Raw genomic sequence first — 60,948 nt, 5'->3', positions numbered from 1 at the left:
AACATAGGAAAGAAATTATTATACCAGTTTTTTAGTTGGAAGGTCTTGACTGAGATTCCCCAGCAGGCCAGTGGTGAGATGTGGGAGCAGAATCCAGGTGTCTCAGTCCAGGGTTGGCTTGGTGAGGACTTTGTGAAACAATCACAGCTTGATGTCAGTTGGGATTTTCCAGCACTCTGTTGGCTGACAGCTTTTCTATGATAACAGAAACTAAAAATTGAGGTGAGCCTAAGACCTACAGTGGAGTATACTTTCTATTACACCCCAGTTCAAGATCATTCTTTTCTTCAAAGCATTCTCTTACTTCACTGGTAATGAAAAAATCTTATTCTAAGTTATAAATCAGTGCTAAAATGTTTTATCTTTCAGTGCTGGTCATATGAAATCAAACCATAAATCACAGGTGAGTTAAGGTAGGAGGAATGTGCGCATGCTCCACCAGAATGAAATCCTCCTTTCACCCTTATTGCAACTATTAATTGTCAGCCACACACTCAAGAGCCCAATCTTAAACGCCAGCAAAGCTCTTCTCTCACCTACAGCTTCTGGCTTAGTCTCTCTCCATGCTCCTTTCCACGGCAGTTTTCAGCCTCTTGCTTTGCTTCCTTCTTTCCCTCTCCCTCATTTTGTCTTTTCTTTTGGGTCAGTCTCTATTTTTAAAACAACTTCTCATTTTCAAGGCAACAATATCCTGAAAATAAATTTCTGTTTTGTAGTGTCTTACATTGGCTTCCTATACTATCAATAATTATCAATATTCCAATATATTTGCTGTGGAGATTTTAGAGAATAATTGTGAAACTAGTCTGTTGTGAGTACTGTGTTCATTTGATGAGCTCACTGAGATTATTTACAGAACAAAGTGTTATGATTTGGGTGAGAGATTTAGTCCTGAATTAAGCAGTGTGTATGAGGACCCATAAATTTCACTGTTGAATAATGGAAGTGAAGAGGCCTAAGAGACTAGGTCAGCCTCTGAATAAAAACAGCAAAAATATCCAAAGCAACAGAATAACTTAAAGACAGTTATGAAATGTTTTTTACTTCCCTCAGCTATTTAGGGACAGATTCAAAAAGGATATTTTCAGAAGCGCACATGGTAGATTCTCACTGAAAATTAACAGAACAAATTCTAAAGTCCTTCCTGCAAATGGAGTCCGACTTTCTTCATTATCAATCACCTTTCAAATTTTTCCAAATCCAACACAGGAAGCCTGAGCTTTTCCTGTGTTTCTAAATATTTTCTCTATTTTGGGACTTATTCAACTAACAAACATTTCTGTGTATAAGTGTTTAAACTTTCATTGGCTTAGATCTGAAATGTAATACAGTCATTATTAACAATTCAGTAAAATTTTATGTAGTATATTTTATTTCATGCTGAGACTAAGAGCATTGAAATTTGTCAATACTTTATCCAAGACAAATAATATTTTAAGAAAAGAACCTCCACTCCCCTCTATTCCCTTTTACTTTGTTAATGAGATTTTTCTGATTAAAAACTCCAACTTCAGCACTAATGTTAAACCCAGACCAGCCCACAGATGCAGAAAACCAGTTGTGCCGAAGTGAGGAATAAGCTCTTTCATCACAAATAAAAAGAAAATTATCTCAGTATGAAAAGCCAAATCTTCATTACTGATCAATCCTTGAAGTGGAGGAAAACCATGGTCATTTAAGATTCAAACTTTTGCTACAAATATGTACATATGAAAAGTTGTCTCATGGTATTACAGGAAAGAAAGAGCTGGAATTGTTTGGCAGAGTGCAGTCTTATTATATCAAATCAGGTCAGCAATAAATTGCTGCTTTAAGTAGGAATTCCTAGCAGGACCTTCTTGACTTTGGAAGTGTCTTCAGCTCATTGGAAAATATTTCGAGAAGAGGTGCCTCAATTCAGTTTCAGTGAGGGCTTTTTAGCCTGTGGGTATTGAACAATTTGTATGTCTTGGGAAGAATTTTCCTTTTTTTGTTGTCTTTACATTGTGTATGCAACCCAGTATATAACATTGACTGCTGCAAAGGCTGCTGGGAACACAGCTCTGGCATAAATGTCAATGGTGTCAGCATCAATGGGCTTAAAGAGGGACTTCAGGCCAGTCTTTTTGTCCAGTTTCATTCCCTGCTGCTGTTTTGTCTCCCCAGTTTCTATTTCTATTGTGCCATACGATCCAGGCAGGCTTCTGGGAATTCGGTGCTGCCTGTTGGAAATGGCCAGTTCCTGGTTCACACCAGCTATGGAGAGGGAAAACAGAACAATGGCATTCTTCACATTGATCTGCAAAGGAAAGAGGAGAATAAATAGCAATTTATAGAACAAGACCAGTGTCATTCATCCAAGCTGTCCATGGCACCAGCATGGTGAAACACCCATGGGATCCATATGTGGTGAATGGGATTTAGCCCCAGCTTTGGCAAAGCTGATGGAAGACTCTGTGCTACCACATATAATTCTGGTTATGGCTTTACATGCTCTGAATTACTGAGAACTTTCTCAAAGCCTTTCTTCTTGGGAAGAATTTGTAGAAAAAGATCATGAAACAGGGTGATTGCTTTGGCAAAGTTATTCCCAGTATCACACTTACTGACCTCTGCACTCTGCCTTCTCGCCTTTATCTTGTTCTTCTGCTTTTTCATGTAGTCGGCATTGAAATGTGCAAAGGCGTATTCCACCAGTGCAGCAAAGACAAACACATAGCAGATCCAAAAGTAAACATCCAGTGCCTTGATGGCAGAGGCTCGTGGGAGTGAGGATCGGGCACTGACCATCAGTGTGGTCATTGTCAGAACAGTGGTGATACCTGCAGAGTAGCACAAGAGAGAAATATATGCACTAATATACATAAATATATTTATTAATATGAGGCTGAAGATTATTTTCACAGTAAAAGCCCTTTAATACTGTGACTTCTGATTTTCAAAACTGGGGAACTTGTAAGAAACCGCATTTGTATGACTAAGACAGCTTTGAACAAGTTATCCTTGGTTTTGTCCTAGATCGGGAGAAACAAAACTCAAAGAATTAACCCTCAAACACTTTTACATCTGGATTGGCAACCCTTAGTCAGACAAATAGACCCATAAGCTGCAGCAATATTTTTTCTGTCACTGTCCAGTTCCTTCAAATCAATTCTTTCTTTCACAGTCATTACTGCTTTTAACCCTCCCTAGATGGTTATTTGCTTTTCCTTACTGGGGCAGCTGCTCTGATAACATGACAGAAATGAAACCAGGAGGGAAATCTTTCAAAGAACCCTCCCTTCTGCAAATGTAAACACAGTGGTCATAAATGCACCTTAACGAGGATTACCAATTACCACTTGAGCACTCCCTTCCCCATGAGTCCCCAAGCCATCTGTTTTACCTAGTGACACCCTGGCAGGCACAGCTGACTGGCTGATCCAGAAGGACACCCAGGACATGGCCACCAGTAGGATGGAAGGGACATAAGACTGGATGATGTAAACGCCTCGATTTCGCCGAAGGTGGAAGTGGAGACTGAGCCTGGGAAACTGACCTGCTGGAAAAGAGAGCAGGCAGAAGAGATTCTGGCTGAATGAATTACAGTTAAATTGATATTAAAAATTACATTCTCTATAATGACACAGAGCTATATTCTTTAATGTCTTCTAGACAAGGGTCACAAAAAGCTTTTTTGAACGCTGTTCGATTGATGATTCATAACCTCTGCACAAGGTACTGCAGCTTTCATCAGCTAAGAATAGGTCAAATGATTTGTCTCAGGTCATATCAATGCCAGATCTGAAAATAAAATCATGAGTCTTCTCAAATAACAGTATTGCTTCAAAATGTGTACTGTCTTATCATCTGCTGTAGAAAGTCCTCCAGATACTAAATTTAGATTTTTTAAAAGGCCAAGTTAATTTCAAACTCAAAAAAGAGCTTAGAGATGTGCAGCATAAATGAGAATCTGAATACATGAAAGAGGATGAAAAATCAGCAGGAAAGAAATTACTCCAATCTTGTACAAACATTGCAATAAGCCCAGTGATAGACATACACACCACTGACTTCTACAGGGTAGAATTAGACTGATCTGACTGTACGTCATAAGCTTCATAACATCAGGGCTAATGGAAATTTTTCTTGATCTGAAGTCACAAATTAGGTCAAGAAAATCTGAGCTATACCTCAAGTGCTGTCTGGCTACTCCATGCAGTATTTTGTTGAGAAGAGAGAGCTAATGAACAGAACCTGCTACAGTGGCTACCTGGAGGCTCAGTGGCACTTCTTACAAGTGGAAGATGAAGGAGACTCTTACCAGAAACCTGACAGGTTCTTAAATTAGTTACTTAACAATTTAAGGATTTTCTATTATAGATAAGGAGGTTTCTCTCTGTGGAAAAAAGTCAGATACTGTCCCTGAACTGAAGAAAGATTCTGTTACCAGATTTGAAGTTCATAATTTCTGTTGTGAACTGGTAATTTGTAATTGTAAATTGAGCAAGCTGCAGCTTATCCAGCCCATGGATCTCCTCCTGATTTTCTGACCAGTGGTAAACAATGTCCTCTGAAGAGTAGCCATCTGCCAAAAGAAAGCTGAATAAACACAAAGTTCATGGGAGAAATTCAGAGCTTAGAGAATTCATAGTAGAAGTTCTTTAATTCCTCTGCTATGCTGATTTCCACCAGCCATGTTGCAAACATGCTGAGATTCAGTCTGGACAATTCTCTCTGCTTTGGAGAGGTGCAGGGTACCAGGGCCATGACGGAAAGAGAGGATTTGAATTAGAGGGTTTATGTAATATGCAAATTCACAGGAAATCAATCTTTCCTAGTTTTTCTGTTCATTGACAACTTGCTACTAAAGCATCCATTTGTTTAAAGAGACTTTATTTCTGTTGTTTCACTGAAATGAAAACCCTCAAATTCAATTAAAACCTTCAAACCCCACCAAAACTCCCTGCAGAACTCGCTGGGAGAGAGAATGAATTGCTGGGGCACAGTCTGCTGCCTCTGCATTTGGTGATTATATAAGTAAAACTGTAGATTGCTATTTTTGATAGGATAAAATGGTATTGTGGTTAACGGCCTAGAAAACAAAGTCAGTGACAAAAAAGAAAATGAGAAACTTGCATCAATAGGACAAGTGATCTGCTCAGGATCTGCTATTCCCAGGTCTCTGGAACCCTCAGGATCTGTAGGCTCTTTGATCTAAAAACCAGATTAATTTTCCCTGATCTAAAAACCAGATTCATTTTCCCTGACTGGGTGGTCCTTGCTTGTGTCAGTGATAATTTTCATTCAGAAGTATTAATGCTCATGGGAATTACATGCTGATCATAGATTAAACACAATTTGGATAAAATGTAAATCCATTCTTCACCCTCATTTGTGAATACAAATGAATTAAGCCTATCCATGCAGTATTCTGATGGATTTCTGTGTAACAGATATATGAATGCCAGGGCAAGTTATAGAGCCTTGTGAAGGTTAGTCACAATGGCATTCATTAAAAGGAAGTAATTCTTGCTTTTTCCTATTTTCTTATAAATTAAAAATAGCACATCACATTTTGCCTGTGGGCTTTTCTACTTGTTCTCACTGGATGATACAAACCTCAGTAATGCCAGTGACTGTCACAACTGCACAAGATTTCATATGAAGCACAAAGTTCCAGACATTTGTCAGCGGGACTGTACATTGTTCATCATCCCTAAATTAAATCCTAGAGATTTGGATTGGACCAGGGTTGAACTGGTATTGAAAAGTCCGCAGTCTAATGCCCAACACAGGGAATGAAAAGATTTTTGTTCACTCTAAACCCCAAGGCACCCCTTACATTCCACTGATTAAAGCAGGATCATCCTAGCCAAGTCCATCTAGCTCAGTACCATGTATGCAGACTTTGCACAAGACACAGAAGTACTCAGCCCTTACAGCTCTCCAAATCCAGCATGCATTCCTGCTCATCCATTGGATACTTGGAAAGGTCCATGTCACAGGCCACTGTTGAGGTAATCCTGTTTGGAGCAATGTGAACACCAATTAGTTACATTCAGACAGAGCCTTTTCCTCAGAACTCAAAAGACTAAGTGGAAAACTTTGAAACCTTAATGCTAACAAAGGAAACTGTTTTTAAAGGCCCACTGGCTGCTGCTGGAGTCTGTGGGGAACCCAGAGGCAGAGGGAATTGAAAAAAGGTCAAATGACTCGTCTAACGTCAGAGGATTCTGCAGCTACTGATGATGATAAAAAGGAATTTTCTCATTCCATCTCCTCCCTTTCTGTCCCCAAGATCACTACCAATACCTTAAGGGGTAATTTGGACTTACAGTTTCAAAGGTACACATTCATTATTTCTCAGAATATTACACAATTAACTGTCAATATAGTTACTGAGTGCCAGACACAGCCCCCTTCCAAAGTGTGAAATGCTGCTTTGTCTGCGTGAAAGATGGGGAAGCTGAGATCCAACAAGGCTCACAGCTCCCCTGGAAAATAGTGAGAGAGTGGAGAACAGAATCTGCTGTATATTCAGCACCTCCTTGCCTGATGACCAAAGCCATGAGAAGCTTCTCTCCCACTGAGGGCATTCTGGATGTGATTAGTGACTGTGCGGTGTTAGTGCTGCCAAAAAGAGCTTCCTGACTTCTCCTTATAAAGAAAAGGATGGGGGATAGGAGTTTTTCTTCAATTTTTAACTAATAATTACTTTAGGAAATCGTCCTAGGAATACTGAGTGATTATAGAATGTTCAAAAAGTTAACACACAACAGAGTATACCTGTACTGTTTGATACCCACCTGATGCTGTATAAAATTACTCCATCTGGCTGGAGCCTGATAAGTTTGTTTTCCACAGTCACATCATGGAACCAGGCAGACTTGGCATTGACTATGAAAGTATCTGGCAACCAGAGCTTGTCCACAAACCTGCTGTCCAAGCCCAGAGTTTCATTGGTGTGGTTGTAAGACAGACGATCATCTCGCCAGCTCTGGTGCAAAAATACTGTCATGGTGTATTCCTGTGACAAGATAAGTCCTAATTAAGAAGTGATGCCGACAATGATAATGTCTTGGAACTTAGCCAAAAATCAATGTCTTAGCCTAGAAATACATTATTTGCTTTAAGTGAAAATACATATTTTTATACTTAGTCAACCAGTGAGCTGCCCAAGCAATTGAATTTCAGTCATATGCTCCTACTATGGATAAGGACAAGATATTAAAAAGTGATTTAATATCAATGCTATACATAACACATTGCAAGAGTTGCACAGGTCTTGATGAAGAAATCAATTCATATAACTCGACAAATACAACTTCTAGTTTTGAACCTTTGCTTTTTTTAAAGCAAAACAAAAAAATCTGATACTGTACCATATTCACTTCTGAGATGTGGTCAATGCTGGCTACTTCAATTGCCAGAGCAACATTAACAGGAGGACCTGAGAAAAAAAGCATTTGAATGGGATGATTTATATCATCATAGTACCCATTAAAATATCAATGATCCCAGACTGCTAATTCTTTCATACAGAGTGAGTTCACTGAAGTGTTTTCCTTTATAAAGTACATTCTTGAAGCAAGAGTTTTAAATCATTTCCTGATTGTGCCCTCAATTTCCAACAGCACACCTCACTTCAGTGATAAGGGACACAAGATAAAATCACAACTACTGAAAATTATAGAATCCTTTCTGGAAATCAGATTATCTAATTTAAGACAGCATGACTTCAAGCAGATGCAGATCAGAATTTAATAAAACATAAAATTCCTTCAACTTTGATGTCAAAAATTTAAGAACTGCATCAGAATCCTGTGTTGCTGTTGAACAGTCTGTTTCTTGTCAAAATAAAGTATATTGTTATTTTTTCAGCATCCAAGTAAAAGATAATCACAACCTTTTAATGATTTAAAGAATGAATTTCACATAAACATCAGAAGGATTGTAAGAAACAAAGAGATATTATTTATTCTCCAAGTCTCACCTCCAATCCCAGGCCTGAAATTTCGTGCATACCCTTTCATCAAATCATCCAGGTTGGGCAACCAGGAGATTTCAATGTTGGAACCTATGTAATCTCCGATGTCACTCATAGCTCTGGGTAAAGAGAATAAGTATCTTAAAATTTACCATGTTTACAAACAGAAATATGATAGAAAATGGAAGTTATTGACTTATTTTACACCAGAGACCACCTGCAGTAGAATCAGCTGTATTAGAGATTTTTATAGGTAGGAAAACCATCCCAGATATTTCTGTTTAAATCAAAACAAATTTCAGGCAAGACTATGGCATCTCTAAGTACAAGCACATACTTTTTAAAGTTTCTTTCCTTCTTTCTAAAAAAAAGTAGGAAAAATAGATTTAGAAACTTAGAAAAAGCATGAAGGAAAAAAAGATACTTTGTAAACTGCCTAAAATGCATCTGTGAATGCTGAAATTCAGCTGTGGCAGCTTCTTACTATGGAACAGCTGAGATCAAGAAGGCTGGTGCACTGTTAAATGTGACAGGAAAACAGGAAAAAGTGCACATCTGGAATTTGGATAGCAGGCAGCAAGTTATGGCTGGGAGAAGATATGTTGCTGTGGGATTCGTGCTCATGGTACAACCCCTCCCAGCAATCAGCATCCCTCTCTCAGGTGCCTCTTCTTGCCTGGCCAGTGATGCTCCTTGAAGACTAGCCCAGGGTCTGGTTGCCATTTGCCAGCCCCTGGCAGCTGCCAGCCCCTCAGCCCTTGCACAAGCAGTGATGTAGATATTCCACCATCTCTTACAAGCAAAGGCAAGGTTGTGTTGTCTTCATTATCTGTTAAACCTGGCAGGCCTCAGTTGAAGATCTGTGCCAGCTCACATCGTTCCTTGCACTGCACTGTGATTGGCAGGGCAGGAGGAAATAAATGAGGGGCTGGGATAACGTCTGCCACCACCATTTGCAAAGAGAACTACTGGTGGTTTGAGAGGACCTGTGACTGAATGCATGTAGTGGATCAAAGCTGCCTGAGCACTGGTTTAGCATCTTCCACTGAGTCCAGATATAAAAATGGCATTTGAGAGGCACCTATGACTTGTAACAGAAGATAAATGGTTAAATATCCATGGAAGGCTGCAGAGTAATACACCATAAACACCTTCTGCCTTGGTACTTACATAACTTTCTTAGAGTGTTCATGTGACATTGACCCATATAAAGCACATGGTTTTTCTCTCCAAAATATGCCAGCCTGGGCATTCAGCTCAGCACAAGCAGTTATTGCCAGCACAGGAACAGAGTATCCTACAATAACCAGCTCTACTCACAGGAGACTGAAAGAAAAACCTTTGATTGCCCCAGTCTTAAAGTTCTTGTCTGGACTCAATCATATAAGGAAGGAGTTCTGGGATTACAATATGTAAATGTAAGTTTTGAGCAGCAGAGAAACTGAAGACTTGCATTAGCAGAGCTGTCAAAGCTTCTGTGACTTCCTAGCACAGGGACATTGCTCCAAGTGCAACTTCGTTAATTCCCAGCAAAATATTATGTTAAACTGCATTTCTAATGCAGCATTTCTAATACAGCACACTGCTGTATGTTCATCTCCAATTACTATCCCAGATACTTCTCAAATTCCTCTGTCTCTTCTGAGGAGGCATCTTGGAACACTCCAAGGTGTATTTTCAGCTGCATAAATTGGAATAACATAATTGATTTAGACAAGGGCTTTGAAGATTTATAACAGATGTCAATAGAGGTTTTTTCCTTTTTTATTGGGTCTCATCAACTATAGCAACACTTCTTTCTATCAGATTGCTGGTCTTTCAATCATCCAACCATCATTATTTACTTTCATGAAATTATAGTTTTATAATAAGTTTGTTTAAAAACATACTTATTTGTAACTCACAAGTCTCAGCCACAGATATGGAAAAGTGTTTCTAATCAGTAAAATGTCAGATATACTTTTATGTAAAGAATGGTACCCTATGTCTTTTTCTGATTAGAATAAATAGTTACAATACACTTAAATAAATATATCTGCTTAAAATCTCTTTGGTTTCTCAATAGAAGGTGATGCTTTTCAGCTTCCGTTGCTAAAACAGCAACAGTTCAGTAAAGTGTTTTGAAAACACAATTCAAGTCAGAAGGTGACAGCACTGGAGTGATGTATCTCATGTGCTTAATCATGTTTTGACAAAGCACTTGGAGTGCAGCTGTTCTCCTGTGTCAGGATTCTATTTTAATGGCATTAAGGAAAGCCGTGGAGCTCAAAGGAAATCAAAATGATGAGAGTCGGGTTAAAGACTGAGGGCTATAGCCTGCCATGTGTTTTAAGCAGATTAAAATCTAGAGGGAGTTTTACTTAAATATCCATGACACAATTAAAATAAATCTTGTTTCTATTATTAATAAAGCCTTAGGGTCAGATCATCAGTGTAACAAATGTGCTGGAGTTAGTGGAGCTAACTGGGGTGGTTATTAAAATATTACAGCTGAAATAATTTATGGCTCGATTTACCAAGTGGTGATAACTTCTTTGAGTCATTCCTCTAGACTTCTGCATATCACATCTAGTGTTTTCTTAAAGCTACACGAAGGATGGTGAGAGAACTTCCTTCAGCCTTGATAAGCAGTTGGGATTATATATGGCCTAAAATATTATTAATTATTGCACCTGAAAAGGAAGACCAGCATAGAAAAGATGCATTGGAAGGGATTAACTTTTCATAGTGTAAGCAGTAAGGATGAAAAGAAAGGCAACTATTAGTTGATTCAGCAACTTCACTTCCCAATGTAAGCTGCTGTAAAGCTTGTTTCAGTAAGAAAAAGGACTTTGTAAAACCAAGGTATTGATTTGAGGGGTAAAAGAGCTCCTGAAAAACTTCTCTCCAGTTTGCACCAGGACAGTGTGGAGGGTCTTGCTGGCTGAATGGCAACAGTCCTGGGGAGTTCTAGCCCTCTGGAAGTCATTCCCAAATCTAAAACTGAAGAGGATGATCCACACTCTGTCCATATTTCATTTCAAGCAGATATTTTTGAGACTATATTTGCATCTGTCCATATCTGGAACATTGGGAGAACTTCAGCTGAGCTCATCGAAAATAGATTATTGCTGTCTAAACCATGAAAGCAATAGTGAATTATCCTGCATAGACAAAGAGAAAGGAAATCCCCATTGATAAACTGCACAAACCTGTGCAGTTCCTCTTCCCCTAATATTGACACAGGTCAGGGAAAGCAACTCCAAGCAATGAATGTCACGTGACAGAGCAAAGAAATGTCTCAGAGCTAAGTACTAGCAGTTATAGATTAAAAAGTACACACATCCCAAAATCCTTCCTACCCAACCTGACATCTCCCTCCCAGCTGCTGAAGGACCAGGACATCCTACTAATGTGGAGTGATCTGGGGCAGAAACATCAATCAACTTGGACAGCACATCTTTAAAGGGCTTGTCAGACAAGTGAGGCATTAGCCTGTCTTTGCTCTCTTTCAGAATGCTGCTAGAAAACACTTGCTAGAAGTTTATCAATATTACTAGAAAATATCTATTATTTAAATCACACCAAAGAAAGAGGTAATCTGTAAGTTCCGTGTGAATGAGAGCACAACAGCACTGAGCAAGGGATAGTATTAGTATCCAGCAGCGCCAAAATCTCTGGGATCAGTGCAAAAAAGCTCAGAATCTAAGTCAGTGCCTAGTGGGACACTGATCTGAGGCCACAATGGTCAGGAGGATGCACTGATCTTCTGAAAAATTCATAAAGCAGTAAGATGTAGAAAATCACTTTTTGCATCTTATGTTTCTTCTTTAGATCTTCTAACCTTGAGGACTGTAACATCATTGTTATAGGAATCTTTTAACCTGATAGATAGAAAAACCAGTTTGACTGGAGGACTGGGACCAGTACATTTCATTTTGATAAGTGTTTGGGACAGATGTCCCTGATGTCATCACCACTGAAGAAAACTTTTCCTTGGGAAAAAGACAAGAAATATCCTACAAGGTCAGTGAACAATCTGACCTCTGCCAAACTCCAGGATTATCCAGAACAGTATGTATATCCTTCCCATCTGCCATTTCTGACTCTAAGGGAAGCTCACTGTAAATATGTTTTGTATTTTGAAATGTAATTGAAAAAGCATTAGGCTTAATTCATGGCGACATTTAAACATCAAAGCCCCTCTGGCAGTTTTAAGCTACAGAAAATGGACCACTCTTTGCATACATTCACATGTTAAAGCTGCTCTGTTTCTACTAATAGAAGTAAAAGGCTTAGGGAGACACACAGCAGAATGACAATTCAATGCAAGAGTATGAAAGTCACCAGTGTAGAAACTTAAATATAAAATATACACCTATTTTAATTAGAGAATTAAAATCTCTTTCAGTGAGGAATTACAAAGTACAGACACATACCCCAAAACACCTTTCAGAAATGCTCTTTCCCCACTCAAATGAAGAAATATTTCCCCAAGTGTCTTTCTGCAGATGATCTCATTCACTGTGGCACATTTATTATTGAAGCATCCATGGCATCTCAAACCCTGATAAAATAGTGGAAGCCATAGTCTTTGTCCCAAAGACCTGTCAATCATTTAAATGCCAAATTCCTTGCCACTAATCACTGTCTTGAGCAGACCAAAACCCCCTGTTTTTAAAAAATGTTTACCTGTCAAAAATGTGCTGATGTAGGTTGAATTTGGCTCATTCATTTCAGTGAAATAACATACATGATAGAGAAATTGCTTTACACACAGCTAAAGCACCCTGGAAGGTTATTCAGAAATGCTCTGAGGAAGCCGCCTGCATATATCCCCCACTTCCCTCCTCTGCCAAACCATAGCATTATTTTCACTGGTAGTTTTGTTTTTGGGAAATCTTTTGTCCCTTTTGTCTTACTGGTGCATTTCAAAATCACTAAAATGCTGTTCCTTTTTGATTTTTTTTTTTTTTTCCAATATACAGAGCACAGAACTCAGGAGTAGAGAATTTAGGTGTGTTGGATGGCCTCTATCATCAAAATTCTGAATCACACTGTATTTAGAAAACAAAATCAGAGCTTTAAAATGAAGCCATTGGAAGTTTTGCCCATAAATATGCTGCTATTCATAAAAGCATCTCATACCAAAAATATTTTACTAATGCAAGGATAAAATTTCAATTTAGTTCTGTGTAACTAATCCAAAGTACACATGCAAGCAAGGTTACTCCCTTTTTACAAGATTAAACAGTGTCCTGCCCCAGCCACCCTATATCCTGAATCCAAACAGAGCAGCTTTCCTGGACCATGGAAGGTCTGACACTTTGGAATAATTGGAAAACTACAACCTGAACAGTTGAAATTTCAGAAGTTAGAATTTGCCTTGCCTGAGTCTGCCATGAGTGGATGTATTCCCACCAAACAATTCATCACTATTTTGTAACTAGAGAAAGAAAATCAGTTAGGGAATTAATAGTAAAATAAATAATGTATCCAACAAACACATATCCTGGCAGTTGCTGTGCATAGGAGCAGACCTCGGAGACAAAGGCTGAGAGGACTGACTCTTCCTTAAAATTCTCTCTTTTTTTGGTCTTATGTACTCAAATGTCACTTTTCAACCCACAGCTTCAATGGTAGCATTGAAATTATGGGCAAGATCTGGGTGCCCTTAGGTAATAAGCAGTATTTCCTCTGCCTTCACTGTAACATTGGATTGCTTCAGAGTCTGAGGATGTCAGGATCTGACCCCGGATAACAGATTCAAGGTCATAGGGTAAATCATGCTGTCAATCCTGACTAAGAGCAGTTGACTTGACACTTTCTCTGAGCAGGATTCTTTTCCTTCCCAGTGAAGAAAAATCAGATCTCCGTGATTAATTCCAAAACCTGTAACAACAATATTATGTTTTACTACAGTTCCCACTTTGCCCCTCTTCCACTCCTCTGAAGCTTTTAAGGATGTCTATGAAGCAGAAGATGCAAGACCCCATTAATGCCACAAGCCGGGGGGGGGGGGGAGTGTAGGCATGTTTTTACATGCAGCAAGTTCTTTTTACTCCCCCCTCTATTTTCATTGCGTAATCACGACAAGCTTTCTCCAAATCCAGCCTCCAGATCTGGAGAGAATAAGAATATACTGAGACTGTCGCTGGTTGCCTAGCTAACACCTTTGGAGGGAATGTGACTGAGAGCTGCAAATACATATCTTTCTTTAAATTTTATTATTTTAAGAAATGGTTTGCGTTTTCCAAACATTTTCCCCTCTAAGATCTCTTCCTGCCAACCCAGGTTCAGGAGACTTAATGAACTCATTAGAAAGGGATAGCTGTATTTTAGGGTTTTAATGGTACCTACAGAGGCCCTAAGCAAAGCTATTCAGCTTGTACCCCACTGGTTTTGCTGTGGTTTAGGGAAGAGTTTCATGTTCAAGCAGGCCTCTACAGAGCTGCTGGAGGGACTGAGGCTGAGCTGGGATATTGCAGTGCCTTAAAAAAAGTGATTGCCCCCATTTAGAGCAAGTGCCCTCTGGAAAAGGCTTCCAGAGCATCCTGTTAAAAAGCCTTGACTAAACCAAGAAACTGCTGCTCAACTGGCAGAAGTGCATACTTAACTAGGAAATGAAAAAAGAAAAAACTGAAACAGATGAGGCACATTAAGGAAACTCTTCAGTCAAGGGCTCTTTTTTTCCTGGACACTCAAAGCAGTCATGATCTGTAAGTGCAGAAAGCATCCCTGGACAAAAGTGGGAGCCCCAGCCAGAGCTGGCATCACTCATCCCAGCTGCACTGAGAGAACGGCTGCCTGAGGCCAGTCTAAGAAAGAATGATAAGATGTTTTCTTACCTGATACACCTGTGCTGTTGAGTGCACAGTAGAATCAAGGCAGGAAAAACCCAGGTGAGAAATTCCATTTTACTCCCATTTATTAGACAGCAGCAACCAGAACCCAGGTTCCCTGGCTCTCCTGGCAGTTCCAAAGCTCCAGTGGCTTTGCCATTCTTGCCTGCTGTGCTAAGTTGAGGCTGAGTTTAAAGCGATGGATGGTTGCTCAGCAGCAGCAGCCCCCACAATCTCCACAGTGCCCAGGAGCCATGCAGGCAGCCCGGCACGGGAGCAGGGAGCAGGGCAGCTCTCCTCTCCTCTCCTCTCTTCTCCTCTCCTTCCCTCTCCTCCTCTCCTCTGCGGGTGGCTCAGTCCCGCCCGGCTCCGCTGCCCTGCTCCCGCATCCCTCCCCTGCCGCGAGCTCTTCCTCCGGCCGCTCCTGCCCGCCTGCGAGGCTGCTTGCCGAAAATAACCTTCAAAAGGATAGATTAATCCCACGGAGCGGGGTGGGAGCAACTCAAAGTGCTCCGGAGCCACTAATGTCCTGCGCGCATCGTGCCGGGGAGGAGCAGGAGGAGCTGCAGCCCGAGCCGAGGGCAGGGGCGGCCGGTCCCCGGGCGCTCGGGGACGCGGAGCTGCTGTACCCGCTCCGTACGGGGCATGTGAATTGCAGGCACCACCGTCGCCGCCGCCCCCCGCCGCCCCCCCCGAGCTCCCGGCAAATCCCGGCGGCACCCGGGCACCGCAGCTGCAGCCCGGCTTCCAGCATCGCTCCGAGCGCACCAGCCATGGAGCCGGCAGCGTGCCGAGGGAAATGCCGCCTCTCCGCTGTCTGCGCGCTGTCCTGGCCCGGCGGTACCACCGAGAGGGGCAGAGCCCGCAATGCTAACTTCTGTATCGCCGCTCTCGGGCTCCTGAGGGGCTTCTCTACAGTGAAACGCTCAGAGCAGTTCACTGCTCCATCCCGCGCTGCTTGGGCTGCCATCGTCCAGCTTCCACCTCTTCTGCCACGCGAGCTCCCGGGACCTCCGCCGGTTCCCAGGCACCGCGGCTCCCGGCATGGAGCCAGCGGGGACCCGGCCAAGCGGCTCCTCGGGACCGAGGGTTCATCTTGACTTGCAGGTCAAACTCGGTTTTCTCCTCCATATTCACTCTTTCCTTCTCTCCTTCTCCGCCTCCTCGGCTTTTTGGTGCTGTTCAATCTCGAATGACAATTTTAAAACCAACCCACAAAGGAAACTGTGTGAAGGAGACATTTTCAAGAAATTATATCATAAAACAAAAATGATTGTGCAGGTAACTTAAGCTAATGAAAGGAGGCACCTGGGGTAAAGTTGGACCAATATTTTTGTCTTCTTAGTTCTGTATAGTTATTTAGTCCCAACATTTCAAATGGCCACTGAAGGGTAGTGGGTGAGGAGAATAACAACCCCGTGAGATCCAGGAAAACAGATGTACACAATACACACATAAATGTAATACAACAAGTACAGGGTTATTTTCTTTCTGATGTTTTCCTCCCGCTGCCCATTTCAATGGCGATCCTGCAACTCAAGGAGTAAGACTATTGCATTAATCGGTTTTTTATTATTATTTTTGCTTAGAAAGTAAAATAAAAGATTTTAAATAGAATTTACCTGGTGACACACAGAACAGAATGATTTTATTTCTCCATATAAAGAACACATTCACACCTTTTGGGATATTTTCAGCTGAGATTTTTTTCATATTTTTCCTACTCTTAAGGTTGATGGTCCAGTGGACTACATATCAATGCTGAGAATTCCTTGGTGTTCTTCTCTGGCTGGACAGCTGTCACCTAATGTACCAGTAAAAAAGAACAGTTTTCTATGTCTTTGGCGTGTATCTGTAAAAATAGCCAAAAAATCCACAGAGGCACTTTGTACATTGGGATTGTGTGAATGACACATATAAGTGTATGATGTGTGTATTTGTGTGCTGATAGAAGCACACACATGGTAACACATACTCTGAAAGGACAGACCTTGCTGAAAAAGTGACCACTGACACAAGTAAAAATACAATGACAATCCTAAAAGACATGTAAAAGTTCTCTCAGATAAATAAATTACATTTTATCCACAAGGGCCTTGATTATATCCTCTTATTTTAAAGAAGAAGAATAAATGTTTGGTCATTCAGCCTTGGATTTAGTTGGTTTTACATACAATACATCTTTAAAATAGACTGGTACATATACATATATATATATATATATATATATGTACAACCCACTCAAAATAAATAACTCCTATTCTCAAAGGGAAGAGAGGAGATAAAATAATAAAGATCAACAATACATTTAATTTCCTACAATTCTAGCTAAATATCCCAAACTCATTACAGTCAATGACATATTGAAATTGGTAAAACATAGATTAAGGAACTATTAAAATTGCCATTAAAACATCAAAACAAAACAAAAATAAATAAGATCTCCAAATCTTTTTCATCTAATCCTCTTGAAAATAATGAAAGTTTTCCTTTAGCTACTGGCTGGGAACTGTCAAATAGTCTTAAAAATATGGTCCATGATACTCAATGTTTCCTAAGTCTTTTTTTCACTCTAACAAACTGCTGCTTCTCCTCAATCCCTATGGCTGCAGACACCAGCTTTAATGGAAATATCCATCCCATGCTCTGACCTTGCACGTGGGCTCAGCAGGATCCTCAGGGACTGCGTGGGATCACTGCAGCTCCAGCAGGACCAGGATGTCAGGTCAGAGTTACACAGCAAAATTTGATTTTTGCTGTAGTGAAGTTGTAGTAGATCTTCACAGTAGAAAGGAACACAGTGGTCTTTAAATCAGTGTTTCTGTAGTATCTGTCCATGCCAGGTCAAATAATCATGGGCTCTACCCACATCTGGACATTTAATGACATTTAATCATTATTATTTATTAAATCATTAGTTGTTACTACTACTATATCAATAATTACTAATTCTTTAAGTATGTACCCTACTCAAGCAGTAATAAAGGTCGCAACTTTGAAGTATATTTTACTACATTGAAGCCAGAAACCCACATTTCTGTATCTGTCAAGTATTTTTCTTCTGGAACATATAACAGGTATGAATTTTCCCTGATCACAGTCATCCATACCTCTGTAACTACTACCATACAATCATTTATTGGATGGTGTAATTTGATGGGATTGAGGAGAAGCATGCTCAGTGATTTGGGCCAAAACCAAGTTTTCAGTAATTTATTACTCAGGATTTTGAGACTGTATCAAAAGGACGTTATTTCAATTTATTTTACAATTGCACTGCATTATCTGGTATTCTTAATAAATCATTTTCTAAATAGAACAGGTGGTTTTACTGCCAGCAAAATAAAGATGTCATATTGTCACATATAATTTTTAGAGGCAAAAAATGTACCACAGGGATAATTAGTCTCACCCTCCCATGATTCCACCTAAGCAGCTCGTGAAAGACTGTTGTGGCAACATCGCCAAATGTCTCTTGATATATAAATTACACACATATGCCTATTTTTGTAAATGAGATTTGGGAATATCAGTAGCAATTGCATGGTGGGAATATTTAGCTCGTTTCAGAGGTTGTACTGTACTTGCACTGTATGAGCATCCCCCAGCCCCAACACAAATGTGTCTGTATTTAATCAGTATCTGGATAACCACAATATTAATTTCCCTTTCACCTTAGGTGCTAGAAATATAGTTTTTATCTGTTTCTAAATGTTCTGTAGAACATCTAGTTCCTCCCTCAGTCTGCATAATTTTTTTTATAACCATGAAACACACTGCAGCCAGACACTTTGCCCTCCTTTTCTTTTCTTTATGCAACAGATTTAGGATGAATTTCCCCAATTTTACCCCAAACCAGGGCTAATTCCAGGACCAGGATGATAGTTTTACCCCAGCTGTGTTGCTCTCAGGTGTGCACTCCCAGCTGGTGCCACCCCAGGCCATTCCTCCACTAAGTGCTCTGACAGCAAATGCCCCTCTCACTTTTTGTCCATACATCTGTAAGGATGAGTCATTAGGAAGATGCTCGTCAACATTTGCCATTATTTACAGTCCAACAAATCAATGTTTGCCATTGTTTACAGGGTAACATCAATCCCTATCAAACAACAGGGGCAGACCAGTCATGCTATGTAATTGATATGAACCACTCTGCCAAAATGCAGATTCCATTATTGGCATGTCTTCCTGCCTAAACGCCAGAAAGCTCCATATATGAGTTCCTGTCACCTTGGAAACGTTCAGAAGGGAAATGCCAACTGCCTGTGGAAGCACGGTATGCAGCCATATAGCAGAGTGAACTGGCCAGCTCTGCTGCATTTCCAGCTGATCCTGAGGTGGTACTGCAGAAACTTCACAGAAATGCCTCTGGATTTAACCTCATGGGAGCAAAACAGCAGGGGTTTAATTTCCCAGTTTCTCTGAGACGGATTGCTGGGGTCCAGAGCCCACAAAATCTGGAAGAACTGCATCAACCAAAGCCTTTTTTAGTGCATTTCCTGGAGCTTAAATCTTAAAAATTCACTGGCTTTAAATTGATAAGACATAAACTGTAGATTGGGAGACAGGAACTTGGCTGGGGAGACATAATTTCCTTCAGAGGAACTGCACATATCTCCTCCCTTCTCCTTTCTATATGAGTGAGAAAAATCTACATTGTCTTTCCCTAAAATCACATTATTCATCGGACACAAAATCATGACCTTTTTTGATGTTGTTATGAAAATAATTCAAACAGTTGTAAACTGGGACTGAAAAAATACCCTGAATAAAAATATCACAAGAAACTGGCAATCAGTGATATTTCCAGGTGTTCTTCTGAGTGTTTTCTTGAAGGGAAAATCCGTGCTTGGATCTTTTGCATCCCAACTCAAGAAGTGTGGGAACTGGCAGGTTCAGAGTTAACATGGTTATAACTATTCCAGATCTGCAGAGAGAGCTATACAGTTAATCACTGCATATTTTTAGCCTACATCTTGTAGCTTTAATCCTGCAAATGTCTGTATGTAATTTGTTTTATGTAATATGAATAGATGCCATAAAATCAAGATTCCACCATTTACAGAGCTAAGAATGTCCATGTATTTCTCAAGATTGAGGACCCAGAGCATGAATGTCAGGCAATGAACTGGTCACTGTGAGTAATTTATACTCCATACTGTGTGTGCCAGTGGAAATAAATGCTCAGATTAGCAGCATGTGCTTGTGTGCCTGGGATCAAAACCTGGACCTTACTCTCATAGCAACGATAACAATTACAGAAATATTGCTTACAATTAAGGAACGTTTTCAACTAAATAAATCTGAGAATGCATCTGTCTCTGTGTACAGATCAGGGTGTATTTTAGTGTGGATGATGTCTCAGTATTTTAATAACTGAATCCCTGTGAATCTTTGAATAGCTGGGTTTCTCTAGCACATCACTGAGGCCTAGTGCCAAGAGTGAGGGAACAAGGATCTGCGTTGCTGTGGATCCAGCTGCACTGGTCCTTGACTTTGTCAAAGCAATACAAGGAATATAACAGAAAGGAAACCCAGTTAATTACCAATTTAGAGCTAAAATCATAGATTCATAGAATGGCCTGGGTTGGAAGGCCACCCACTCAAAGCTCACCCAGTTCCAGCCCTCCCACTATCCCAGGTTGCTCCAAGCCATGTCTGACCTGGCCTTGGACACTTCCAGGGACTGTTCAGCCCCATCTTCTCTGGGCACTCTAAATCTGGTACCTGAACACTTGATATCAAACACGCAGGCTCACAAGATTCTGCTGCAGAACAGAATATTCAAACTGATTCACTTTATGAACACAGACATTCACTATGTAAATCACTGAAATATCATCTAAGGATTTTTCATGAAGTGACTTTGTGCATATTTATAACAATTAGAGAAGCTCATATGGAACCTCTAGAGCTCCAGTTGCTGCTGAAGCCAGAGGAATTGTTCAGAATGTGACATTATAAATGGTCAGCATGACAGGTACATGATTTCTGCTGTAATAACCTTTAATTAGTAACTAGTGGTGAAATCCTTTTGTCAGGATAGTACAGGCTTATTTCTGAAAAGCCATTTAAGACAGCTTCCTTTTGGATCGAAACTTGGAAACCTTCAGTATTCTAACGTGTGCTCCAGCCCCACATCCACAGGACTTCACATTGCAGCAAGTCATCTGAATTCACAAAAAGGGTTTTAATCATAATGCCACCAACTTGCTTAAAATTTATAAATGTATGTGAATATACACCAAGCTGAAAGTTCACTGAGAATGTCTCTGGCTTTGGTTACCTGAAACCGCCCGAACCAGATGTCCCACAGAGGCAGCACAGATAGAGGTGCTCCCACGAGGGTAATTACTGACAGTAATATGACGGAATTATTAATGCTGCTGTATTTCCAAGTGTAAATCATTCTTTTAAAGAACATGTCAAAAACTCACTCGCCACCACACCCGGGCAGGAGCCGCGCCAGTGGTTCATATTTTAACCTACCTCTGAGAATAAGTAATTTAAACAATCCTGAAGTAGGTAAACACACCAGTGAGGTGCTCAACATGGCTCAAACCTCAAGAACTCAATGATTTGAACAACCGCGAGGACCCCGACCAAGGACTACGGCCCTCGGACACCAGAACCTGACCTAGGGACCCCGGCCCTCGGACACCAGACCCCAGCCCACGGCTCTCGAACACCGGATATCAGTCTACGGCTCCCGGCCCAGCCCGGCCAGCACCACCCCGTGGGCGGGGGAGACCCGCGCCGGCAGCACCGCCCCGCGCCCGCGGCGGTTCCGGGGCAGTTCGCGGCCGTGTGTGCACGGCACCCCTGCGCGCGGTGGTTGGCGCCGTTGCCGTGGAAGTGCGGTCGGCGCCCGAGGCGGGCCCGGGCCGTGAGGAGCTGGTCAGGGGCCTGAGCGCGGTCAGCCGTGGGAGGACGGCGCCGGGAGCACCGAGTCCACCCCGGGGTGTCCTGTGGGAGGGCTCGGGCCCTCTGCCGGTACCTCAAACTTTGTTATTTGGGAGTTGGAGCCACACAACTTCACAACGCAGTGATTTGGCTGAAAGCGTTGGGGCCGCTGCTGCATTGGCAGCTCCTTTTGATGTTTGTGCCGCTTCTTAGTGCCCCCAACATCCCTAAATCAGTAGCCCAGCGTAAGAATCCTGCTTGCCTCTAAGGTGGTTCGTGTCGTTTACTCAATTCTTCCATACTTCAAATCCTGAGGTGTGTTTTCTCTGCTTCTTAACTGAAGAAAAATAGATGTTCTCTTCTTGTTGATTCTTCTTGAGTTCTGCAGAAGGAATTACATAAACGCACTCAAAGCTGAGCCACCTTCGTTAAAATTAATCATATTTACAAGTCTCTCTGTGAGTAAGATGTGAACTGCTCAACCATGTGGTAATAACTCATTCTAGATGACATGCAGAATTTACTGAATTCTAATAAATTGTAACGATGTTTGGGAACAGTTTGCTTTGCATTGGAGAACTCCACAAGACTCAAGAACAAATAGTGTTGGTTGGACTCGTGCCCAAATAGTTTGGGGTAAAGTCATGGTATAAAGTGGATAAAATACATTCAGAAAGTTTATTACTGAGCTGATTGTTTAAAAAAAAAATAAAAATAGGCAGAGTCCTTGCTTTTCTCTAAGACATTTATTTTAGTTGATATTCAAAATGTGTAACTAGCACAGAGGTATGTGGTTGTATCCAGTTATTTCACATGCATTAAGTATGTACTGAATGCTGTGAATTCACCTCCAGAGATAGTCACCACTATTGCAAGTTGTTGGACATTTGATATGTAAAATATGTTCTTCTTTTTAGTCAGCCTGGTCATTTGGAAAGAACTGTCAGCATGGAAGATCATGAGATCAGCTATAGTGAGGGAGAACAGAAAATATCTCCTCTAGTGTTTCTAGAGGAGGAAGAAGAAAAACAAGAAGAGGAAGAAGAAGAAATAGAAAGAGAAGAAGAGGAAAAAGAAAGAGAAGAGGAAGAAGAGGAAGAAGAACAAAAAGAGGAAGAAGAAAGACAAGAAGAGGAAGAAAAAGAAGATGCAGCTGGTCAGCTTCCTAACATTGAAGAACACTGGGAAGGTGAAAATTAATTGTTTCGATAATTCACAAAAAAATGACATTAATGCTAACTTAATGTAAGATAAACATATTAGATCATTGGCCAGAACCCAGCAATACATTATCCTTCCTTGTCTCTCTCCTTCTTCTGTTCATTTGCAGGTGTATAATAGTCCTGCGTGTTTTGCCATATGAATTTTTTAATGTACACTGCAGTAATGCTATAAAATGTCATCTCTGATTCTCCATGCTGTGACTTGACAGCAAATATAGAAGGCTTTGCATTTTAAAATTCAAAGTCTCTTTATTAAGCTGTTGTTTCAATATCTGCTAGAATATGAGCTGGAAGAAGAGCTGGATGACGGTGGCAAGATGGAAAACAAGGACACTTCTGAAGATGTTGGAGACCAGTCTGATTCTAGAACGTAAATACCTTATTCCAGTTCAAACAGAATTTTCTCTGTGGTGCTGAGTGACCAGCTGTGTGTGATTTCTTAAACTAGTTTAAAACATTCTTGTTAAAATTGTAAACTATTGCTCAGGAAAACTAAAATTGCAAAGCCAAGGTGGGATCAAGAGGAGCCACAAACATTTTAAAACAAAGGCACATCATTAGTGCTTTAAATGAGGGTATAAATGTTCAACATTAGATATCCAATACTGAAAATCCTGACTTAAGTCCATGCATGCAAACTACCTATGCTGTGTTCATGTTTATCCTTATTTATGAAGGTCTTATTTGTAGCAGTTCTCCTAGAATAAAACTGAAAGCAGGGATTTAAGGATATCAGACAAACTTCATATAATTACAGTTTTGCATTATGTTTCTTGGTTGGTTTTGTGTTCCAATTCAAAGGCAAAGCTCAGAACACTCTTTGGCCAATATTGGTAACATTAGGCCTCTAAAGTGTGCAGACAGAATTCTCATAACAGCCTTACAGAGAAACCTCCAATTGCTCGATGACATGGTCAAGGCAAAGGAACTGGCAGTCCAAAAAAACAGGTTTGTGTTTAAGCAAACAATCCATCAGCACAAATCACCAACAAATACTGAGATACCGTATCTGTCATAAATACTAGTGTTTCTAGAACTGTGCATCTGACAGGAATCCTGGCAGTGAATCTTGCTTTCAAAGAGAAGAGTTTCAGTGGGAAGAGAAAAGAACCTACAAAACATAAATGACGTGTTTGTTTCTTGCAGTGACATGCTGAGTGCCTGTCGGCTGCAGAGCAAGATGCTGGCAAAGCAGCTGGATCATGTAGACATGGAAATAGAGAGAGTGGAGGAGGCTGGCAATGTGTAGGTAGAGAGTATTTCTGGATACCAAGGATTACAGACATCCACTGTATTCATTTTTTGTGTAATTAATGAGATAAGAGCAGAAAGAGGTGGAAACCTGGGAATGGGTAGGAAAGAGGCTTATATTTGAAAATGTAACAACGGGTATTAAATCAGCCTAGCCCACTGCTGTCAATTATGTCTTTCTGTGTCTCAATCTTCTATTCAGTCTGATGAATCAAGATGCTGTGGCACTCCTGGAGGTCATAGCTTTGCTTCTAGTGATTACTCAGTCAGGGTTTATATGTGTGTATATTTTTTTAAATACACACATACATGAGCCATTCCTTTCTTGTGTTGTTCTGGAATTCAGGAATGCCTTTCAGGAGCAGCTCTGCATACAGGAGCTGCTGCTCTGAAACACTTGTGGTACCAAGTGGGAGGCAATTTACTGTACTCTTCACATTTGGTTTAAATAGAAAGTAGTGGGTGGCTTGTGTACCAGGAGCCAGAAGCTTGTGAACAAACTTTGCAGCTGCATTTCTAGCCTGTGTTAATCTCCAGGTTAGAGCAGTGATGAATGAGAGAAAGGAAGGCAGGTTAACTGCCAGAATGGGAGAGCTGCTTAAACAAAACTGATGGGTTGCACCACTCCTGAGGTCGTGCAAGTGGGATCTCAGAGACAGTAACAAATCCCAGCAAAGACAGAAAAGCAGTGTAATGTTTATTCTTATGATGGCTCACATGGAGAGGTCTAGATATGGAAAAAATAGCAATTCTCCCAAATTCTTACATTTAGCAAGTGACTAGTGGAGTGAGAAAGCTTAATAAATTTCTGGCTTATGAAGTTCAAAGTCTTTATGTTTTAGCAATAATGCAAGTCCTGGCTGCCATTAGCACTACCAATGCCAATACAGAAATGTTGAATTTAGAGGAGTAGCTGCAGGTAGGAGATCAATTTTCATTTAGAGGATGGGAGTTTAAATATAGTCAGGCCACTGTCTGTGGATCCTGTAGTACCTGTCTGCTAGTTTTCCTGGGGAGAGAAGGAAAATAACTGTGGGAATGCTGCAGTTGTAGGCTAAATGTATGGAATACTGTAGTACTATTTAAAAAGCAAAATTGGTCTAGGTTCTCTAGGTTCACCTACATTTATCTTCATGAATAATACTACTTTTAACAGTTTGAGAAGTGAATAGTTGCATTAAGCTACTGGTCAGTGCTCTTGAAATTCTCATCTATTCCTTTCAACCAGTGCGTAAGAGTTTAAAGAAAGTTCTGCCTCAAGAATGGACACTTAAAGGGTTAAACAAGAGGCTGCATAGATTTCTGGGATTCTGATGAATAAATCTGAGCCTTAGAGCAGTACTTTATTCTTGCTGATCTTGCAAGGGGGACTACGTTTCATGCTTCTTTCTGATGGGTTCTCTCTAACGTTGCCAGTGCAGCTGTGTCCCGCCTGCAGGCCATGAGCAGCCGATTGTTCACTGAACTGGAGAGAGAGAAGGAGCTGGAGCCGAGACTTGCTCTGATATTAAAACAAAACTTGTAAGTGAGGGAATGAAGAAAGTGTGAAGGGAATCAATCTTTATTACACTCTTCATATGCTGTTGGATGGATTCAAAAGTTAATCAATAGAGAAATTGCTTGTAAATACTGAGCTACATCATTCTAGGGCAACTTTTAGTCTGCATGGTTCATTCCTTACAAAGTTGGGTGTTGTGGCTCAGTCTGCAAGTTAGTTTTGCATATGTAAATAAAGTTTTAATTTTATTATGAGAGGTGCATAAATTGTGACCTAGACAGGTCTCATTTGAAATGTAAAATAAGCTGTACTAAAGTAAATCTGTCTGTGAATGAGCATAAATACTTGTAATTTATGCCTCTTAATGTTTTTATAGGATATAAAGGAAAGGATGGAAAATGAGCATGGATGGAGACATTGTAACAGTACTGTGTATTTTTATGCCAAGCCAATATTGCTGCTTGTAATTGATTGTTCGCACAAAATACTTCTTTATATCAAATAGAGTAAAATTGTCTTTTGCAGGAGGCAACAAGTGCGTGTGTTTATATTTTGGTACCACAGGTACATCAAAGGAGAAACACAGGCACGAGCTTCTAGCTGTGGTTAGCCAAGTGGTTAACCAGGATACAGTGTGTTCTGCTGCAATGTTGTGTAATAGCTTTAAAATGCTTGACTTGTTTATTGTGTGATTAGCAATACTCAGTACAGATTAATGTACTCAGCTCTATCATATCTGGCTCCTTCAGCAGAGCACAGAAGAATTAAAGCTGTGGCCTGTCCCTGAAGTTATTTATTGTTGAAGAAAAAGCTATTTTTAGAATTTTTCTTGGTTTTCATGTCTTCTTCTAGGTAAATGGGAGAAACACAAACTTGAGGGTTTTTTTTTTTTTTTACCTTTTTTTGACCAATATTTTTGATGTGTTTGAAAGGGTTATGCCTTAAAGGGTTAGATATGAGCCTTAGTCTGGAACACCTGTGTCAATAAAAGGGTTTGATTCACAGTATGTTTTAAAATAATAAAAGAAAACATGGTCACATGTTTATTTTCCCCATAGAGCCTTCCCTACTCAATCTTATCACCTTAAAATGAAAGAATATCAGTATTCCAGTGAAAACAATTCACACTTTTTTTAAAAGGGTTGAGCTGTGGCAGATAGAAACTGAGCAGGGAAAATACGACATCTTCTGTGAACAACTTCAAAAAGACGAGGAGGAGCTACAGATGCAATACCAGGAGGAGAGAGAGGTGAAGATTTGGAAGGAAAAAATAACAGCCCTGCAAGCAGAAGGAACACATCAGACTCGAGAGAAGTAAGATCCTCAAAGTCAGAGCCTGCTGCCTTTCTTGTTTTATTTTCAGCCAATTCTCTGCTGCAGGTGCTGAGATTAGCTAGTTCAAACACTGGTGCTACTGTGTGTCTTAGCTGGGTGTGCTTAAGGAATATTTGATGAGGAATATTTGATGAGGAAATGGTATTAAAATAAGAATTGGCCATGGCCTTGGAGTTCTGATCTATGGGAATAAACTTGTTAATAAAAAAACTACAAATGCAGGCTTTTTTCCCATGGGAAATGAGGTATATTGGGTCAGACTAACTGCATATGTCTGCAGTGCTTTTGGCCTCCAGGAGCTTCTGGACTTACGGTGAAGTCCACTGAGATTTCCTAGAGCAGAAGCAGACACCAAAAAGCACAAAAGTGCTCTCCAAAAGCAGAGCAAAAGTGTGTCAGTATGGCTTTTGTAAAGTTTATCACTTTGTCTATAATATGGGGGATGTGGGGAACAGACAAATGTCCTAAATTCAGCACATAAACTCCCCAACCCCACCCTGAGGTCTCATTGTATTGGAATCAAATTTTCCTTAGTCCTGCTGCAACTGTTGGTTTGTCTGTGTTTTGCAGAAGAGAGGAGGAAGCCTGGAGAGAATGTGAAGAAAGAAATAAAAAACTTCTCAAGAATGCCAAAAGGAACCATGAGAAAGCAGTCTGCTTCCTGAGGCAAAGCATGGCAAGGTGGGGCTTCAACCTTTCCTGTTGAACATTCTCTGCTGGGCAAGACCTTATCTTCCGTCTGTGGAAAATAATGATTTTTCTGCAAGGTGTGTCTTCTGTTGCACGTGGAAATCCCATGCCAGGTACAGTATGGTGAAGCACTGAGATCTTATCGAGCACAAAAGGACATGGAAAGAAGAAAATCCACTCAGTGTCCTAGCATGGCCTCCAGATTCCCTGGAGTCTTTGTCCTAAGGGCTCTGACCACTTGAAGGCACTGATAATGATTTGAATTATTTTATATATGTGTGTGTGTGCGCGCGCGTGTGTGTGTGTCATTAACTGAAGTAGTATAACTAAAATCTGGGTTTGAAACCTGCCCTGTGCCATTCTATGTCCCCTCAGAAAAATAAGCATCAGTGGGTTGATGGGCCATTTCTTTGTGTTCCTGCTCTGGTTGATTTTAAATTAAATGTTCTTTCATGGGTTTATGTTATTACTCTGGTGTTGAATTATTGTGTTTCTGAAGAAACTGAACATTTATACTTATTTTTACATATATGCAAATATTAGGACTTAAGTTTAAAATTACTGAAAACTACTGTTTCTGCACTGGTTTATTTTTATTAGATGTTGTGTACAAACTGATCATAATTAAGAAAAACGAAGTCAAATAGATTTTTTTTTCTTGACAAATGTATCAAACATATCAACTTTTTTCCTGGTTTCACATTATATTAGCTGGAATATTCCCAGGTTTGATCTCTGCCCACATATTTCCGTCTTGCAGAGTTTTTAGGGTTTATTTTCAGTGTGGGTGCATGTGCTTGGCTTGTAAAAGTTTGCTAGATAAGGTTTAGATAGTGCTTATATGAGCAACACCTGAATTCTTTATTTTAGCAGTCAGTCATGTCATAACATGAAACACATTCTTCATATCCAAATTTAAAAACAAAAAAAAGTTGTTGAGCAAAATATTTGAAAACCTGTTGGCACTTGGAGCTTGAGTGGTGCCGTGTTTGGAGGCGTCTCTGACTGTTCCCCTGTGCCCACAGCCAGTGCCCACCAAACGGGTTTACAGCAGCAATGCCTGGGGACATTGGTAACTACTCCTTGTCAGCTCAGACCTTCTAATACCAAGAGCTTTCCAGGATGAGTGCCTGAAAGATTTTACTTTGCTTACAGAATTTGTGAAAAAAATGCAAAGGAAGAAGTGAAAGCTCAGGAGCATATGGAGAAAAGGATACAAGCTGTGCTTTCCCTGAAAACCAGCATCACTTCCAACAGGGTACTGCTGCTGGGCTGGGATGGGAATGAAGTCACTGACTTGGGAGGCTGCTGGGTTCTAGTGCATGTCAGTTCAGTTTTCCTTCCAGAGCTGTGAAGTGATTTTTGATCAGATCAGTGACCAAACCCCTTGAAACAGGGGAGAGTTTAACCGTTGGAGGGATGGCATGAGGTCTGTGTGGGTAGGTTTTGACACTTCTGCTGATGCAGTTTATTCTGTCAGCAATCTAGTTGTTCTGTGAGGGGAACTCTCTGGGAAATAATGCATACTAAAAAAAATTCTCTGGAAGTTCAACCAGAAGGATTTCCAGTTATTTGGATCCCAGTGCAGAAATATTCCACATGGAGAAAACATATGGAAGAAAAACAGTTATTTGAGAATTTAAATAGTATAAATTAGGAATTTCTGAGCTACGCTGCTTTGCTTTTCTATTCTATTTATGTTCTGTAGAATCTGAGGGAATGATCTTAATTTAATCTGGATTTGATTAGAACTGTTATCTTTCCACATTCCTTCACTAAGCAGCATTTCAGGGGCAGGCTGGAAGGGTAGAGAAGTACACTGGACCTAGTCAGAGCTTTCTGCATTTCAGCACCCCATGACTACAGAGAATATTACACACAATACCTTCTGCTTCAGAGACATCCACCATAAATGTATACTTGGATAAGGGGACCGGCATTACATTCTCTGTTTTATATTCTTTAATATGTGAATCAAATATGTAACTGGTTTGTGTGACTTTCATAGGAAAGGCTCCAAAGTCTCCAGATTTTGAACAAAGCAAAGGCCTTGGAAGCAAAGAAGGAGGAGATGAAAATGAGGGAGGCCATCCTAGCAGAAGGAGGCAATGTTATCAGGGAAATTTTTCTCCATAAACAACAGCAAGAACATGAAAAAAAGAAAGAGTGAGTATCATATCCGTATCAAACTCTGACTGCTCCCTGGAGCTCAGTCAGATCCTGAAGGTAGAACATCTCTGATGCTGCCTGGAAGGAGTGAACTCCCTTTCCCACTGTGTGTGTGACACTTGCACAGTCTGTTCTTCGTGCCCTGAACTCCTGCCTTAGGGATGCTCAAGAGCACCAGAGCTCCCTGGGTGTTCCATGAGCAACTCCTCCAGGAGTGGAGTTCAATGACCCTAAACTGATGCACTTGATGTCTTGGCACAAATTACCACTGTGCCCAACTTAAAGACTTGCTGTTTAGCTAAAAGGCTCCAAGGGAGCTGAGTTGTAGTTAATATTATTGGTAAACAACTGTGGTTGGGTTAATATTTCATATAATTTTGGGTTACAGAGCTTTTAGAGAACTGCAGAAGTCAAGAAAAATGGAGATTGTGTCTCAAATTTTGCAAGAAAGAGCTTCTATTCACAAGCAGAGAAAAAGTCGGTCCCCTACTAAGGCAATTAAAGCTCATGGTAAACTTGAGGATCCTTTCCTGCAGAGGGGGGAAGCCTGGCAAAGTGAGGAGACCTGCAAACATGCAGATGGGGAAATATCACAGGTAATCAAAGGCCTAGGAATTAACTCTCTTTAGATTGTTTTGGGTTTTTTTTGTTGAACATGCAGGTCATCAAATTCTGTTTAAAAATAGCACAGGCTACAACTAAAGATGAGACAGTAGAGAACAAGTGGACAGTAATTTCCCTATCAGATCTCTTAATGTCTGTTAGTTTCCTTTTTCTCAAAGGAGATATAGTGACTTTTAACATAAGATTTTGTCTGTATTCAGTGTTTTAAAAGGGGGTTGGTCTAAGTTGGCATCTTTGGCCTCTGAGCCAAAAGCCAAGAGGCCAGAAGGCCAAAGACCTGTCATTTTTGTGTTAAAAGATTTCCTCAGAAACTTACAGCTGTTAAAGTAACTGTTCTCTAGTCATTCTTAGCTGTATCTTCAAAACCTGTGTTCTTTCATCAAAGTTGTGGCACTCTCCATCAGTTTGTTCCTTGGCTGGGGAGGAGACTGCTCCCCAAGGAGAGAGTTCTGAGAACAGACCCCAGGATGTGCTCTGGGAAAGTGGAGATGAGGACAGAGAGAGGGACAAGACGCTCCTGGTACCAGAGTTCCCAGGACTTTGGAGTCAGGAATATGACTTGCATGAGGTAAATGTTGTGATATCTCTTGTTAGAAACAGAAAAGAAACTTGCTTGATACCAATAATTGTGTATTTTGCAGTTAAAATGCAGACATGATGTTATTACATAGATGCAGAAATTCAGATGTGAGAATATCATCAGTCATTGCTTTTTGACACTGGTCTGGAGGAGAGAAAACAGTACTTCAGGTTTAGTTCAGAAATCTATGAAGACATAAATCACATTATGTTTAATTGTTTGAGTTTAAGAAAACTTCAGAATTGATAAAAAAAAAGTAATGTCAGTACATATTCCTAGACTAGCATGGAGAAGCACTGGACCATGACTGAAACATTCCAGTGAAGTCAGCTGATATTTTTTTCTCAAGTTTAATAAGCTGAGGGGGAAAAAGAACCTTTAAAGTGCAAAAAAGTTAATTCTGCCATGAAAAGCATGATGATATAGTGTTGGGTGATGATAAACTGCAGAATAGACAGCTAAGAATCCATTAAATTCTTCATATTGAGGGTGGGATGCTGAGTTTGACTGGAGAGAGCCAGACAAAAGCTGGCCAGGTGCTGGAAGATTCCTTTTGCAATTTTTCTACTGGAGCTGCAGATTCTGTGATCCCACACAGAATGTTTTTTCCACACAGGTGTTTTTTCTGCATGTTCCTTTTTAGGTGCCCAATGCAGAAGATCCAAGACAGTTGGCTGTAAGGGCAATGAGGAAACAAATAGCTGAGAAAAAAATGGAGAAACTGCAAACTGGAATTCTTCATAAGCAAACTGTGCCTGGCCAGGATCATAAGAGCTGTGCTTTCCACAGCAAACCCAGCTGCATTCATTTCAAGGTCAGTGGCCATTCTGCATGGAATTGTAGAGAGGTATCTGCTGGAGGTATATCCCTATAGATGAAGATTCTGTTGCAGCCTTTAATAGGTCTGTAATGAAATTCTAAACAGCTCTTACCTTTTTCTCTAACAATCTCTTAGTTAAATGATAGATTAAATAAACTAGTTATTTTTACTGTCTAAATTATATTTCCTTTTCTTAGTGGAGTTTAAATACTGTGAGAAAGATGAGCAAATTATGAGCTCCTGTTGGACTGTGTTGTGTGTTTTTTGAATGGCAGCATGACTAGTACTTGTATATTGTTTGTAAATACATTATTACTGTAAAATAATGTCCTTAAAGAAGTGGTATGTCCCATGCAGGTAAATTTCATTTAGTCAACAATACTGTTAATAACTCACTTAGACCATGAGCATGATATCATGTCTCTGACATTCACCTGGTATGTTTGGCATTCCAAGGATTTTGATGTTGGTCAAATCTACAAAAAGAAGATAGTTTTGACAAATGCATCCTACAGTGTTAATTACTGCAGGCTGGTGGGAATCAGTGAATGCCTCAAGGACTTCATCAGTGTTCAGTAAGTAAATTAACTGCAGTCTTATTTTACCTTTGTACCACAAGAGCTGGAACTCAATTCTGTATCAACTGAAATTTCTGCTTGCCATGGGTTAACCCTGCAGGCAGAGAAACTCCACAGGGCAGCTCCTCAATCCCTCCTGAGTGGGATGGGCGAGAAAACTGGGGGGAAGAAACATCAAACTTATGGCTTGAGATAAACACAGCTTAACTGGACAGAAAAGGAAGAGAAAAAAACTGATGAAATAAAGGAAATCAATCTCAGAGCAAAGAGCAGTTAAATTGCAGTCCTGTGGTCTTTCCCATCAATCTATTCCTGTAATCCTGCTGCCAGGTTATGTAATGAAGCACTGTATCTTCATTATGGGAGATATAGTTTCAGTTGGGAGATTACAATTAATCTCATTTTAACTATATTGATAATTTTATCTCACTGTTTATAAGTAAACAAAAGGAGGTATCCACAAAATGTTTCTTTTTAAGAATCCAGACACCACCTCTCTCTGGAGCTGGACTGAACCTTTAAGTAAATAAAAGGCAAGTTGTGAAAAGTAGTATTTCTTTAAAAAATTAAGTCAGGAAAAGAATTTCTTTACCTGGAATTCTGTGAAACAAACAAAAAAAATTATTATAGTCTAGCCTAAAAGTGAAAAAAATGCTAAAGCTCCTGTGTGTAAGTGAAGCTTATGAACAAATAGGAGACATGAAGGTGAATTAATTTGGCTTTTGGAGAAAGCTCAGGTTTCAACCCTTATGCTGACCTGGAGAAGCCACCTGTGGGACAGTTTAATGACACCCCAGTGAATAAACAAGTTATTTCACCACTGTGATTTCATACTCCAGAGCTCCTTTCCCAGCTCACTGTCCACTGTCTTTGTGGGGATAAACTGCACATGGAATTTCTGGATCATCTGATAAAGACAGGATGGTCCAAGGTGAAGCCATTCCTTGACCACTTTGTCCCCACAGGAGTCCCCAGGAATGTGAACATAGAGTTCTTGACTGAACAACATCTCTGGAGAGCTGTAAAGTCTGAATCCAGCTGCTGTGGGTGGATTGGGAAAGGTGTGGAGCACTTCATTCCCAGCGTAATGGAGGTGGATAATTGAGCAGGACATAGCAGAACCCTTCAGCTCCTAAACCTGCTCTGGTGCTTGACTCCATGTGTAGCTCCTGATTGGATCAAAATCACATGTGTGGATTTAATTTTGACCCACTTACACATGTTTAATTTCTGTGACAAAGCCTGAAGCTACTAATCTGACAAAATGAGGGTTTTCTGCTGTCAAAGATTGATTTTTTTCTTCTCATTTAATATGTTGGACACTTGCATATGGTAAATCAGCACCTCTGGTCTGTGACCATAAATTAAACAATGCTTTTTGAAAGCCATAAGTCTTTCCTTGTTATAATTGCCTTTCAAAGTACCCTCCAAATACAAATGAAACATCAAGAATTGTGAGTGATTTTTCAGTGTCTGATAAATTAATTAACCTTTTGAAAATAAAATTTCTTCCCTATACATTTGCCAGATGGATAGCTAGCAAAAATAATCCAAGATTTTTTTCTCCATTGTCATGTTAAGTAATAATTTGACCAGCAGAGCACAGACCTGTGTACACTGATCCTACACTGTATAAAGTTTATCTCAGGTAGAACCAGACATAAATTATTACAAAATAGTTTTGCCAAGTATTTTGAAAATACCCAGCACATCTACACTGTCATGGTGCACTGTCCTTGGAATCAGTGCACAGGTATTTAGAGACATAATACTTGAGAGCTGTTATCAGTGGCAAGCACTGTATTTGCTGCTAAAAAGCTTTATTCTAGTGGTTAAAATAAGCATTATTACATTCCATGCAATGGAACCTTTCCTTAGCAGAGTGGTTCTGTGTGGGTTTGTGTGTTTGGCAGTTTGTGTTCTAAATCAGAACTATTTTGTCAAAGTAACAGTTGAAATAACTATTCCTTAAAGTCATTCTCAGGAGAAACTGCCAGGGACCTGTTCAGAAGGTTAGGATGCAGGTGCTTATTCCTTGCCCACATTTTAAGCTCATGAATTCAGAAATGTTTCCCTTTCTGAAAATGTTTCATTTTGGTTTGGTTTGAGTTTAATTTTGTTTTGATAAAATTGTGAAGGGCAAATGTGTTCTGTGTCTCACTTGGCTTTGGGGATCCCATGGCTGACAACACTTCCTTATCTCCTCTGCCTCTTCTGCCAGGCAGAGCAGGGCTCCAGGAGTGCCTCAATAATTTCATTTACAGTGCAGCTGTGAGATGCCTTTTCTTCTCATGGGCATTTTCCCTGCCTCACACAGACCATGAAATGAGTGGCAGATTCTATTCAAGATAATTTTGATACAACTGGAAACAAGTAGCACATTCTGTAATCATCTGCAGGTCCCTACTTGGGTTTTTCGTCTTCATTTTGTGTTTGGACAGGGGAGATGTTACAGAGCAACATGAAAGTGGATAATGGGAGAAGTCGCTTCCTAATTGTCTGACAAGGCAGTTCCACCTTGCTGATTTTGAGCCTCAGCTTCACCTCTTTGGCTACAGTCCCTGTCTTGCCTTTTAAAAACAATTCAAATCTTTCTGAATAAAACCTTAATAAAGAATCAGCCTTTGTTGTTTCCCAGTTGCAGCAGGGTTCTGTAGCCTTTCATTAATCTGTCATTCATTCTGACTTTTCTGATAATTAGTCCAAGTGAGGGAAAAAAAATAATCTGCCATTGTTACCAGAGCAGGAGCTGGGTGTTCCATCCACAGCTTTAATTTGGAATTTTATGTTATCTCCATAGTTTTGACCCACCTGGCAAAATGTCTTCTGGGATGTCCTGTGAATTCCTAGTAACATTTAAGCCAATGGTAAGTGTACAGTGAAGAGAATCCTAGTATAGGCCACTAATCTGATTAAAACCATCATTAATTGAATTTCTTAACTGTTAACAAGGAAAAAACCTACGTTTTTAGAAGAGCTACTGTTGTATATGGGACAGCTGTGTGCATGTTCAAGCTCTGATAAATTGTCATAATGCAAATTCTGAGGGCACGTTTGGGAGAATGCCTCCAAATGAGAGCAAGTTTCCAAATATTTATAATCTTGCCCAACTAAAGTTAACCAGGCTGCCACAAAGACTGTTTTAAAGTGGAAACATAGAATCAGTAAAGATACATTTTAATATGGTACTCAAAGAATGAGTGAAAACATTTTTTATCAGACTACATAGGCTAAATCTTCTGAAATTACTTAGGTTTTTTTTCTGTTTTGGTTTCTAGATAAATGAAGGACTGGAAGGAGCAGTCATGTTTATGGCCCAGACAGGTTCTTTTTCTGTTCCACTGAAATGTACAGTCAAGACCTGCATTGTAAGGGACCTCTTTTAAGCATGTGGATAATATAATTATTATTATAAAAAGCGGATACTCATTTAATTGACATTAGTGCTATGTAGGCCAGTAGTAATTAATGGTTTATCTTCTCACAGCTGGCTCTGGATAAAGAGCTCATTGACTTTGGCAGCCTTGTGGTGGGAGAGACAATTTCACGGACCATCAGCCTGACAAACAACGGGGCTTTGGGAACCAGATTCAAAGTTCAGACGTCAGCAGGTGCTACAAGTACCCTCAGAGCAACAGTAAAAGCTGCTCCTGCAAGAGTGGTGGGTTCAAAAGCACTTCCCTAAAGGAGTAGAAATGTTCTGCTTTGGGAAGTGTGGTGGAGTTGTGCAGAATCACAAAGCAGCTCAGGGCAGAAAGGACTTGGGAAGATCTGGTCCAACCTTTGGTACATTTGGGTCAGTGCAAATATAATCTGTTGGAACCAAATATTGGAAGATAAAAGCAATTATTTTGTGAGAAGTGGGGAAACCAACAATGCTGATTTTTAAGTACTTTAGTAATTTATGTCATAATTCCTATTTTCTCCACATTCATGACAATTAGAAGAAAATACTTCAGTTAAAAGATGAGATTCTGACAGAGTCATTAAAAATCTTAACTTGTGGAGGGCAGAAACATGTGAACTGGTGCAAAACTCACAATCAAGTGAGGGATGTGATAAAGAGAAGGCTGGTTTCACCAGACTTAATTTTGACATAGAGCTGACTGGGTTTCCACTAGAAGAATGTTGGTTCTGTTCATTGTAGAGTAACTGGCACTACACTGCATTGCTCCTGTTATATTATTTACCTGTTTGGGGCAGCCAGCAAAAAACTCAATCTGCTCATTGATAAAGGTCTTGTAGAATGTGCAGTTCTTGGAAAGTGCAACACATTTCTGCATTTATAACATGGAACTGTTGCAGGAAAACACAAGTCTGATTTGCATAAAACTTCTGCTGGATAGAACTGGAGATGGTACAAGGCAGAGGAAATAATCCGTCGGGAGAAAATCCATCTCTGTGTTTCCTAATAGGTCACTCAACATCCCAGTGCCCATGACCCTGAAGAGGAGGGCATGAGTCCTGCGGCAGCTGGAGATCCAAACAAGAAGCAGATTTGTGCTGAGCCCAGGGAGGGGGTGACCCTCTGTGCAGCTCAGGAGCCCAAGAGCAGCAGTTCCATGGGTGAGGTGATGCTTTGGAACATGGCCCTGCACTTTCTCAGGCCAAGCTTTATACAGCTGTAGTCTCCTGTAAAGAAATGAGCAATTCGGTTTGCAAAGTTACTCAGTAAGTTCATCACTCCAGGAGTAATGTTATATTTCTTTGCATGATGCCTCACAGAAAATTGCTAAAAAGAATGTCTTGACACCATTACATCAAAAGTAGCAGAGAACCTCACTGCTCATTAGTGATCAACAATTCAGTTTCAGAAGAAAACAGAACCCAACCAGCTTCAGAAATTGCAAAATTGTTAGCATCATCCTTGTCTCAGCAACTGAATCCCCACTTCTCAGAATAGCAGTCCACATGACAGGTTTATTTTTATAGTCTGTAATTCTGAGAACTAGGAAGCAGAAAGATGAACCTCCTCAGACACTTCCCATCTCATTCCTAATGTTTACTATGTGCTTAATAAAATCCAGTCTTGTAGAAGAAAGACTTTCTTAATTTGTTTCTTAACTATATTCTTTAACATTTCTTCACAATATTTATCATTCCAATTTCAGGAAGCTGACAGTTCCATGGAAAGTGGGTTCCATGTGGGTGGTTTTTGCGGGTCCTTCTGGCTGCTTTCCTGTATCCCTATATTCCTATATCCCTGAAATTGCTCTTGAAGGTCATCCCCTCTTCCAGCTGAGTCTGTATTTTTGAACCATTCATGTTGTTACTTAGCAGTGGAAAGCTCAGGTGCCTCAGGTAGAATTCCAAACTTGACTAAAGCTGGGTGGCCAAACAAATATTTCCTTCCATGCATTCCAATTTTCCCATCACTGCTATACATGCCTGGATTTGCAATATTGACTCAAAGTAATGTGCTTGTGCTTTGTTGGATATTTTTTTCAATGGACACATTCAGCATTTTGTTTTGTTTTGTGTTTATTTCTTTCCCCAGAACAACTTGGTCAAGGAGAATTAAATACCAGATCAGATCTGGACACAGATAATGCAGATAATTTATTGGAGTTTTTTCCTGAAGAAATACCAATTGAAATTATGCTTGGAAAGGTAATGAATGCTCTGAGATCCAGACAAGATTTCCTTGGTCTAAGCCTACATCAGATAAATTGCTGTGGTGAGAAATGGTCAAGTACACATGGTCATTCCAAGTCCACTAGACATCACTCTATCACAGTTAATTCTTAAAATGAAATCACAGCACACTATTCCCCTTTCTCTTGATCTATACAGACATACAATGCTGAAAGATTCTGTGTACATTCACATTTTCCACAATTTAACTCTTTTTTCTGCTATATGGTTCTGTGGTTAAACAAAGTCTGGTGACAACACACAAGGAGGGGCAGGAAGAATATCTGGGAAATGTCAAATTTGAGCCGTATTATTGTTCTGATTCAGATTTTTCCTGTGCATAGTGAGTTCAATTCAATTACCAGGTGTAGTAGACTGTGCATATATCATTATGTACAGCCTCTTTATTTCAATGCAATTTCTAGAGTTTCTTTGTTGTTGCTCAGGTGACTGAGGGTGAGATTGGACCCTTCAGCTTAGTGAAAATCCCAGTCCTGTTTGTCCCAGCTGTCCCTGGGGATGTGAGGGCAGAGTTTGTGATCGTGTTTGACAACCCAAACTGCAAACCAGTGAGTGACCTGCTTCAAAACTTGTGTAAAATAGTTTAAAGTCTTCTCATTTGTGCTTTTCTCAAGAGTGATGTATTAGGTAGTTTGATGGGAGGTAGTTTAGTAAGTCATAGCTCTTATTTCTGATGCAGCATGTTTGTTAAACCTGCTCATTCTCTTAATTTCTATGCAAATAATACCAATATTCCCATTTTATTAGACATCATATTAAAAAATACCTCATGTCCTGGAAGCCTATGTGGAAGTACTCTCCCTTATTCCCAGTCCACATAGTTTATTTCCTTTCTGATCTATCAGAATTGGAATTATTTAGCAGGCAGTAGTGAAGCTGATGTGTGAAAGCTGGAAGAGATGACAACTTTAGTTACCACTTCAGCATATTGTGATTCTAAATTTTATTGGAAGCCAAATTCTGCTTGGAACAGTTCACAGAAGCTTGCCAAAAAATAAAGACGAACTTCCCAGAAGCTCGGCAGCCAGTCTTGGCAGTCCCTCAGGCTGCAGAAGGAGCTGCAGATACCTGCTGAGGCTCCTGTGGGCACCTTCTCCACCGTCTCCCCAGGAGAGGAGGGCTTTGCAGGGCTGAGCTCCGTGGGCCCTGGTGCCAGACCCAGGTTACTGCAGGGAGCACAGCCCTGTGCTGCCTTCCCTGCATTTCTGTGCTGGCTGAATGAGCTGCAGCTCCAGGGGAGCCTGGATTTCAGCCCATTCACTTCAGCTAAAGGCATTTTAAATACTTCTTTTCAATATCATGGGCAGATGTTCTTCCTTCAAGTTCCTTGTCAAAGAATCCAATCCAAAGTATAATTATGTTTTTCTGCTGGAGCACTGTAACATCTTGGGTTTACTTTGCAAATGATTTTCCTAGGTCTGCTTCATTAAAGAACCTATTGCACTACAAAAAATAAAATATTTTACTCTGCTGAATTTATAGCAGAAATTCTTGCTGTAAATCAGTAAGAATCTGAGACTGACAAAACTAATCCCCTGTCATTGCTGCCCTGCCAGCTGAGCTTCAGTGCCATTGGAGTTTCTGTAGATGTGCCCATCTGGGTGCCCCAGCCCAACGTGGACCTCAGAATCTGCCTGTATGAGCGGCTGTACCAGGACAGCGTTGAGGTGTGTAGCAGGTGAGCTGCCCTGGGGCTGCCTCTGGCCTTGGCACTGCAGGGGCACATCCTGAAAGCCTCTGAGCTCTGGAAATTGGTCTTGGGCATCCTGCTATCCCAAAATCCTAACCCCTGCTTGAGCTATGAGGTATCCACAACCCTCCCCACTCCAGACAGATTCCCTGGGTTGTTCTTGTTCTTTGGGGGAGCTATGAAGCTCTTAGGGAATAGCAATCCCACAGTTTCCTCATGTGGAATTTGCACACTAAACATTTAGGGAGATAAATGTGTCTAAATTTAAGTGCACATTAGGTCAATTCAACCAGGAAATTTTGTTGTTTCTCAGCTTTTTTGCATTCAATTAAAGTCCTGGGGGGACCTAGGATCTGGAAGCCAGTTTCATGAGAGTCTTTCCAGACCTGGGATTAGATGCTGGATAAATCATGTCAGTCCTTCTGCATTCACTCTAAAATGGGAAAAGTGCAGTTCTCCTGACCCATGAAGGCATTAAGGTCTCCACTGAAAGGACAGGTCCCTCTGATTACACAGAGAGTGACCAGACAGTGATTGACAGGGGAAAAATATCCGGGTGTTTAAAAGTCAAGTCAGTCACATCTTAAGACTGGTTCTGTTTGCACTGTGATATAAAGGGAATATTCCAGCTCCTTGGCTTCTGGAGATTTCCTGCTATTAAAAGTAGTTATGAGAACATTTAATTGTCTTCAGGTGCTGGGTGTTTTCCTTCCACCTAATGCAGTCACTATGGAGTTCTTATTTTAACAATTTGCATTTCTTAGAGTCTATTTCAATAGGATTGGGGTGGGTTAGTGGGAGGGTGGGGGAAAGATTGGTTATGTGGAAGGCATAAACCTCTTACCAGAATTACAGACTGCAGAGATTCTTCACAGTTGGAAAGAAATGAGTAAAACTGTTATCTCAAAAATTCAGCTTACAGATATGACAAGCACAAGTTGTTATGCAAGTGATTTTACTTGGTCTAGATAACCCAGGGATAAAACTTATAAGTATAGAAGCAGAATAACTCTCCTAACAAAACTTAAGAGTTCAAGGGGATCCCAAAGATAGAAGCTGTCAAATTGCTTAGGGCAAAACTTCTTAACTGAGGGAAAAATCCTGTTGATCCTTTGCCAAGTTTCACTAAATTAAGAGCACTTAATATGTAGTAGCCTGTCTTTAGTGCTTTGGCAAGTCAAAGCTTTGATTTATCACTCAGTTTCCATAATTAGGAAAAATTGCCTGTTATACACTCAGGTGGGCTTCAGGTGGGCTGAAATTCAGTGTATTTCATGTGCAGAAATACCATGTGTTAACTTTTTATCCTGCAAAAGTCAATAGATTTCATCATTCTGTTGTGGCCTGAGCAGTTTCTCCCTCCAGGAGCTCCTGACACGTCCCTTGGTGTATCAGGAGGAGGATTCCTCCTGGAGACTGCCTGTATCCACTGGCTGTGACTTGTAGGCTATAGCACAAGGGGAACATAAAGTTTCCAAGTGAGTCAGATACCTCTGGAACTGGAATGTCCCAGCAAGCCCTGGTGAATTGTAAAATATTGCTAATACTGGTTTTGTTCTGGGTTTTAGTTGTTTGGTTTTTTTCTGGTCATGAAGACCCTGGTAATCAGGCAGCATAAATAAGCAGCATAAAGGGTCTGAAAGTGTCTTATCAGAATTGTGTTCAATAGAAAGCATTTTGAAAAGTAATTTATTTGGCAGGTTATAATCTGCACTGATTTAACGAAATAGTATATAATTCTCTTAGATTGTCAACAGTCAGAAATCATTGCAGGCTCCCAGCCCCACTTGCTGTAGCTGTTGATTTAGAGGAGACCATCTGGCCTGACAGCTTTGAAACCAATCCAGGGAAAGGAGAATGACAAGCTGAAATATTTGTAAATTGCTTGGCAATTTTGCACTTAGGCATAAAATTCCAAAGCAGGGGATGATCCATGGCTATTGCTGTGCTATGATAGGGCCAGAATTCAGTAGACAGGCAGAGGATTCCTGGCTTCCAATGTGCCATTCCCAGGGCACATTGATTCCAAGATTTAGCAGAAGAGCTGGCAGGACCAACTCAGCCATGCTGTGACTTGCAGCCCTGCAGAATCTCTGCTGGTGGAGGACAGGTTACATCTGTTTAAAGAAATCACCAGGCTTCAGTCATCCTATTGATCCAGATAGAGACAGCATATGTTAGGAGCAAATAATCATCTGATATTTCACAATAGCTTGGCTTTGACTGCCCCTGACCTGACTTAGCACTGTGCTGAGTTCTGACAGTTCACTTTGAATCAGCTGGTGCACTGTTTGCTACAGCTGGGTTTGTTACAGAACTTCCAAGTCTTGTTTTCTGTACTTAAAAGAGAACACAACTGTGTGAACTTGCTGTAGCAGATTTCCCTGCCTGTCATTTTCAAAGGAAGCTTGGGTTTGTTCTGATTACAATGCAGGGGTGGGGACAGGAGGGCTCAGACTCCAGAGTCACTGAAGTGGCCTCAAAGCCACCCAAGCATGTCTGATGTGTTTGCAGAACAACAACCAAGCTGCGTTTGAAGTTTGAGGTGTGCGGAGAATTGAGCAAACACATGGAACTGCTTCCAAAAACAGGCTACATCCAGGCTCAGTCATCCTTCAGTGCACAGCTCAAGTTCCTGCCCAGGTAACCAACATTAATCCAACTCTAATCTTTCAGGATTTCACACAGTGTCAGTGGAAAAGCTGAGCAGGGTTGCTGTTTCCTCCTGCTGTCCAGGCTGGACCTCACAGTGCTGCTGCAGTGCAGGTCTGGTCTCCCCCCTGTCCCCCTGGAAGCTGCCAGATGCTCCAGGAGGAAATGAACTTGGCTGCCAGGGCTGTGAGGCAATGCCCTCCCTGTGGTGACAGCAGCACAGTGACAATCTGAGTTCTTGCATTCCTGGGAGGCCGCTCCCGTTCTGTGGGAAGCTATTATTGTCCAGGAGGGATGTTATTGAGGCAGGTGGCAGCTTCATGGATCACTGATTGAATAATTTCTGGACAAGAACTCCTGTGTTTGCTAATTTAGGTGAGAGTGGTTGGGCTTCCTGTCCATGTCTCTCCTCCCCAGGTACATTTTTCTTGAAATGATGAAGTGTGGGGATTTGTGAGCCAAGGTTTTGATAATGAATTTCATATTGTGTTTTATGTTGCATCTCCTGATCCCAGCAAGATTTGCTTCTCCATTTTATGAAACATCTCCAAATACAAACATAGCTCAGTGATAGGAAACAATCCCAGTTTCTAAAATTTAAATACCAGAGCTCCCATCATCCACTGTTCATTTTATTTACCTCATCATTGCCATCCTATAGAATTTAGCAGGACATTGTTTTCAAAAAATAATGACATATGGAATTCATTTTGGTGTACAGCCAAATACTTCAGTGTCTTTGGCTTTGACTTCTGCTGCAAACCTGCTGCTTCTTTGATATGGATTTTTAGTCCCATGGATTTGTGTTTGGATTCTCACAGATGTGCTCAGCACGTCTGGATTCTACCCTGATTTCAAAATTTTCACCAGGTTGATATTCAAAGAACTAAATGTATTTACAGTTCTTGCAGCATCTCAAATCCCGTCAGATTATATGATGACATATTCTGTCCCTGAACTTCAGCTGCTGCGAAGCACCGCTACCCTCTCCAAGGGGATGAAAGCAGAGCTTGGATTTAGAGCCTTAATCTTCCTTTAAAAAACAGGGAAGCTTCAGCAAGGAGATTTGATGAAATTAAGGCATTTCTGACACATAAAATAAGTATCTGGCTGTTTGAGGGTATGGATCAGTTTTAAAGACCTGATGCAGGGGGCAGTACTGGGAGCTGAGGGGAAGCACTGAGCCAGTGACACATTTCTGTGAAGGCCTTTCAGTGAGCTGGCATTAGGAGCTCTATTAATAGAGCAGCTGTGTTACAAGTGACACCAAAGGGAAAGGAACCCCCCACTCAGCAGTGCTGAGGGAGCAGGGAGCTGCCTGAAGGCTTGGGAAGTTCTCCCAAGTGTTCTGTGCACACAGACGTGCTTGGGCAGGTGTTCCAAAACCCAGCTTCTGAGAGTTTAAAGCCAACATTTCCAGTTTAGTTGAAGGTACATTCTCTACTCTCCTGCCTTTTACCATTCCCAAACACCATGTTCTGTAGTTCCCTGCATTTGGAGCTAGTCCTGCTCATACTGGCAGTCTAAATCTGATTTGTCTTTTTGTGCTTCTCTTTAACTGTGCCATTTTCAGAGAACTTTCTGAAGGACTCCAGGACCTTTTCCCCAAGGTAATTTAGAGTCCATCCCCATGTCCATAGAGTTACAAGTGTTTTCTTCCCCCTCTGGATTATTATGAAATAGATTAATTTTTTTGGCTATTCAGATGTCCTGTGACAAAGTGAAAACTGATGCCCTGCTCCTCCCTTCCACTTAACCTCAGTTCTATGTGTAAAGAAATTCCCAACACTTTTCAACATCACTCTTACAGCAAAATAACAGTAAGATTTTGGATCACCACGGTGGCTGAGTGACTTTAACAATACATTAAAGAGTCGCATGCAATTCCATGAGTAGTAGTAGAACATGAGCACTGTGGAGATCCAAGAACAGGAAGCAACTCACTCTGGTGCTCTGAGATATAAATAGAGCAGCAGAACTAAAAATACTCCAGGTTTGTATTGTCTTGGCTTGAAGCTCTGGAATGGAGCTTGTGACAGCAAGATGCTTCACCTACAGAAAACCTGCATATTCCTTATAAATTCCCAGTCTGGTTGGTAATCAGGCACTGCTGGGCTCCAGGTTTGTTCACTTTATGTCTCTGTTTAGGGATACAAACTGGTTCTGCCTCAGGCTGATCATTAACCCCAGTGGCCAGAGGAAGCCACTGCCTTGGCTGGGCTGGCAACATGCTGGGGCTGCAGCAAAGCTGCACAGGGTTTATATTCTGATTGGAGAGTAAGCTTTTAATTTTTCAGAATTTTAAATGACCGGATGGCATTTAAAAACAAAAGGATAAATGTATGCTGACCTCTGTGACCGCTCTTAAAATCCCATGTCTAAAATCCTGTCTTTAAAAACAGAAAAAAATTCCAATATAACTGTACAAGGTAAATCATTCTGACATTGCTGTCTTGCAGCCCATGCCCTCCTGCTCAGAGCATTGCCTGGGGGTCCCAAGATGAAGGAAATCTGGGACAAATCCAGAATATTCTTGACCTGACTACATCTTCTTTCCCTTGGTCAGGAGGTGGGCCTAGACAGATCACTAATTTTTTATTGGTATTTTCTTGCACCATTCTTTTACCATTTTCTCTAATATTTGAATTTATCTTGAAAGCAGAATTTTAATGAGAATTTCCTTCAGTGAAGAACTGGAGTTGATGCTTAACCAGGTGAATGCTCCAATTTGAGGACAATTAAATGAAGATTAAAAGCTTTGAATAATAAAACTTTCAGACCTTAAGTAACAGGATTCACTTTGTTTTTCTTTCTGTTTGGAAATAATCCATCAAAAGTCCATTGTTCCCCTTGGTGAGAAAATAGAATGTTTTAATGGCACTTACTGTACTTTGGATTTGTACTTTTGTGTTTTCAGGAAGTCTCTTCCTGAAGATGCAGGGAGGTATTTCAATGCAGAAACAGGAATCCTGGAGGTTCCAGTGACAATCCTCATCATGGACAAGGTCAGGGATTTTTGTGATGCTGATTATCAGACTGACAGTTTATGTAAATTATTTTAGTGAATGTTCACTTAAAGGTACCTAATTTTAGATTAGTTCTTTACTAATTGGGGCTCTGTGATACTAGTAAAAGATGCTTAAAGTGCAAATACAGATTTGATGTTATTTCTTGTCTCATGTTTGCAGTACAGGAAGTTAAATCCTTTCTCCTCAGTGCTGATATCATGTTACTGTCAAGGAACAGAGTAACTTTTTCTTGCACTTTTCCTGTTGGAGGACATTTCATTTAAATGAATGAATAATCCTGTCCTTACAACCCACAAATAGAGGTGCTAATCCTGTGCTTTTGCATTTGTTTCAGGCTAAAAAAGTTAATTTTACTGTGCATGCCATTGTTACTACTTCTGATTTGGAAATCAGCCCAGAACAGATCAACTTTGGATACTGCACGATCTACGAAGCTGTGCAAGCAAACATCATCCTAACAAACAAATCCATCTTGCCACAGGAGTTTGGATTTGTGGGACTGCCAGAGGTACGGATTTACCCACAGGCAAAAGAGTACACCTCCTCTGCTGTCAAAGATTACAGTGTCATGGGAACCTCTTCAGTGTGAATGTAAATAAATCATGACTGGTTCTTGAAGCCCCATGGGAATCCTGCTCCCTGTGGACTTCTGTCCTGGAGTGTGTGAATCTCCCTGGGTGACACCCTCTGCATTTGCAAAGCAGTGCAAATCCCTGGGAGGAGATTTTCCTGTTCCTGATCTTTTCCTGTCAGAATTCCTGGGTTTTTACACCAAGAGATCTCCTAAGAGAACACCTGGGGCACTTTTACCATTATATAAAACAGGCTTGGGGCTGTGGCCTCAGGTAAGAAATGTGCCCACTTTGCACCAAATGCCCAAAGGCTTTGCCTTTAAAGTGCTCCTTGGGAACCATCCCAATCCATGCCTGGGCACTTTCTGAGTCACTAGAAGTTGATGTGGAAGCACAAATTTAAGCACAGGACCTGCTGGGTTCATGTGGGCTGGGTCTCCTGAATAATTTTTTGGACAAAGTTGGTTCTTCAAGCTCCATAATAGCAGTGTGAAATGGCTGGGCATGTTGGCATCAGAGCTGGAGGAACCTGGCAGTTAATTAGGCATTGTCCTGTTCTCTGCTGTATTAGGGATTAAAATCAAGGAGTAGCTAAAATAAATTGTTAACTTCAGCTTCATGGAAGCTTTACTTCCCAGCATTGTTTCCTGAGGAGCTTGAAGAGTGATGGGAAGACTTTCTTGACTCATCTTTAACTCAAGCACAAACCACTACACAGCTGTGGATGTGGAACTGCTGCTGTCCCTGTGGTGTCCCTGCCTCAGACATGAATCAGCTCTCAAAGACATGGGGCAGCTGCTGAGATTTTTACCATATTACATTCAGTTTTATGTGAAGAGTAAATGAACATTAGAACGAGATGATTTCCACAGATGGGAAGAAGCTGGGGAAGGGATTCTCCTGAAATCTGAGTTAATGAATGTAATGCCTTTTGAGTTACTTTGAGATGAGAAGTCTGCCCCTCAGACTCTGGACATTGACTCAGACAAATCTTCTCCCTGGAAGGTTTCTCTTTTCCTGATGGTTCCACATTTAATAACAATTTTTTAAAATCTTGCCAGTAATGTCTTACTTTATATTATTAATAAACTCATAATTTAACTAATAATTTCTTATCCTGCCATTTTGCAGTTTGTTGAAGTTCAGCCCAACAATGGATTTGGAATTATTCTTCCCCTGGAAAGCCTGACATTTGACATAATCTTTAAAGCCACCAAGGCAAAAGAGTACAGCTTTGAGCTCTCCTGCAGGACAGACATCAACAGGTGTGTTAATGCATGGACAGCTGGGAAGCTAAAATCTGAATGTCACTGGCCTCCTACTGTTAATCCAGTTCAGAAATTGAATCCCTGCCTGCCTTGGGGAGGTGAGGCTGGGATAAGGTGAGGCTGAGACAGGTGGGAATTCTCCAAATGCAAGAGTTGCTCAGTGTCTGTTGGTTTCATCCTAAGTTTTCACATCTGTCTTTACTGAGATGACTTTTCCCAACCCTCCTCAAGTTTATCCTTGTCCCACACCCAAGCTGCAGCCCCTCAACCTGCAGTGCTCTGCTGCTTTTTCAGCACAATTACTGGAGGAATCCTTTTTTGTAAAAATGCTTTACTCATTAAGCCAATGCTACTACAATAATGATGGCATAAACTTTGATTTGACAGTATGTATTTCCAGAAGTTCACAGAGGAAGAATTCAAGCAGGGACTCTGGCCAATTGTGCCTTAAAAATAGATAGTATTATTGTTCATCTTTAGGCAAAATTCCCATTGCAAGCTTGAAATTCTGCTTAAATAGGGACTACAGGATTAGCTCCCTATTTTCCGGGCTGATTAAGACACTATTTTATGCTGAGACAATTTATCATGTGTTTATTTTTAGACAATTCAAGCTGTCATGCAAAGCAGTTGGAGTCCACCCACCTCTTGAATTGTCTCATTCCTTGGTTCAGTTTGCTGCTACAGTCCTGAACTCTGAGTCTTCAGCCACCCTGGATGTGCTTAATTCCCACGTGGACAGGCACCCTCTCACTCACCCTGTCCCACGGATTGGCAGTGGGAACCCTGTCCCAGTTGGCCCCACTTGCTTTGAATTCCATGTGCCCCAAGACTGTCCTGTGACCATTACACCTTCTGTGGGAACTGTGCTGCCTGGGCAGGTAAATTCACTTTAAATGTAGGGTGTTCTGCCAAATCTTTGATCATCTGTGTGCTTAGAAAGGCTGTCACTTGTAAACAAAGCTCAAAACATCAGCTGTTGTTAAAATAGCTGGAATATTTTGTATTGCTTGAAAGAATGTTTTAAATCACACAGGAGGATTAAGCACCGAATCTGGCTAATGCCTTATGGGAGTGCTCTGTCCCCAGTGTTGTCACTGTGATTGATGTGAAAAATGTTTAAATACCAAAAGTTTTGGCCATGTAAAGCCAAGCCACTGTAACATCCTGGACTTCCAAAAAAGCTGCAAGTGCCCTTATCCTGAGGATGCTGTGATTCCCTCAGACCAGAAGTGCACTGGATGTGTGAATTGTGTGCTGCTCTGTGTGTGCTCCTGTTGAGCTCTGTAGGTGTCACATGGGTCTGAGGGCTGAGCTCTGCCCTCACTCCTTTGTGTGCTCTCACATTCCCAGAAAAGCTCCATCCAAGTATCCTTCAGCCCGGTGCTGTCAGATCAGCAAATCAGGGAGGAGGCAGCGTGGAGGCTCAGCACAGCAGCTGTGCCAGAGGCAGGAGCACAAGTAAGGAATGCTAAGAACAGCACATGCTGTTGGTCTGTCACTTCCAGATATTTGTTTCTCTGGATGGTATTTTTATCATAAAATTATTTGCATATTAATGAAGCCCAAGCTTGTGGTCTATGCAGGACCTGCCTATAAAGAATGATAGTGTGACTGTGCACTCAGTGTGTGGCCTGTTCACTGAACAATAATTTAATTTCATGCTCACAATTTCCAAAGTGTCCTTAGAGGGTTTTATTGCAAATTCCAGCTGAAATACTCTTTACGAAAAAGAAAAAGAAACTTCTACACTTCTTGAAGATTGACAGCATCCATTGACGTTATATGCAACCCTTAGGTCAGTTAATTTTGTGAGCACCTGTGATTGTCTTTGATTATGAGATTCCCATGAGATACAGACTTCTATTCATCTGCTCCAAGAGGAGACCTCTTCTTCTAAGAGAGGGTAAAATATGTCCATTTCAACCTGATTTTAAATTTTACAGTATTGGAAACATGTCTGTAAGAGCTACTGTGTCTGTGGGCTGTCACTATCATCCGATTGTCCCTTGTCCCCTGCTCTGTATCATCTCTTAGCTCTGTGTTCTTGGGCCAGGGCTGTGTCTTTGCTCACTCCTGTCTTGGTCAGATTTCCAGAAGTCTCCCTCAGTCTCTGATGGGCAAAAAGAGGAAAGATTCAAAGAAAGAGCAAAAAAAATCAAGCGTTTCCATTCCCAGAGGAAAGGCTGGAAGCAGGAAATGCCTGGCTGCTGTAAATAGCCCTAAAGAGCCGGAACCTGAAGAGTTAAAGCCCAAGTAAGTAAACAGAAGCATCTTGTACTACACAGACAACATTCTCTTTAGATGTAGTTTAATAAATCTACTAAAACTGTAGGTAGACAAGACAGCAAACTGGAGAGGGAACAGCTTCAGCTGTGTTGCAGAGGCTGTTTCCAAAATTAGTGCTGCTTGTGAGCCACACAGCTGTACCCTCTCATGTGAGGCAAAGAATCCCTTTATGCATCAGAAGGATTGAAGACTTCAAAGAATCTGTCAGGGAGCAGGAGCTGGGGCTGTGCGGGGGATGGGGCTGAGCCAATACACGGTTTATGGAAAGGGCAACTGCAAAGCTCAACTTGGGGACCAACCAAAACTACTCAAAAAAACCTTTTCTGAACAGATCTTTCAGAACCAGATGATGGCCCAAATCCATGCCAGAGAGTAATTTCTGTTTTTAATTTGAGGGCTTACACAGTCCAGCAATTTAGTCATGGTCAGTATCAGCACTGGCAGTGAAATACTGCTGGGAAATGTGCATTTGAAGTAGTTCCTGTGCAGTGTGAGCACCTCAGGGAGAGTCAACATCAATAGAATTGCTGCCTGGAGGCTGGGAGACTCACATGCAATATCTGATATTTGAGGGTCGTTGTACACCAGGTAATTCAACTTCTCAGAGCCCCAGACTTCTGCCCAGTCTTAGTAATTTGCAAGTATTTTGAAGTAAATACATACTGAAGCACCAGGCATTTGGCTGTACTGGATGTTTTGATATTTTTTACTAAAATCCCATGTCCATTGCAACCCATTAATTATAATTTTTAAGTACTTTCAACAGAGATCATAAAAATAAAATTCCTATTTTAGGAGTATTGCATACATATTGCATTAGAGGAGTGTGATCATGTGTGTGTTTACATGTCATTGAAATGATGTAGAAGTACTGGAAGACACTGAAATACCCGATGTATTCAACCAAAGCAAATTGGATTGAGGTTTTTGCAATCTTTAGTGTAACATCTGTTATATGGATTCTTAATTTTTATTCTCTTTTGGCAACAAAAGACAACCACTTCGTAAGGTGGGTCCATTACTGACAGTCATTTAGTTAGGTGTGACTAAGAAACAATAATCACAAATAGCTCAGCAGATATTTATTTGATTTTTTCCTTTCTCACTCACTGAGATAATTCTTATTCCTGGATTTTCTAGTTCTGATGCTTATAGAGCAGCCCAGTCTTCCCTGACAAAGAGTTTCAGAGGGAGTTTTAACAAATACATCATCCCATGCTCTGTTGCAAGTGGCCACGCCACTGGAGAGGAGGGCCCTGGGAACTTAACCTGCAGGTAGGTGCAGTTGGATAACCCAGAGATGTGAGGGGGAAAGGGTGGGCTTGCTAATTTATTCATCTGGGGGAGAAATTTGTTTTCTGATCCTAATTACTTCATAGCTCAGTGGTAAGAAACTCAAGCTCCCAGCCCACCAGTTGGATAAGAATCAAACACATGAATATCAAAGCAGCTGAAGGAATAATTATGTGAAAACTTTGAGGCAGCTGTAGCTCATCTCTGCTCAGGCACAGACAGTCAGTGACCAAGCCCTGTGCTGTCACGCCACTGCAGTGACATCATGGAAGGAGCAGATCCCTGGCAATAATTGTTATCTCTGTATGATCCCAGAGCTCTGCCCTTTAATTCCCCAGATCCCTTTGCTCTCTCTCCAGCCCTCACAACACCTTGTACCTGGAGCTGCACTGCCCTGCTGTACCCCCACCTGTTCTGATCACTTCCGACTCCGGGATCAATGCAGCCAACTTTGGGGACGTTTCTGTAGGTATGGAATTTGAATTGTGGTTTGGAGCGGTTTCCCTCTGACAATGAGTTCTTTCCAGTAGAGTTTTGTATTTTCAAAAGTCAGGATAGAAATTAGGCCTTAGTGGGTATTTAAGTGGAAAACAAGGAGCCTCTGGCCAGCTGAGGCCCATGAGAGAGCAGACCTGATCCCAACCATGGACCTGGAAGCTCCAGAAGTGACTGGCCCAATCTGAAAGCATTTTGGTGAGCTTTGAATAGTGCCTTAGCCATAGGCCTGGGATGAGTGTCTGGCCCAGGCAGGAGCAGGAGTAAGGGGGAGGAATGGGAGGGCAGGAATGAGCATCCTCACTTTGGGAAGTGTTTTCATTCCTTGCAGGCCACAGAATGATGAAAAGAATTACAATAGAAAACATCTCCCCATGGAAGCTGGAAGTATCCTTGATTGGAGCATGTGACCTCAGCCTTCAGCCTCTGCTTAATCAGACTGTCTCTGCAGGAGACACCAGCTCATCTCTCTCTTGAGTTATTGATCTCTCAAAAGCTTATAGTTCAGACCAAAGACATGTAAACAATATATAGAAGCTGTTCTCATGTCTTTTTTCTCAATCTTTATGAACTTTTTTCCTTGAGTTGCACTGTTTTAGCTGGGATTCTCAGTTCTGAATCCCAGTGGCCCTTTCCTGCTGGTCAGAGCTGTTGGAACGCTTGAGCCAGGTGAAAAGAAACCCCTCATCATATGTTTTTGTCCAAGGGAGGATAAATGGGTGAGTAAAAATACAACAGCAGTGGGGGAAAGGAGAGATGTGAGGGGTGTGTAACACACACATGTTACCAACAGGAAGAACTTCTGTTCCCTGTCCCAACATTTGAATCTTGTCTCAGTTCTGGGATGGCTCTTTGGAAGGCGTCAGCTGGAGGGTTGGGGGTTCCCTCAGCAGATGGGCTAACTCAGGCATCCTCTTGGGCAGTTCTTGGAAACTCTGGACATCCAGGTGGGAAAGACCAACCTCACTCTCCGCCTCTCCGGGCATGGGGTGGTGCCAAGCACTGAGTGCTCCGTGGGAGAGGTGCTGGACATGGGATACATCATGGCCAGGGACACGGTGACTGCCACAGTCAAGGTAAGGCCTCTGTGCTGAACTGCAAAGCCGGAGTTCTTAGGAGGAGGAGGAGAACATAAACGGTCTCCTTTTGGATTTTGCCCAATGTGTGTCAATAACCAAAGTCCAGTATTTGATGGGGAGTGGGGGTTGGTGTGACATGTTATGGGCAGCACTGATTGTGCCTCTGGTGGCATGTGGGGACAAAGAGCTGCACTAATGTGGCAAAATGAATTCAGCCACTTTGCAAACTATGGATCTTACAGGCCTGAGAATCAATTTCCTTAATGCAAATGCTGTTATGTGAATGAATGTCCCCAGATAGAGAACACTTCCAACCTGACCCTGCTGTTCTCTGTACAACTGGAGTCGCTCTCACCAACATGGGACAGAGACAGGCAGAAAATTCCATCCTTTCTTACATCCTCTATGCAGAGAACAGAGATTGTTGGTAAACTTTCTTTTATTCTTTCCTCTTTTTCCTCTGCTAAATACTCAGGAGGTGTAAAGCAGCATCACTGTGTCCTCTTCGATCCACTCAGCTGTCAGACCTGGGGCATCACAGCCCTGAAGTTAAAGATCTCATTTTGCTCCCCAGTAGGAGCTGTAGTAATTCTTTCAATATGGGGAGCTGTAAATTTATACAGCCTGAGCAAATACCCACAAGTGAGGAAATATTAGTCCTTAAATTTAAATAAATCCACACAGTAATTGCATATTAAAGATTAGATTTAAAGATGTCCATCTCTGTACAAACACATTAGAATATAGAAAGGGTTAGTGATGCTGTTTCAGTTCCTCTGGAGATGAATGCATTGAACTGATAGATGGATTTATCTGCTGTTCCTAACACCCTGTTTTGCTGCAAAGCCATGTATCAGCCCTTATTTATTTGCTGTTCCAACAAAAATTAAATGGGTTTAAAATTTATGAAGAAGTAAAGCAGAACTATCCTCCTTTCTTATCTGTATCCTCATTTTTATTTACTAGGAACACAGAACTATAATGGCTCCAGTGTGTTCAGTGTCTCTCCAACAGAAGGAAAAATTGAGGCTGGGAAGACCCAGGATTTTGTTGTTACTTTTAGTCCTGATCATGAAAGTCTCTACTACTCTGACTGTCTTAAGGTTCTGCTCTTTGGGAAGGTGAGACAATCAGGATCATGAAAACAGTCTAAATGCTGGATGAACTTATGTAGGGAGGAAAAGGCACGTTTGGAGCCCTCTGACATTTTTCAGGTTTAGATATTCAGTTATTAATTGATAAAAATAGTGACGTGGGGTCCATCCCTGTCCTCTCTCAGGGCATGGTCAGGAGGGGACAGGAGATGAGCACAGCTCTCAGGGGCTCCTGCAGGGAGCATTTAATGTCAGAGCAAAGGGGAGAGGAGAGCTCCACCTGCCCAGTACAGCCCAACAGGAGCAGGAGCACCAGGGAGCGAGCTGCTCTTGCAGCCGCTCAGTGCCACGTTCCATCTGTGGAGCTGCCCTTGGGATGCTCTGGCCGGATGCGCAGGTGGCCTCACCACGGGCAGCCCTGGGCCCCTGCCAGGACATCAAAAGTTGGTGCAGAGTGACCACTAATGCCCAGCAACAGCATTGCAAGCGGGCTGGGGCTGAGCGAGAGCTGCTGCTGTCCTTGCAAGCTTTGGATTGCAGTTAGGAATGCACAGCAGGATAAGCTGAAGATGAATGGGCACTTGACCCAAGTTTGGCAACAGAAAATTTTTGCTTCTTTTAGTGGCCTTTGTATAAATCGTTTTTCCAATGCCCTCCTGAGACATATTTGCCAGGTTGGTTTAAAATAGAAGTGCCAGACTGGGCAAGCCCAGGGGCAGGTGCGGAACTCCTGCATTAGGGCCCAGGATCATTGGGATCATTCACGTGGAAGGTGATTTCACAATTTCCTGGGCCAGGTGCCAGCATCATTCAGGTGACCTGAGCTGTCACCTGCATCCAGGACTTTTTGTCTCACCCAGCAAACAGCCCACAAGATCCACCTGAAGGGTGCAGCCCGGGATCACCCCATGTTTGTGGAGGGGGGAGTGCCCCTGGATGTACCCATGGAGTCCTTGGCTGTGACCTCACCTGTGGCACCACAGGAAGGAGGTAAAGTGCCACCACTGTTTATTATGGAACAGGGGGGGATCAGACATGGGAATGTTCCTCTTCCTTTAAGAAAAAAGGAAATTAAAGACAATTTTTCCAGAATCAGAAAAAATAAGCATTATGTTACAGCATATATTCATAATACACAGAAAAACCCACAAAACTTTCTCTTAAGGAAAGTTTTTCTTTTCATTTTAATGCAGTTCTCTCTTAATGATCATCTTCCACTTCTGCAGCTTCCCTGCAAAAATTATTATAATGTGATACTACTATGAAGAATTAGATGCATTTGCTTTCTGCAGCTTCTCTGAGGTGTATTGGATGTTTAAGAAATTATTTCATATACAGTCACATATCCTGGATTGTCCTGTTTGTCCTGTTATGAAACTTCCAGGGGTTTGAAGTTACTCTTCCTTAATTTCTTGGGACAGGATCTGTGTTAAAGAGACAGGATGCAAACAGCTCCTGACTCCTGAGTTTTAAATAATTCTAAGCATATACACATAAGCTGGAATAAAGTACATAGAGGTGTGTGCCATGGGCTAGAAACTGAGCCTGGAACTTGATAAACATGTAACAGTTGCAGTTTGCAATTACAAATTATCCAAACCCTCTTTTTCCTTAATTCCTCACAACTCTGTAAAAGGATCTCCTTATCTCTGCCAGCTCCTGAGTTTGACACATCACTTTGTTTTGAACCATCATGGTGCAATTTCTGTTGGCTCCAAACTGCCAAAGGCAGTTTTGACTGTCTCAGAGTTGACCTGTTTGCTGTTTGTTTAGGGCCACAGGAAGCAGTGAGGTCCCTTCTCCTGCTCCTGGAGTACGTGGAGGGCTCAGCAGAGCCAGCCAGGGCAGAGATCACCATCGGCACCATGCAAAGTCCTCTGCTGGCAGCCAAGAAGGTGAGGGAAATAAAACCTGCAGGTTTGTGCCAGGTGCTGTAGGAGATCCTGACAGTGTGCAGAGGTCTGCTCATTCCTTCAGTCCAAAATTCACAAACTCATAAATCAAAAAGAGCAGCTTTCAGAGTTCCTGGTAAATTTTACATTATAAAAGCATCAGTGTTTGAAAACATTATTTCTCAGGGGCTAATATAAGGAATTAGCATTATCATACTAAGTCAGCAACAAACTTAATTTATGAGTTTGCTTCCTCAATTCAGGAATACAGAATTTTGAGCCCAGAACTGATTTACAGTTCCCATCCTGGTATTTTAATGGAGTATTGCATGATGAGGTGACACAATGAATGTCCCAGGGGATAGTTGGTGTTTTGTGGGGCAGTTCGGGCAGGGGCAGTGCAGCGGCCCAGGTGTGACTGTGCCTTCTGTTCGCTCCAGGCCGTGGAGTTTAGCCTGCACAGCGGCCCGGAGCTACAGCGGGTGGGGTTCATGCTGGACGGCACGAGGGGAGCCCTGGAGCGCGGGCAGCTGCAGCATATCAGCGTCTCGTGGATGCCACCTACCGACCTGCAGGTGAGGCACGGCCCGGCGCTGGCACCGGGCTCCTGGCGGGGTCACACCGGGCTCTTGGTGGGTGTCACACAGGGCTCCTGGAGGGGTCACATCAGGCTCCTGGTGGGTGTCACACAAGGCTCCTGGAGGGATGTGACACACAGTTCCCGTTGGGGTGTTATCCAAGGCTGTTGTCAGGATGTGACACCAAGGTCCTGTTGGAGTATCACACAGGGCTCCTGTCGGAGTATCACACAGGGCTCTTGTCGGAGTGTGGCCCAAAGATCCTGCTGGGATTGTGACACAAAGGTCCCATTGGGATGTGACCCACAGTTCCTATTGGGGTGTTACCCACAGTTGGGATGTCACCCAGAGCTCATATTGGGTTATCACACAAAGTTCCTGTGACCCACGGCTCCTGTTGAGGTGTGACCCACAGCTGCTGCTGGGTATGGGCAGCACAGGTGGCTCAGACACAGCCAGGTGACAGCTCCTGTGTGGTCTCTGAAAGAGCAGGGGTGGTACAAACCCCCTTTTGGGAACAGAAGCTGGAACAATGGGATTATCTGGAGCCTTCCTGCCTCCCCAGGGCTGTGCTTGGCCGTGTGGTAACAAGGACAGGGGTGAGCCACTTGTATCCCAGAGGAATCCCTTCCTGCAGGGAAGTCCAAAGGCCAAAGTGCTGCTGCTGTTAACAGGGTCTGGTGCCCTGAGTGAACTCTGTAGGGCCCTGGGACAGAACTGCTGCAGCCCTGCCAGCGCAGATCTGACTTTACATGGATCACTCTGCAACACATTTCTTTGCCATGGGCTGCCTTTCTTTTGGCACATTCCAGGAAGTCAGTCAGTCACATTCCTGGGGCCTTTGGACTTTCCACTTTAGGTGCCCCATTTCCCTGGCTACTTCCGCCTTGTATCATAGAGGTTGGATATGATGTCCCAACAGCTCCATGAGGCTGTGATTGCCCTTCCTGATTCACCTCCTTGGGCATTCATAGAGACTGAAAACATTGACTCCCTGTGTGTGGGATGGCAGAATGAGTAGCTGTTTCCAAAATTAATAATATTTCTGCCATCACACACAGAAAGAGGCAGCAGAGTTTCTGGCAGGATGTATCCAATCCACATCATGCCTCTTGGTAACCCCTGTGTCTTGCACAACACTGAGCATTTACTGGGGGCTGACAGGATCTGTTTCCTTCCAGCCCTCTCTGGGAGCTCTGAGGTTACTGCTGTGCTCAGTTGCCATAGCTGTGACATGGAGACAGTCTCTGTGGCACTCTGGGTACAGAATTCTGAGTCACTATCATACCTCACTGCCTGCAGCATGAGCATCACTTGGGGACAGGAAGGAACCAGCACAGTGGCTGTAACCTGTCACCTCTAGCTATAAGTGGTACCTTGAAAATTGAGATATGAAACACAGATTTTAGGAGGTGATCGGCTTATGTCTCCTATGTCCAAAACACCAGGCTGGTTTTCTGTGTGGTTCTTCCTGCAGACCAGTGACCCCCTGCTTGTGTCAGCCCTCCTTACTGTGAAAGGTGACATTACAGAATCCTACCGAGTCCTGTTCATGGCAAGAATTGTGTCTGCACCTGCTCCCACTGAATGAGGGATCCAGGCCAAATGGAAAGGAAGATGGAGGCTACATTACTGTGAGATCCCTGGATCTATGGTGAAACATGGGAAGATTTTGAAATTGCTGCAAATAAGTGAGGGCAGCAGGGACGTGGGAAGGAAGGGCCATGTAAAATTTCTGCTCTGTTTCATCCAAAGTTCTCTGTAAACTCTGGTGCCAGTAGCTTCATTTTCCAGCTGACTCTGTGACAATAATCTTGTGTTAGAAGAAAGAATTATTGAGGGCCCCAAGAAGCTACACCTGCTGTTAATCCCATGTCTCCCAAAGGTGGGCAAAGGAAGAGTATCTGGTTTACATCCACATAGGTGAGTTTCTATCTTTTTCCAATTTCAGATGTTTTTTGTAGGGTTTGTAAAAGCCTTTTTCTCTTTTAAGACCAGAATAAAGTTTCTTATTCAAGCCTCCTCCAAATCATTTGGGCAGTCACTTTTACAATGTATAGTCAAATCTGACTGGTAACACATGGTCAAGGGAGAATATCCCTGTGCTGTTCCCTGGATATGGCCAGGCACTTTCCAGAGATCCTGGCTGTCCAGGAACTTTGTATTTCTATATTTGCCTTCTGCTGAATTCCAGCTGAGAGCAATTCTGCTGAATTCCAGCTGAGAGCAATTCTGCTGAATTCCAGCTGCTGTTCTGGAGAAGCCAGAATGCCCTGCAGGTGGAACCTCTGTCAAGAAGCAGCAGCTGGTTCAGGGCAAGTGCAGAGCTGGAGAATGGAGGGGGCAGGAAGGAAGCAGCCATTAGACACAGGATAATCCTGTACATCTCGTATCACACTCTTTCCTGAGTCACAGCCAGTCTGTGGCAAAGTTCCCTCCCCACCACATCTCTGAGGGTGTGTTGCCCTTTGGCCCCTGTAGCTGTTAAATCCCTGATTCAGATGATGCAATCAGAAAATATAAACATTATTTGTAAATATCCCTGTGCTAACAAGCTGGGAACTGCAGGAAGAAGCAAGGAAGCAATCGTCACAAGGAACATTTTAACCATTTAACATTTTAACAATTTGACAGAGGAGGTTTGTAGGAGTGAAGAGGTGTATCCTTGTTTTTCCAGCCAGTGTTCAATCCATCGAGATGTGTTTTCATTTAATGATGGACCAAGTGCCTATGGAGTCACTTAATTCTTCAGTCTAAAGACTGCAGATGCTGAAGCAATCCCAGTGTCCTGGGGTGGGGAGGAGCTGGGGGTGGCAGTGCCAGCCAGAGACAATTCTGCCTTCCAGAGGCACTGGGTGTTGCTGCTGGCACATCTGGGCAGGCGCCTGGAGCTGGGCGCAATAGGCTTTGTGTGCTGGCTCTCCTGCAGCCCCAAAAGGGTGAGTATGAGGTGTCCCCTGCCCAGGGAGGCAAAGATTTAGTTTCAGATAAGCATTGGTAAAGTGAGAGGTGTGGCTTTAAAGCCCAGGAAGTGTGAATTCCATTCCTCTGCCTCAGGAGATGGGTCCTATGAGACTGGGAAAAAACTCCACCCCAGACCCCTTGTGGGGTGGCAGCCCAGGGTGCTCTGTTTGAGCCCCTGGGGTTTCTCCCTTGCTCTGTCCCTATTAGTCCCCAATGTTATAAATGCAAAGGCAAATTTAGGTTAAATAAAAAGAGAAATTTATTATAAAACAATTTCAATAAAGAACAAACAACGAGAAAAACCACAATAAAATGGGCAGCTCAGCGCTGGGTGGACAGGGTCTATACCAAAGGTATAGGTGTTCCCAAATCCACGATCGAGGGTTCTCAGGCCTGGGTTTTTATAGGGATTTTGTGTCCTGAGGCTAAATTCCAAGCAGGCACCATTCACCAAAGGTCCTTGATTGTTGGATGAATGGATTTCCTGGCATTGGAGAATAGAGTTAATAGATGTCCGGGCAGAGTCTCCTCATATGTAAAGAGATTCTGAATATTCCTTGATTTTATTTTAGTTCGGGCCATCAGGATGGAGTGGTTGGATCTGGGTTGGAGCCGATGAATATCTCGGCTGGGCTTTTCCCTTTGTCCAGTCTGATTGCTTCCCCAACAGTGGTCTGCCAGGTGGGGTGTTCAGGTCCGGCGATGGGTATCTCCTCCGAGCTTGTTTCTTTGTCAGCCTGATTGCTTTCCCAACAGTGGTCTGCAGGGCGGGGTATCTCCTCCGAGCTCGTTCCTTTGTCAGCCTGATGGCCCGTGTCCTGCTCATTCGTTTCGGTTGATGGACGCCGGCTAAGATCTTTATCTGGGTGCCGACTAGCATTGTTATCTCCTGAATGGGAATTCGCGACTAGATCTGGGGGAGGACTTTTTGGCCACACTGTATTTTCTATTTTATATTATTATAGCTACAAATATATTTATTTAGACCTTTACGAATTTTTATTCATAAGTTTATCTATTACAGTCCCCTGCCTAATAATTCATCACATTAAAAATTCGTGTTATTTTATTTAATTTTACAGAGGAAGGACTATATGTAATTTTCAATCACATTCGTTTTCCTCCCAATCCGTTAGCGAATTCCCACAATATTCTTGAGACAGGTTATATTTATTTTCAAAATTCTTTAAAGCTTTAATTGCGTTTTTGTTTTCCTTTTCCTCCTCTAATTTCATTAGTTTAGAGAGGGAAGTAGGTTTCCCTTGTGCTTTTTCAGGATCGATTGGATGGGCGGCAATCTGCATTCCTTGCACAACAGACTGAATTAGTCTGATGAAGCAAGGAATTAAGCAGGGAAGGAAGATGATTCCGGCAATTGAACAGACTATGAAGAATACTAGCTTCTTCCACCAAGCCCCTTGCCCGAATATTTGGTCCCACCAGGAGGCTTGTAGGATTGAATTCTATTTTTGGACCGGTACATGTGCTACTTTCTTTATTTCAGCAGCCAGTCCTTTTATTGTTTCCCCGTAATTATCTATTTCCATACAGCACTCGGATTCATTGTATCTGCCGCACACTCCTCCCTCCTCGGCTAGCAGATAATTGAGAGCTAATCTGTTTTGATACACAAAAGCTCTCATTTGTGAATGTTGTTTTGCTAGGAGTTCCAGGGCTTCTGAAGTGTGATTGGAAACTACCTCTACCACCGCTTGCAACCTGATAAGTCTGTTGAGGAGATAAATGGGGGTTCTGTAACCCCAGCTGCCGTCATTTGCCCAAGTAGCGGGCCCATAATATTGAATAATCCTTTCGGCAGGCTATTCTTCCTCTTTCCACTTCTGGTTGCCTCCCGCCATTGGTAATTCTCGTTTTAATTCCCTCTTTTGTCTAGCTAATATTTCAAAGAGGGGAGCTCCCAAAGACTTACTCTCATCTTTGGGCAAAGTAAAGAAAAA

General features: G+C 41.8%; 2 protein-coding genes across 3 annotated transcripts; one reads left to right on the top strand and one right to left on the bottom strand.

Moving 5' to 3' along the window:
• Positions 1-1,349: 1,349 nt before the first annotated feature.
• On the bottom strand, positions 1,350-15,426 carry GABRD (gamma-aminobutyric acid type A receptor subunit delta). 2 transcript variants are annotated; one of them, XM_058855394.1, is made up of 9 exons: positions 14,776-15,426; positions 7,955-8,067; positions 7,344-7,411; positions 6,768-6,988; positions 5,902-5,984; positions 4,409-4,546; positions 3,365-3,520; positions 2,590-2,801; positions 1,350-2,278 (listed from the first exon to the last, which is right to left on the bottom strand). In XM_058855394.1, exons 1-9 carry the CDS (start codon positions 14,841-14,843, stop codon positions 1,979-1,981), a joined length of 1,359 nt encoding a protein of 452 aa, XP_058711377.1. In that variant the 5' UTR covers positions 14,844-15,426; the 3' UTR covers positions 1,350-1,978. The 2 variants fall into 2 exon arrangements, with proteins under 2 accessions (XP_058711377.1, XP_058711378.1); XM_058855395.1 differs by having other exon boundaries at positions 3,365-3,517.
• A 5,316-nt stretch (positions 15,427-20,742) lies between these two features.
• Positions 20,743-57,627, top strand: CFAP74 (cilia and flagella associated protein 74). Its single transcript, XM_058855448.1, has 39 exons — positions 20,743-20,749; positions 21,488-21,691; positions 23,175-23,265; positions 23,697-23,843; positions 24,042-24,140; positions 25,563-25,667; positions 26,785-26,958; positions 27,550-27,660; positions 28,825-28,927; positions 29,678-29,835; positions 30,227-30,434; positions 30,848-31,030; positions 31,686-31,856; positions 32,319-32,437; positions 35,241-35,307; positions 35,719-35,808; positions 35,928-36,060; positions 37,938-38,050; positions 38,521-38,643; positions 39,652-39,773; positions 42,300-42,428; positions 45,355-45,442; positions 45,801-45,974; positions 47,170-47,303; positions 47,911-48,187; positions 48,660-48,767; positions 49,396-49,562; positions 50,736-50,870; positions 51,248-51,357; positions 51,715-51,770; positions 51,983-52,102; positions 52,307-52,459; positions 52,760-52,889; positions 53,429-53,583; positions 54,417-54,551; positions 54,722-54,725; positions 55,330-55,451; positions 55,889-56,023; positions 57,504-57,627. The coding sequence occupies exons 1-39, from the start codon at positions 20,743-20,745 to the stop codon at positions 57,615-57,617; spliced, it is 4,974 nt and encodes a 1,657-aa protein (XP_058711431.1). The 3' UTR covers positions 57,618-57,627.
• The last annotated feature ends 3,321 nt before the right edge of the window (positions 57,628-60,948 follow it).

This window comes from Poecile atricapillus, chromosome 22 (genome assembly GCF_030490865.1).
Source record: "Poecile atricapillus isolate bPoeAtr1 chromosome 22, bPoeAtr1.hap1, whole genome shotgun sequence".
NCBI classification, from domain to species: domain Eukaryota; kingdom Metazoa; phylum Chordata; class Aves; order Passeriformes; family Paridae; genus Poecile; species Poecile atricapillus.
Note: the sequence above shows the minus strand (reverse complement) of the source record. Positions and strands in the feature narration are given on the sequence as shown.

Coding starts and splice junctions, on each gene's coding strand:
- CFAP74 (XM_058855448.1), top strand. Junction 23,844..24,041: donor CTGGCAGTCCAAAAAAACAG/GTTTGTGTTTAA, acceptor TGTTTCTTGCAG/TGACATGCTGAGTGCCTGTC. Junction 55,452..55,888: donor CTCTGCTGGCAGCCAAGAAG/GTGAGGGAAATA, acceptor TGTTCGCTCCAG/GCCGTGGAGTTTAGCCTGCA.
- GABRD (XM_058855394.1), bottom strand. CDS start 14,843: ATGGAATTTCTCACCTGGGTTTTTCCTGCCTTGATTCTACTGTGCACT. Junction 6,989..7,343: donor ACATCTCAGAAGTGAATATG/GTACAGTATCAG, acceptor ATCTTGTCACAG/GAATACACCATGACAGTATT. Junction 2,802..3,364: donor GCCTGCCAGGGTGTCACTAG/GTAAAACAGATG, acceptor GCTACTCTGCAG/GTATCACCACTGTTCTGACA.